Here is a 72089-nt window from a genome sequence, read left to right on the forward strand (position 1 = left end):
TTTCTGGATTTGCCCGTGGAGGTGAATCGGTGAGGGATTACATTTGACAGTTTTGTCGGCCAGTTACACTGCCTAGTAAGGATGGGAAAATAAACATCAGAGATTTAGGTGATTTTACTTTGAGAATGATCCTCTTAACAATCACAAAGTTGGCTGGCAGTGTGGCACTTCATCTGGCGAATAAATCATATATGCAGTATGCACTTGAGTGTCTAGAGCCAAAAGTATTCAACTGGTGTGAGGCCATACTTTCTTCATTGAAAGAACAATTGACCAAGGTAAGAAGTGGTAAGATGAAGAATTTCTGCTATGGTTTGATCTTAATCACTTTTACCTTAGAGAGAATCCCTTTGATACAACCGCAACATGTATCACTGGGTGTAGCTGGTCGTAGAGATCCACATATGCAGAGGTGGGTCGAATTGATGGCTCGACATGCGGGTCAATCAACAATAATTTTTTCCACTACATTCTTCAGTTGGCTCAATCAACAACACCTTGTCATCGAGGAGCATCCATACTTAGGGATGGATTTCCGTGGACATCCATACTTGATTCTACCAGTTGGGGCACAATGGGGTGCTATAGGTAAATTTTTTGACCAAAGTGTTTTTTGATTTTTCAAGTTTCTACATGTTTTTTTGTTTTTAATGTTTCCAAGACTAAACTAAAATAATTCTTATGCATGTAGATGTGGGTATTGTTCGACCTGTGGGACACCAACAGGGTGCAGGTGAGCTAGCTTGGAGAAACATTGGGAGAGTGGTCCTCCAACACTTAGATTTGGTCGAGACCTTGGCAGATTTGCAGGATCACATAGAGGGATTAACCCTTGGTATTCTGAATTTCCAAATCAAGGAGTTACTTATGAGGCTGCAGTGCCACAGTATTGGTGTTCCTAGCCATTGGATGAGGCTTTTGTGCATGATAGCATAGGTGGTGACCTGTTATCATGAGCATCACTAGGTCTACTTAGGATATTTTGCATGCATTTTGAATTTTTGGGTCAGATGACCAAACTTGTCTTGGACATAAATTTTGTAAAAAAATTTAAAACACCTATCTATTTTCCTTTCAGAGTTTTCTATGGTTATGTACAATCCTATTCAACTAATGATGTGAATTGAAAATATTACTTTTACATGTGTCGCAAATGTCTATTTAACACAATTTGCTAGAGAATCAGTTAATGTGTTAAAGTTTCTGGAAATATGTTAATATTGAATGTATTCAAAATGCCTTTCCAAAATAAGAAATCTAAGGAACATATGAAGAATTGTTGGGTTTCAGACGGTATACACACTTGTAAGTTGTCTTACAACGAGTTGTGAGTCCAGCCTAACGATGATTCGGTGAATTCCAAGTGAAATGGCATCAAAGAGAATTTCGATCAATGCGCTATACTCAGCGATGTTGTTCATCAATCGACCGATACAAATCTCTTGAAAACTCACTAAATCGCCACTTGGAGCGAAAATAGCCCATGCTACAGAAGATAGGTTCTGTGTACTACGACTAACACCATCGGCGTAACCAAAAAATGGTTCTAAATATTCCGACATCTGCAACAAATGAAAATCAAATTACTAACCAGATAAAAAACTCTAAAAGACACACACTGACACACACATGCAATGAAAGCATATATACAGTGAGTTTTACTACACTCAATCAAGCATAGTAACGTTTGAGGTACAACCCGTTTCGAGGCTACGACAATGGAATCCCATCATAATCTACTAACTCGTAGGCACCTTTTGCTAAAAAACATTTGACAATATAAGGACCCATCCACATTGATTCAAATTTCCCTGCTCCAAGTTTATCAACTTCCTGATCGTAAATCAAGACCAAGTCTCCTTCTGAAAAGATACGACACTTGAAATTTCTATCATATTGCGCCTTGATTTGTTTCTTATGCGCTTTGTTAGCCAATGTGGCATCACGATCGGTTTCATATAGATGGATAAGTTCCAAGAACGTGCTTCTTCTTCAAAAGTGTCGGGTAACAGGTCAATCGCAAGTTTGAGAGATGAAATTTCACATTGTATTGGTAAGATTGCTTCCAAATCGTACGCCAACTGAAAGAGTGTGAATCCAGTTGCATTTCTCACCAAGGTTCGATATTCCCACAAGGCAGAGTATAGGATTAAATTCCAATTTCGTTTATGAACCCTATCATTCTTTGCAACATTCATTTTAGGACTTTGTTGATGGCCTCAACTTGTCCATTCACTTGCAGGTAATAAGGGGTAGAACTATCATGTGACAGTCCTAACTTAGCAGTCAAATCAACCATCATGTGATTGCGAAAATGTGACCCATGATCTGTAGCTATGGCTTGTGGTACACCAAACCAGGCAACCACATGGTTAAAAAAGAAAAGAGCAGTTGTTTCGCCACTTTTGTTTAATGTTGGCATCAACTCAGCCCATTTGGTAAAATAGTCAATGGTGACTATAATATACCCATGCCCCCCAGTTGAGGTGGGGTTAGATGTCATGAATTTAATGCCCCATTTGGAAAATGGTCCAATAGCAACGACTACATGCAATGGTGCAGGTGGTAATCTAGTTTTGCAGTCATAGATCTGGCATGCATGACGGCTTCTGACGATAATAATACAATCTTTGAATATAGTTGGCCAAAAGTAACCTTCACGGAGAATTATTTGTGTGGTAGCATATCCAGATAAATTTCCACCACAAGCACCTGAATGGAAATCATTCAATTATTTCTCAGCTTCCTCATGTGTGAGGCACCTCTGTAAAATCGTATCTATACCACGATGGTAAAGAGTGTCACCAATGATCAGATAATCTTTGGCTTGGTATCAAATACATTGATGTTGCGAGTGAGAGGTATCAGGCTGGAAATTTTGGGTCTGGATATAGATTAGTATATCTCCATACCACATGTCAAATGACGATATCAGAAATAGAGACTCATCCAAAATTGATGGTTCAGATGTTGAATCAATGGAGGTCGAGGGAAAGTCGCAAAGTAGCTCGGCGAAAATGAGAGATTTCTTTGATTTGGACTTGATGAATTCCAAATCAAACTCCTACAAAATGACTATCCATTTTGAATATTTTCCCCCCACCAATTGACGTGACAAAATTTATGTCATAGGGTTACAATCTGAAATTACAATAGTCTTCCAGAGCAGGATGTAGTGGCGAAATCTCTGAACAGCTTGCATAGCTACCAAAGCTAGTTTCTCAACATAAGAGTACTTACTTTCTGTATCATTGAGATTGTGGTTCAAATAATATATCAGATTTTCAATCCCATTTTCCTCTTGGACTAAAACCATGCCAATGTTTGTATCTACAATGACGAGACATAGGTAATAGTTGTTTTGATAATTCAGAGAATACATTAATGAAGCTCTAATCAAGGTATATTTAAGAGCATCAAAGGAAGCTTGCACAACCTGATCCCAATGGAAGGGTATCCCCTTTTTCAAAAGATGTGTAAAACCTTTAGCCATTTCAGGATAATTGGGAATGAACCTCCTTAGAAAGTTAACCTTCCCTTGGAGTCTCTGTAGATATAAAATATTTGAAGGTGGAGAAAAATCAAGAATTGCTTGAACCTTTAATGGATCAAGTCGAATTCCATCTCTATACACTACATATCCAAGCAATCAACCAGAACCAACACAAAAGACACATTTGTACGGATTGAGTCGTATCTTGCAGTGTCGGCACTATAAAAATATTTCTCTCAAATGTTGTGGGTGATTAGTCCGCTTTCGTGAATGAGCAGGTAAATCGTCAAGGTAAGGTTGAATAATGTGCTTGATTTCATGGAAGGCATAGCTTATTTCCCTCTGGAATGTGGCCCCTGCATTCTTCAAACCGAAAGGGAGTTTACTATATGCAAATGTGCCCCATGGACAAATAAAAGTTGTTTTAGATTGGTCCTGTGGGCAGATATTGATTTGAATGTAACTGGAAAAACCATCCATAAATGAGAAGATTTCGCATCCAGCACATTCATCAATTATCTGGTCAATAAAAGGAGTAGGATAATTGTCTTTCCGAAATGCCTGATTTACATCCCTATAATCTACACACACTCGAATTGTCCCTTGTTTTTTCATGACAGGAACAATGTTGGAAACCCAGTCAGTAAGAGGTACAAGGTAAATGAAGCCAACACAAAAAATCTTTTCAACTTCTGCTTTAATTGTAGCAACTTTCTTTGGATGAACAGGTCGAAGCCACTGTCGTACTGGTTTGACATCAAGATACATTTTGATTTCATGTTCAACAATACTAGAATCTATACATGGAATCTCCTCGTATGACCATGTAAATATATCTCAAAAATCACGAAAGAGAGTACGGTAATTATCAAGTTTTGATGGAGAACAAGATTTGCCGACATGAATGTTTTCTACAACATTAGGTTTGGTTGAAATATTAATAGAAATTGTTTCTTCAATATTTGACAGGTTTCGCTCGGAATCTACTGTGTCTATGAAAACAGAATTTGAAAGGAAATCAACAACTGAAGGGTGGTTAAGTTCATTTGAATAATATTCGATGTCATCTAGAAGATGGGAACGATGATGATAATCTTCCCAAGGTTCTTCTCCTATCATCATTGATTGGACGATTCCTTCATCCGTAGAAAATATACGTGAAAAAGGATCTGAAGAAGTACCATATTCTAATGAATGGTCTACCCATACAATTGGTGAAAGTGGATTTGGGTTTTCCGCACAAGCCAGAAAAATTGATTGCTATGCAACCTCAATGGGGCTTAGTGGCATAACTTCTATATTACTATCAACTTCAAAATTGTTGGTAATGCTCCTTAAATCAGATGAGGTGGAGGAAATCATGTTGCAAGTCTCTACTCTTGTCACTTCCGCTAAATCAGATGGTGATGGTAGTGTAAAATTACCCATTAGGGAAGGATATTTAAAGAGATCTACACCAACACTATGAAGTGATAGCGGGGGTCCATGTACAAATGGCATGCTTCCAGTAGCCTGAGAACTAGATGCAAAGAAGGCAAGTCGATCAATAAACGTGATTCCACCTTTATGAGGGAATGAAATTGTACGAAAGTACGTGGAAACCACAGTAGCCATAGCATATACCCATGGAATTCCAAGTAAAATGTTGTAGTTGAGGGGTCAGTCAACTACCTCGACTTCAACGATAACTATTTTTCCCCATAGTTCAATTTGCAGGTTACTCAAAATCCCACAAGGCATATATGTTCGTCTGTTGAAATATTTTAACATTGTTGGTGATCGTGACAATGGTGGTGAACCAAGTGTTTTCCAACAACTGATTGACATAATGAAAGTATATGCCCCCTCGTCAATAATAGTTTGGTGAACATTCTTATTGAGAGCCTTTACTTGAATTAGGAAAGCTAATTGTGGTAGTAACTGTGGTGTATATCTCACATGGTTAAAAACCAGAAGATTGGAATTCGTATGGTCTATTCCACCAATTGGTGACAGCAAAGCCTGCTTCTGGGAGGGACAGTTTTGTAACACCTCAAGCATTGACATAGCAGAAGGTGATTGTGCAAGGTCTTCTACTATGTTATAGTTCTAAGCTGCATGAGCTCGAGGGTTAAATGTTGATTTATGCACAACTCCCTTTGGTGGTTTTATTGTCAATTCTGGTGCAATAGGTGGTGGAATATTTCCGATGAAGTCGAAGTCGAAGGATTAGGTTGATCAGTGACCTAATTATTCGACGATGATGGTGGACTTCCATAATCTTTATTTCGTGTCGACACCAAGACTTCATTTTTAGGATTTGCAACGGATAGCATATGTACTTGGGATGTGGAAGCATGGTCTGTCGCAACTAAATGTGTCTCTAGGTTTGGAAACGGATCGGTCAACACTACAGATGTGTTAGAAGTCTTTAAAAGCTTAGAGAATTCCGAGCAGTGTGGAAAATATCTTGTCAAATTCTCGCCATTACAGATTAGACATGGATAACGAGGTTTCCTTGTCGAAGTAGAGGAATCAAGTGATTTCTCTTGAGGGTGATTATCTTGTTTCTTCTTGTTTTTCCCCTTCTTCTTGCCTCCTGGTTGCTTTTGATTTTTGCCTTTGTCAGATGACACGGCATTGACTTCGGAAGCAAGAGTGTTTTCTGATGCATTGGAAGTTTGATTGGAAATGGAAAATGTTTGACTAGATGGTCTACCTGTCATTTGCGTGCTCGAAGAACCAATCACACCGTCGTCGGCATGAGAGTCCTTACTCGATTGTCGAGGAGGAAGAATAGTGAAAGCTGGTCGGGGTGCATTTGGGATCTTTTCATAGAATGTGCTAGATTGTGTATAAATCAAATCCAAATATTGGGCATGAGCAATTACTTGCTCTTCTGTGACAACTCCACCTTTCGTGACATCCTCGGTGATTAATGGCAACAAGGATTTTATGAACCACTCAGCCAAAATTTGATCAGGAACATAAGTCTTAACCATTCGACGATGATGACGCCACTCATGAATATGATATGATATATGAGTAGCAATAGTCTGTTTAAAGTTGGTTAGGAGTTCCGTTCTAGTCCCATATCTGATAGGTAACTGGAAGTGAGTCAAAAATGTGGTGGCTAAAGTCATGAAGTTGTCAAAAGAATCTCATGGTAACTCAATGTACCAATTTTCAGTCGGACTAGTAAGCGTTCTTTGGAAAAGACGGAGTCTAACCAAGTCATCATTTAAGGAGTTTGATGAACACCACAAATGAAAAGTCATGACATGATTTGATAGGTCTTCTCCAGGATTTCCATTGAATTTCGAAAAGTCAGAAGGTAACTTATGCGGAATCATCGGCCACCAAGGTGCATATAATATTGGATCATTAGTGAGTCATTTTAAATTCGGTAATTCAAGAGTTGCTACAAATGGAAACTGTCGATTCAAGTCAGGTTAAGCATACCCATGATATGATGGAATTGCCTGAGAAATAGGTCTTTGCATACCAGGATAGAGCATCTCTATCTGGTAACCTTGATAAGGTGGTTGTTGAACAAATCCTGTATAGGGTGGTTGTTGATAACTAGGTTGAATTTGCGGTTGTCCATAACCAGCAAAGCCTTGTTAACCAAGACCTTGGTAAGCTTGATATTGTCCAAACCCAGGTTAAGCTTGTTGGGCAGGTCCAAATTGGGGTTGGAATTGATAGAATTGAGGTTACTGATATTGGGGTTGCCACGGTTGTTGAATCAACTATTTATGTTGTTGATTTAATGGTTGTTGTTGCCCAGCAATGTAAGGTTGACCAGGTTGTGAATTAACTATACTAGTGTAAGCCTGAGTCATTCCGGATAAAGGTATACTAACCTGAGGTTATTGGACCCTAGACACAAGCGGTTGTTGTATAACAGCCTAAGAAACTTGGGCCTCTTGACCCGAAACTTGTGGTTGCGAGGTAGAAGGACTAGTTTGTACAGGTTGAGATACAACCGTTTGAACTTGTGAATGCGATACAGTGGTAACAACAGGTGTAGTAGGAATAGCTGACACAATTTGCATTGGTTGTGTTGGATACACAAGCCTTGGTTGAATTGGCATTGTTGGTTTCCATTGATAGACTCGCATTCCATACTGACCTGAATATGATGGGATACTACCATATGATGGTCCTCCAAGATATGGAGGATAAGGTGAATAAGCATATTTCTCTCCATATGGTGGCAATCCAGTATGTAATGGATACATAGGTCGTTGTTGACTAGATTTCCTAGTTTGATATTGATATGCAGGATCAAACTGTTGAGTTCCCGTAAATGAAGAACCAGGTAAAATTCTGGTTGAGGACATGGGTGATGACCATGGTGTAGAAGCAACCCTTGAGTGGGTTCCAGATAAATATTGGTAACCAACCGGGACGGACGATTCACCATATAGGTGTGACTCAGGAGTAGTAGAAAACATCGAAGAGGTTGCGACAGAAGATTCTGCCGTAGTTGCATCAGATGATATAGTCTGGGATGTTGACGGTTGTTCAACCATAGTTAACTGACCCAATAGATGTCCTAAAGAATCAACGGGTACTTGAAAAGAAGCAAGATCAAAAGGAGCAGTAAAATGAGGAGTATAAGGATAAAGATAAAGCCTGGTTCCAAAATGGAATGGGGTTCCAGGTGTAGTATCTTCTTCAAATTCTTCCTCAACAGCAATTAAACCAGGTGGAAGAACTTCACCATCTGGTCTGTAATAGAATTTTGGTGTTGGTAAAGTGGAAGTTTCAGTAGTTACTGATGTCTGAGGGTTAACCAATTGATTGTCTTCTAGTAAAGTAACAACTTCTGAATGTTCAAATTCAAAGTCCAGATGTTCTGGTAAAAGAACAACAGTTTCAGGGAGAGGTTCCTGAACAACTTCAGGTTCAAAAGTAACTTCTGTTTGAACTGTGATAGGTTCTGGATTAACTTCTGGTTGAACTGATTCAAGTTCAGAAGTAATTTCGTTTTGAGAAATTTCAACTTGTGGATCAACTTGTTGTTGAACAACTTTTGTTACTATTTCACTAATATCAGTTATAGTGTCCTCAGGTAATTGTTAAACTTCTTCTTCAGTAACGGATGTACCAGAAATGGTTGGAGTAACTAGAGTCTCAGTACTTACTGAAATGGATGATTCTGGTAATTCAGATGCAAAAACAGGAGTCCTTGATGTACTTTACTCAGTTAAGCGATACCACTTTGACGGAATAGGTGTAGCTTCGTGTGGCAAAGGAATTTTACTCACTGTTCTCCGTGAACGATGTGGTAAGGGTTGATGTTCCTCCACGATTGTTGATTAATTTTATTACAAAAAAGAAATAAACAAAAAGGGGTAGACTAGGCAAAAGGTTTACCAAGCAACTGTGAACTGCAGAATACCTCCTGGAAAACCAAGAAGTATGGGCAAGAAATCTCCCCGAATGTTGTATTCGGTGTATCACAATGTACAAGGCGGCCGACTCGGTTACCTAATGATGGATAGAAACCTAGTGTTTTCCTCCCATATATACCCGAAAGTACATGGAGGCCCAATTTGTATAAGCGTTTTCTAATGCAAAACCACACAGTGAGGGCATTCCCATATACTTTATGTATTGTAACACTACCCTATATACCTGAAGGTACATGGACAAGCTATAATATACTCACGTACGTTGAATGAGGTATCACACTTGGGATGTATTGTAGACAAGTTAGCGACAACTACCTTGTTTTACGATGCCAAAACATGTCTCTAGCCTAGAACCACTAAATGTTTTTTGTTAATGACAATGCTCCATTAGGTAAATTGATGTTAATTTTAAGTTGATATTGCTTAGGAATTTTCCTTTCAAGTTCACCACGTGATGTATTTTGAAATTCCTAGGAATGCAACTATTATGATAAGCATTATTTCCATTCAATTCAATAATGAAAATCTTAGCTATTAGGGATAGAGCAACCAAATTTCTTTCGCTCAAAGAGCAAAGAGCACAATCTAATGCAATTTCCCTAAACTATTCCTATGAGCACACATAAACTTTTCAATGCAACATGCATGTATTTCTTTTCAATTTCCTTAATTTGAATATGAATAAAAAGTAAACTAATGCACATACAAACAATCAATATTTAACAAGAACGAATACTTTACGATAGTTCTATTTCAAAGGAAAAGAAGACTTTTACGACACTTTATTTCAATCAAATATTAATCGACTATAATCTAACTTTGACTATGGATTGATAATGACAAAGAAAACATTTAAGAAACATTAATCAATCAAGTCAAAGTATGCCTAATACATGACATTCATTGATCAATCAACAAGCAATCAAACAGAGGAAATTTGGCAAAAACTCAATCCAAAGGTGGGAAACTGACCCTAGGAGAATCAGCGAAGCCTTGAATGGGAGAAAGTGTGCTTCAGAGCACTGTCCCTAAGCCAAGGGTGCTCTACAGTGCACTATGTCCCTCACAAGCCTGCATTGGTGACAGTAAGCCATTTCAAGAGGCAATTTAACACAATTTTGACCAAAATTCAATGCAAAAGAGCTGAAATACAATCAATGAACACAAGTAGGGTCTACAAGAATTTCTTAGGAGGTGGATAAGCTACTAGGAAGGATGATCTTCCCGAGTGGAGTCGCTAATTTGTTTTGGAGAATTTGATATCTACGGATAAATACTATTTCCCTAGATAAGTAGCCATATCTAGAACAATAGTTTAAAGCCCTTTAGCCTTTTCCTATAAGCAATAGATAAGACAAAGAATATGAGAAGACCTACTTGTAGTTCTGCTTTCCTCTTGTCTCCTTTGTATCAATCTTGTCGCTCCTTCTTGTACTTAACACAATTCAGAAGTACCTGTAAACATCAATAGAAGACAAAGAACCAATCAAAGCAAATATCTATTGAATACAAGTAAATGGAATCAGATACATTCACACATATAAGCATCATATAGCAAGATAAGCATATGGAAAAAGGTTCAAATACTTTATTGAATAGAAGAAGGAATTACAACCATCAAGTCTGATTCGAAGTCACTCCTCTAGCTTGGATCCCATCCACATCACATCAAAAGCATGACAAACTTGCAGCATAACAATACTTGTCTCAAAGTCAATTCTCATAACAACATTATCTCCATACAATTCAACATAGTCCAACCCCTAATCACTTATATGAGTGTTCAATTTATAGGAGGATGAAGGAGCTTATGTCATAAATGGGGGTATTGAATGGTCTTCCATACTTAGAATTAGTTCCATGGAGGAAGGGATGAGAGGATAGAATGCATCTTAACTCATTCCTCATCCATTTTCGAGCTCATAGGAGTTGATAAGTGAGGGAAACTTCTAGATGACTCCAAGATATAAGAATATTCCCCAAACCCTATGTGAATTTCGCTCAATCTCACCCAGCGCAAGTGAAAGAAGGCCTAAGTGCTCTGCAGAGCACCCTGGCATAGACTGAACTGCTCTGCAATGCACCCTTACATGGGCCTACCTGCAGTGGTCCCTTTAGAGGTCATTTCAAGATGTCTTCAAGTCATGAAACTATGTGGGAAGGATGCATTCAAAAGGGTGATTTGTTTAGGGCATGTAGCAACTGAAATTAGGGTTTGATGAGCCTTAAAACACTAATCTAGATGATGGGATCGATGTTCCCAAATGGATCTGTAACACACATTTTGGGGGTGCTCTTTCCCTAATTCGAATTTGCAGATCCAAAGTATCACTTCTTTTGTTTAAATTTTTGTTCAATTTTGACAGCATATCTATATGTTGCACCAAGCGAGGATATATCCAAGCACTCCATTTCTTCCTGAATGTATTTGTGGAGAAAATCACGATATTTGAGAACCAGATGTCGCTTAGAGTCTTTGATACCTAGCTTTGTGCATAAAGCATGAAAAATATTTTTCAACTCATGCACATCTTTATCCCTTTGTTGTTGTAATGTGGTCCATTATATGTTCTTTTCTTCATAACTCCCAAAATGGTAGTATCATTCCTTGAAAAGTCTTAGAAAGAGTTCCAAGAGGGTGCGGCTGAAAATAGAGAGGGTTCCTCAACCCTTATCTCACAGTAAGTTTCTAACCAATCCTTGACATGGAGGTGGCTTTAAGCAGTCAAAAAGTAATCATTTCCCTATCAGAGAAATTATGGACCGAAAACTAACCTTCCAGCAGACTTAACCATTTATCTACAACATTTGCATTTATTTGACCTTTGAATATAGGGTTATCGAAGTTAACTTGTTCCTTGAAGGGGTAAACACATCTAGAACAACAGTTAGATGAAGATGCGTCACCTATTGGCATCCGCCAAAGTATCTAGGAAAATTTTCCCATCATTTCGTTCCTATGTCACTTGAGGGATTGTTTAGGCAACAACTTGATAGGATCTCCTACTCCCTTCTCTTTCTTTTCTTTTTCCATGGGAGGTTGTTGGTGTTGATGAGGCCAATATTGCAAGGGGCCAACCAATTCAAGTCCCAACTCCTTATACCTTGACCTCATTAAGGGCATGCAAAGAAAAATAGAGAAAGAGAAGACTGCTCTGATACCACTGATTAGGATTTATGAAGGAACAAAATGAAATACATATTTAAATGGAACACAAAGATACAACTGGGAACAAAATTTTAATTAATTATAGCAAGTATTGAAATTTTTTTACATGTGGTATGGAAACAAAATAGCTGGAGTGATGGTAGCTTATCTCTTAGAAGAGATGTGTGGCTACATGCCTTCTGAATTGTGTTATAATGAGGCTTAGAGGCCTTTTTTTATCATGAAGAAGAAGTGTAAAACCCTAACCCTAAGAGATGAAGCACCAATGGTTTTGGGCCCCATTGGGGTAAGTTGGACCATCAACTTCTTGGGGTCACAACATTGGCATACGATCTCTATTTGGCTACCAAAATACCTTGTTTCAAAGATCCCCACGAGGAGAAAAATAAAGAATCTATGAAATAAATACTAGCACCTTCATGGTCTCTTTGTTTTCCCCAAAAGCATCATTTAGTACTTCAAAATGGCTCTAGAAGTTTAGGACATGAAAAAATGCCAAAAATAGAAATTTGTTCTAGAATTATGGAAACTGAAAGGAAGCATCATTGGGGATCCAAATAGAATAAGCGAGTGGCCACCAATATACACCTAGATCAGTCCTCCCCCCTTAGGAATTAATTTTCCCCAATGTGTTGAGTGCCTTTATGAGATGGGGAAACTTTTGTTGAAATTGGTCCCTGGGGAGCCACTTGCCCTAGTGCAGGAGCTAATCATATTTGACAAATGGATACAGTTGGATCCTCTGTTTTCGAGTGTGATTTATTTCTGTATCCATGATCCAATCAATTGTGACCTATTCAATGAAGCTTAGGATGAGCTCTATTTGTGCCAGCTTCTCAACAATGTCTGATGTTTCCAACAATGGTGGATAGTATGGCCAAAGGTGATCCACATTGAACAATGGGTGTAGGCCAAGGAATGGGGGAATGGTGAGCTCAAAAGCATTGTCACCCACAACCTTGGTGATGGTGTAAAGTCCATATTGGTGTGGTCAAATATTTTGAAGGGCTCTGACAAGGTGTTCTTTCTGCAAATGTAACCAAACTTTGTCACCCACCTAAAGCTTGTGTGGCACCCGATGTTGATCATGTCATTGTTTGTACTTACCATTGGCTTTTTCCAAGATGTTTTAAACCTGCTACCAGATGTGTTGAATGTGCTCAATAAACCTGGTGGCTTTATTAGCTTCAGATTGAACATATGTAGATTCTTCCTGTGTGATTGCAAAAGGCAGTGCAACATAGAGGGGACATAATGGTTGAAATCTTAGGCCCACTTGAAAGTGGTTTTGGTCAGTTGAGCTATGGAGAGATTTTTTATAGTTATTTTACAGATAGGGAGACCCTCATTCCATGTTCGTGGATGCTTCAAGTTGTACATGCATACTATGTGCACAATCATCCTATTGACAATGTCTACCAGACCATCAGTCTAAGGGTGGAATGTAGTCAACTTGGTGAGCTTGGTGTCCAAAAATGACCAGATGCTCAACCAAAATTCACTTAGAAACCTACTATTCCGATCTAATATAATGATTTGTGCGACCCCAAAATGTACCCATACTCGTTCAAAGAAGAGTTTGGCAGTGACTTCTGATGTGATACTCTTCTTCTAGAAAGCCAATAGGACCATCTTAGAAAATCTATCGAAAACCACAAATACACAATCATTACCATGCTTGGTAGATGGAAAGTCAGACATATAGTCCATGGACATTGATTCCCATGTCCAACTAAGAGTAGGAAGAGGAGTATACAGGTCTTGTTTCTTAATGGTTGACTTGGTGACGACACAAGCAATGAAGGATCTGATATGTTTATCAACATCTTGCTGAAGACTTGGCCAATAAAATAATTTTGCAGTATTGTTGCTATCTTCTCCACACCAAAATGTCTCGTGAATTGACTGTATTGCACCTCCCAAATCATCTTGTTGTGTTCGCTTGAAGGAACACAAAGGTGTCCCGAGGTGGCATAATAGTGCGTCTTGAACGTGGAAGTCCTGAATTTTATTTCCATCCATTAACATCTGGTATATATTTTCATTAATCCAAATGTATCCCACTTCCATATCTTTGATAGTGTAGCATGGTCTCAGATTCTTAATGAAAAGAGGAAATGTCTATAGCCAATAACTGAGAAGTTCATTTTTGTTGGATGTTGTAAAGATATAAAATGTATATACTTCATTAACCTCACTCCAATGAAACAATCATTAGAAGGGATGTTAATTTTATGAAAATATCTTCGCCTGCAAGCCTAATTTGGTGGTGGTTCCCTTTTCAATCTATGATCCATATTTTGCATTTGTACCACCTTATTTTCATATTATGGTTTCTTCCTCAAATAATTACGATGAGTATGAAATCCACCTTTCCCTATTCACCTTCCTTAAGATCATACTATCAAACATGAACATACACTAGCACCACAACTTCCTTGGTGGATTTGTTCAACATGATAACCAGTGGCTAACCTTGTCAGTGATCCCATAGATCAACATCATACTCATTCACATTTTTATTAGGAAACACACTTTTAGATATTTTTTAAAGACTCATGATCTGGAAACACTTTTAGAAGCTACATGACATCTAGATTGGGAAACATCAACGAATGAAGAATATTGTTCCTTGATGGTGAATGATACTTGGGAACTCGTATCTCTTCCAAAAGGAAAAAGAATTGTCATAGATAAATGATTGTATAGAACTAAGTATGCAATTAGATGGAAGTTTTGAAAGGCATAAGGCTTAGTTAGTTGCTAAAGTATTATCTCAAATTGAAGGAATTGAGTACAAGTAAATATTTTCCCTTGTTCCCAGAATGAATTACATCTGTCTGTTTCTAGTTGTTGTTGCCTCACATGGATGGGAGATCCAATAGATGGATATTAAATATTCCTTCTTGCATGGGGATATACAAGAACAAATCTATATGGAACAACCTCTTGTCTATGTTTAGAGTGACTCCAACCTTGTTTGTTTCCTTAGGAAATATCTCTATGCTATTAAACAAGATCCTCAAGCTTGGTATGCCAAGAAGGATAACTTTCTTCTTGATATCAACTTCTCTAGATGTCATGCTAATCCCAATTTCTACACCAAAAAAGTATAAATATGTCTCATAATCCTTGTTCCTTATGTTAATGACCTTATCCTCACCAGTAGTGACCAAAAAAATTTAAGCCATGTGAATTCAAGCCTTAAGGATACATTTGAAATGATGGAATTAGGCTATATGCATTGTTTCCTTGGCCTCCAAGTATTGAAAACCAAGGAAGGAATTTTTGTTTCCCAATCAAAGAATGCATGTGACCTTCTTCATCGCTTTTAAAAATTTGTAAAAAAATTCCTTCTCCCTTTTAACATGGACTCAAAATTTCTACCACCTGCATTACACCCAAATTTGATGCCACTTTGTTTCATTAGTTAGTTAGTAGCCTCTTATATTTGACTCATGACCATCCTAATATTTCGTTTGTTGTTGGTGTTATTTCCGGCTATATGAAAACACCCCATGAAAGTAATATGAAAGTGAAAAAAGATATTCTCTAAACTATTTTAGGTATAACTCAATTTGGGATACATTAAAGTTCAAAGAGGACTCCTTTGTTTGTCAGTGTCACTAATTTAGATTGGGATGAAAACCCTAATGATTAGACATCTTCTAGAGGTTGTTCTTTCAGTCTTGGTTATGTACCTATCACGTGGACTTGTAAAAAGTAGTAGGATATTACTCTTTCTTCAATAGAAGCAGAGTACCAAGTAATAGTTAATGCAATTCAAGAAGTTTTGGGGATTTGTTTGATCCTTTCATAGTTTGGATTTTAGCAGTAGAATTTATACACCCTTTGGTGTAACAATAAGAGTATCATCAAGCTCGCAAAAGAACCAATTTACCATCGGTGCAATAAACACATTGAGATACAAATTCACTTCATCAGAAAGCTCATTTATGATTAGGTTATCGAAGTGCTCTTTTTTCCTACAAATGATCAATTTTAGACAATCTCACAAAGTCTTTTATAGAAGTGAATTTTTCTAAACTTCAATATATGCTATGATTTAAATAAGTTGTCATTAAGTGCGGATAGGCTATAATGCCTCTTTCCTTCTCCTATTTTGTCACCTTTGTAGATACTTGAATCTTATTCCAAGTTTTTTTTAAGGGCAAATGTTAGGATATTTAGACACTTAGGACTTAGTTAAATTCAACTTGGTCTAGTGGGTCTATTAGGTAGAGGTGTGCTTCTTTAGGATGCATTAGTTGCATTGTATTTTGATGGTCATAATATGTTCTATACATAGAGTGATCTGACAGCTCATATTCTCCTTGATACCAATGACCATTGATATGTGACATAACACACGATTGGTCCATGATCTGTATTTAAAGAGCATGGAGGGACATGGCAAATAATCAACTATGAGAGATCTCTTATGTAAAAAATATATTTTGCATTAACAAAATTGCCTCAAGTAGTCAAATTGGCTGGGGTTGTCGATTATTCCCCTTGTAAATGATTTTAACCACATAAAAATACTAGCATTACAATACTTGATCTCATTGTGTGAGTGGTTACCAAAGGTGTTCATCTTGTATGGAATACCCTATTTTCATAAATAATTCTTACCAAAAATTGCAAGTTAAATTGGGGTCACAATGTTACAATAGATTGTAACATACCATATAGTTTAAATATATTATCTATATAGTTGAATAATCTTTAAAGTTTTAAATGGGTCTTAGAGAGAAAAATAGTGAGTATATTTAAAAAGGTGATCAACCACAACCATGTTTGTTGATTTATTATCTAATTTTGGAAACATGAATTCAATATATTTGTTACTCCATACAACTAGCGAAATGGGTAAATGTTTTTGTTCACATAAATTTTTCACTACTACTATCTTGTGTCATCAACAAAAGTTTCATTTTTCCACAAAAGTTTGGATTTCATTCTTCATGCTTTCCCATAGAAATGAATGTTTGATTTGTGCACATGTTTTATGGAAGCAAAAATGACTTGGTATGGGAGATGCATGTAATTTGGACAACACTGTTGATATAAAGGTGGATTATTTTCTTAAACATAAAAACTATTTATAGTGAAGTTCATCATTGTTTCAAGGGTAATGTTAAGATGCATTAGGTATCATTTGAAGATGTTGGATTAGGAAAGTTATCTTGGAATATATGAACCATTCTTTGTGGGCCTCATGCAACTAATTTGGTACAATGAAGGAGAGTGAAAGATGGACCCTTCTTCTTTATACTAGTGAAAGACAATATCTAATGCACCCTACCTGATGTAGTACTACTTGAAGGGGTACCAACAAAAGTTAAAATGTGTCCAACTAGGTGAAACCTATTGTATTTCATATGTATATGCTTTCCCTACTATAAATTTACTAGTTGAATGATAGAACCTTGTGTTATTTATAGACATTGGAACATGCCTCTATCTAGAAAAAAATTGCTCTAAAGTATGTTCTTAGAAAAGTGCTCCAATGCCACTAGTAGTGTCTTTATTAGCAAATTAAACAATACATAGTCAAGATAATAGATTTTACCTAAATTTATTATAGAAAAGACAAATTGCAACCAGAATTATCAAATAAGTTTAAGTTTGAATTAATCTATTGAAAATAAAATAAATGTGTAAGTGTGTGTGAGAAAAAACCTCTGAATAGTAAAATATTAAAAGTATATATAGAGAAAAAAAAAAAGTTAATATTAAAAACATTTTAAGAAATAAATAAATAAATAAAATTAAAAAATTAAAGATGAATTTATTTGTCTATAAAATATATATTCATGACACACTTATTCACTTATATACGACACACTTATTCACTTATATACTACTCGTGGAATAAGTTTATTGATTTGAAAGTAGTTACAATGTGCTACAGTCAAAAAGCATCTAAGCATGATTTTTCAGGCTTTGTCAATTCAACTTATGCTTTGCATTTCATTTCATATAGAATTCAAGTGAGGAGGAGGCCATATTCATGGATATTCTTATAATATTGTTGTAAAGATAATTATTGTTATTCATTATTTCTAATGTTATTAGTAGTTTATTTAAATCTAAAATTTTAAATAGGTATCATAATAATTTTGATGATTTTATTTCAAAATATTTTACTCAATTTTTTCATTATATTTCGTAAATTTTAAATATTATTTCATAATTTATTTTATTGAAGATAATTTAGTTAAATATTTTAAATTATTCTAATCGTAAGTGAATTAGAATTCACATAATATATTTTTTTTCCAAAGAAAAAGCGAACTTTTTATTAAGGAAATAAAAAGTTACATTGCATATGTTGTGCATTTCTGTTGCTGCTGTTTGACTGCCCATGCAATCAAAAAAACGACCTACCTTCAGGAGGGTCCATCTGATCTCAAAAAAAGACAGCTGAAAACAATATAGAACAGCTGCTTTGAACTGTCCAGCCATGTACCGTATCAACCCTTTCAAAAGAGGGCAGCAAAAAACATCATAAAGCGGGTCTCCTCATATGAGGAAAACAACCCTTACAAAAATAGATAAGTTCTGAGGTGTCCAAACATGCAGTTTTTGAATCAAAATTTCCATAATAAAGTCTGTGTAATAAGTATGACATAAAAACAAAAATGTTGTAAAGCTGTCACTGAGAAAAAGTATGAGGCGGCTGATCCGTTGTTTGGGTCTGTCCCTGGTTTTCTTCTACGATTTTCCAGCTGCCCAGATTCTGCTGCAAACCTTCCTTAGAAAGTTTGTCGGCTGTATCATTTCTATCCCTGTAAATATGACATAAAGAGAAACTGTTAAAGAAAGTTTTTAATACCTGCATTTCTTCCAGCAATGGTTTCAGAATTTGATTTTTGCATGTACTTTTCCCATTGACCCAATTGATAACGTTTAGTGAGTCTCCAAAGATCTGAATTGAGAAGATGTTCCTTTGAATGAGCCAACAGAGAAGAAGCTTCAAAGCTGACATTTCTGCAAAGTTGTTTGATCCTGTCCCTAGTCCAACTGAGGCTTTGAGGATATGGTTTGCATTTACATGGATGACTATTCCGGCTCCTGCCCTATTGTTCTGTGAGGCACCATCAAAAAAATCCCAGGGAGTGCCCTCTTTAATGTGTACAACTTTGTTTTGTCTTTGAGATTTGTTCTCCTCTGGTTCTGGGATACTCGAGTAGATAGAGACACTTTGGATTGCTGTGACAGCTACCGGAGTTTCCTTATCCTGAAAAATACTCCTGTTTCTAGCGATCCAAACCCCCCAACAGATAATGAGGGGTAGGTTCCGCATATTCCCTTCTGGGTATTGTTGCCACCATTTTGCCCAAACCTCTGTTAGATTTTCACCTCCCCATTCAAACCTTTTGTTCATCAATTTCTCTGCCTCCCCCCATATCTTTTTGGTTTCTGAACAGGTTAGGAAAAGATGGTTGATGGATTCCGCTTCAGACTTGCATAAGGTACATCTCCCTGGACCATGCATGTATCTTGACTGAAGGATGTCCCAAGTTGGGATTTTTCTTTTTAAAATACACCAAAAGAAAAGTCTAGCCTTTGCCGGACATTTGAGCTTCCATAAGTGCTTCGGCCACCATTCCGGAGTTCCCCATCCTTTCCTAGACATGATGAATTTATATCCACTTTTTGGAGAGTATTCTCCGGTTTCTGCATGGGCCCAGATCAGCTGATCCATGCTGTCTTTTATTCTGACATTTGATCTGGAGAGTTCTTGAGTATAAGAATTCCATTCATTCCACCATCTTTGCTCTAGTTCTAAATCTTCTCCATTTTTCCAAGCTTGTCCCCACATAGTTGAGTGACCAACTTTTTCCACCTGATTTAAGAAGAGTATGCCTTTGATTTCTAAGTGCCTGATTAACCCGGGGGATAAAGCAAAATTTTCATTGCATCCTACCCACGGGTCCTTACCTATCTTCAAATTCCTTCCGTTCCCGATCTTCCATGCCAATCCTTGTTCGATTACTTTGAAGGACTCCACAGTTGCTTTCCATATCACCGAGACATTCTTCTTATTCTTTGCTGGGTTTCTAATCCATTCTTCTAAAGGAGCTGGGTCTATATATTTCCTTTTCACTACTCTTGTCCATAAATTTTCCATCTTTATAAGTCTCCAGCCAGATTTTGCAGCCAGCGAGAGGCTGAAGTCAGGAAGACTTTTTATCCCCCATCCTCCCCAATCTTTTGGCCTTGCCACTTTCTCCCAGGCAACCCATGGAAGGACAGAGTTCTCCTTTGAGCCAGCCCATAAAAATCTGCTACAAATTCTCCTTATTTTCTCCAAAATACCTTTAGGAACCCATGTTAATGCTGCCCAGTAGACTGGGATGGCCAGTAGTACTGATTTGATTAGTGTCAATCTCCCGGCTCTGGACAACCATTTGTAGCTCCAATGAGAGATTCTGGCTTCTATTTTGGCGATCAACCAGTTCCAGTCCTCTTTCTTATATGCATTTGGTTTAAGCCAGAAACCTAGATACTTGAAAGGGGATTCCATATTACTCGATTGATAAGGAAAGAGCGAATGCATCTGTGCATTTTCTTGTCTGTCTAGTCCTTCCATTATTAACTGAGATTTCCTGGAGTTTATCTGCATTCCAGTTGCTTTCAAGAACAGATCAAGAATGTTTTTTAATTCCTTTATTTCATTAGACTCTCCATTTGTGAAAACCAAAATGTCATCAACAAAAAGGAGATGAGAAATGTACAAGTTGATAGCTACTTCGAGACCTTTTACCTTGCCTTCCCTCAGTCCCCTTAACCCTTCTGCTACTAGAAGGAAAAGCAGAGGGGATAGGGGGCAGCCTTGCCTCAGTCCCCTCTGTCCTTTGAAAAATGGAGAGGCTGCACCATTGATGAGGACTGCATAGCTGACATTTGTAATACACCCCATGATCCAACTGATGAAATCTGTTTTGAAACCTAAATGAGTTAGGAGCAGACGGATATATATCCAATTTATCCGGTCATAAGCTTTGGATAAGTCGATTTTTATAACTGCACCCTTCTTATTCTTCTGCCTAACACTATGCAATACCTCCTGAGCTACACCGATAGCTTCATGTATTTGTCGTCCATTTAAAAACCCGAATTGTTCCATTGAAATGTGCCTAGACAGAATTGGTTTTATTCTGATCGCGATCACCTTTGCAATAATCTTGTATATACTGTTGCATAATGAAATTGGTCTGAAGTCTTCAAAGGTTTCAGGAACTTCCTTCTTCGGGATGAGGGCTATAAATGTTGCATTGAAAGGACTATAAACCTCTCCTTTCTTCCTGGACTCTTCTACTACTTCAGTTATTTCTGCTCCAATCAGATCGAAGAAATGGAGAAAGAGTTCTATGGTCCATCCGTCCGGCCCAGGGCTTTTTTCTTTTGCCATAGATTTTATGACACTTTCAACTTCCTCCTTTGTAACTGGCCTTATCAGATCCTCTGCTTCTTCCTCCTCCACGTACCTTGGGAAACATTGCGTTGTTTTGATAACCTCGGCAATGGTGATTTCTCCTTGGTCTGCAAATAAGTTCTGGAAATGACTTTGCCCTAATGCTGACAGAGATTCAAATGTCTTTGCCTCCCTTCCTTCTTCATTTTTAAGGTTCCAGATAGTGTTTGCAGACTTCCTCCCTTTTGCGTAGTTGTGGAAAAAACTTGTGTTTTCATCCCCTGCTTTAAGCCAGATCGCTCTGCTCTTGAGCCGCCATTCCTCTTCTTTTGCCAGAAGGATTTGATTTTTGAGTTTCTCAAGGTGGAGGATCCTCTCTTTTGATTCCTGTGTTGCGTAACCGTCCTCCTCTATACTTTCCAGCTTTTGAAGTTCCTCACTTATCCGAGTTATTTCCTCATTCTGTTTTACCTTCCTGTCCTTCGCCCATATTATAGTTGCTTTCTTCAGTCTTTTGAGGTTTTCCATGAACAGGAACCCTTTGTCCTCTGAGGTGCTAAAGTCAGGATGCCTCCAAGTTTCTTTAAATAATTTGATGTAAGAATCTTCTTGCAGCCAAGATGCATTGAACTTGAAGGGTGTTGGCGGCTTTGGAGGAGGTTTAGAGAGTTCTAAGTAAACTGGAAAGTGATCTGAAGGCCCTCCCTCTTCAACCCATTGCCGAAACATTGGGATCGTGGAGGATAGTTCTTCATTAATGAGGAACCGGTCCAGTCTTTTTGCCACTCTTGCTTCTCCTACTCTCCTGTTCCTCCAAGTCGGCTTTAACTTAATAAGATTAACATCAATTAGGTTGTTGGCGATTAAGAGATTTTGGAAGAAATCTGTCAGTGGATCTTCCCTAGCCGAAGGTCCCCAGGCCTCCGCTCTTCCTATTGAGAAGTTTAAGTCTCCACCCAGCACCATGTAATTACTCTTCAGAGTCGAGTTTGACATCAGATCGTTCCAAAAGGCCACCCTCCCTTGACAAGGCCCATATATGTTTAAGATTGTTAAAGGAAATTCGAATTCAGGGGATTGAATTTCCATACCCATCACCTGCTTCATGCCCCATTGGTTCCTTATCTTAATTCTCCCTTCCCTATATCCTACCGCCAATCCACCTGAGTGTCCTTCTGAGTCCATAGCCGAGAATTTCCATCCTGGAAGGAGGGCATTTAGCACCGATTCTACTTCTGCTCCATTCCCCAAGGTCTCCTGAAGTAGAAGGATATCTGATTTTGAATTCATGACCATCTCCCTAAGAGCCAGTTTTTTGGGTTTACTGGCCAAACCCCTGCAGTTCCATGATGTAAGAATCATTTCGGAATGTTTTCAGGGGCCTGCACCGCTCTAAGTGCCCCAGTGATTGACTGTTGCTTCCCATCTGCCACATCATGTTTTGCTTTTATCTGGGCCATGGAGAGATTGGATTTCCTTCCCCTTTTTTTTCTTTTCAGACTCAGAGGAGGGGACAGTCCTATACCACCCACAGTATCTAAGGGGTCCAGTTTGTTGTCCAGGGATCTAAGATTATATGGGCAAGTAGGATGATGGACCGGGGGGATAGGATTAGAGGAAGCACCTTCACAATTCAGATCTAAGGAGGGGATTGCGGCCGAGATGATTTCAATGCAGTTTTCCACTGTGTTTCTTTCATGACTTTCAATAAATTCATTGATATCAGAAATGAAATTTTTTGAAGGAGATTCAGGGACCAGACAATCTTCATTTATTTCTGAATTGAGAATAGGGGAAAATTTTGGATCTAAGCACATACCCTTTGCGTCCTCGCTCTCGATGGGATTTTGAGTTGTTGTCGTTTCCACAGTGGTCTCCATAATTGCTCTTGCGCCCCCGAGCTCGAGATCTTTGTCTACCCTTCTGAGCTGAGGGTCTTGGATTACTGCATTCGGTGTCTGGCCCCCCTGTTGATAATCCATCTCCATTTCTGCTTCTGTCTGGTGTACTGAGGTCTCCTTCCTCTGTAAATTCTGGTTGTGACGGGAAGCCTTCTCCAATTGCGCTGATGTCCTCTGGAATCGTCTCCGTCGCCTTCCTAAGGGGCATTCCTTAGCCAAATGACCATAGACGTGGCATCTATGGCACCTGAAGGGCAAATATTCATAGTCCAGGATCTGTTCAAAGACGAAATCTTTGTACTGGAGATTGATCTTCTCTGCTAGTCCTCCGCTTGGATTTAGGCTGACAAGGATCCGCGCCATAGCCTTATTCTGAGTTTGCTTGAAGGACATGTCCGCTTCCAGGAAAGTACCCAGCCTGTTCCCTATTGCCTTGAAAACTGATTCAACCCACAGGAAGGAAGGCAGCCCTGGTGCCCTCACCCAAACCGGAAAGACATCTGTTTTCTCATGAACAGCGTCGAACAGCGGACTCCATTTTTTTAAAAGAACAGGGATGTTCCCGAAGGCCCAATTCTTTTCGACCACCCAATCGGCCGCCTCTTTATGCTCAAAACGCACCATGAACCAGCCCTTTGCTAGGGTTGAAACCTCGAAACCTCTAATGAGGTCGGTCTGCCAATTTTGTTCCCCCCATGCTTTAATGAAATTGGAAGAGAATTTTTTCCCTCTCGCCCTGCCGACCAAGGTGCATTCAGCCACCTCTAGGGCCTCTTCAATCTGCACGTCCATGCCCAAAACCAGATTCCCTTCCAAATCCTGTGAGTTGATTGGTCTCTGTTTTTTCCTTTTCTCCCCTTTTTTCCTTGTCCCGACGTCCTCCTCCCTTGATTCCTTGTTTGTCTCGTTCCCTTCTAGCTGTTCCAGGCCAGGATTCAAGGGGGAAAGCCTTTGCTCGAAAGGGGCTAGACACGAATTGCTTATAGAGTTATTGAAAGGCTCTGCTAGGGATTGATTTTGTACCTGAGACCCCAATGCTGATCCAGAAGGGTTCTTTCGAGGGTCTGGAGGTCCTTCAGGCCCGTCTTCCCTCCGTCCTTCAATCCTTTTGGGACTGCCCTGACCTTTGGCTATAGATGCCCTAGTAACAGCCGAAACCCTTCCGAAACCCCCTTCGGTCCTTTGCCCCGTGCTTGTACCAAAATTAACGATATCCTCTAAGCCTCCAGAGAGAACCGGGCCGATGGATGGGGGTTTCCCTTTGCTGCCTTGGAGGAATTGTCGAGGGCCTGCTGCATGCAACTCATTTCCGCCCGCCTTGCTTGAGTGCTGCAGATCTTGGGATTCCTGGTAAAAATAGTCATTCCCCTCCAACTTCTTGATCGAGTGAAGAGAGGACTGGCTAATCCTTAGCGATTCCGGTGAAAGAGGGACTGAACTTAAAATTTCTGGCGCTCCAAAGTATCGTTCAATGTTCTGGGCTGTTGGGTCTTTCCCCCAGACCGATAGGATATCCTCCATTGCCGGGTCTAGGTCCACGAGTTCGTTTGGGTTAACCATGGTTACTGTGAGGGTTCACAAGGTTACTCGCCGTTCGTTTTCGTTGCCAGCACAATGATCCTGCCTCCTATCCTCAGTAAAACCCCTGTTACTGTGTTCAACGCTATGACTCCCAGCTGTCAACCCTGCGCTGATCCCAACCTCCAGCTGCCCTTCTTCCTGTCGCTATCCACCGGGTTGCTGGTCCTCGCTTCAACTCAAACCGGTATCCTTTGCTGTTTGCCCTAAGCCCTCGGCCTGGCTGGCCCTGGTTCCATCCTATGCACCTGCGCCCAAACCCTTATCGGCTCCTCCATTGCTCCTCTGTCAGATCTTAATTTGGAAATGAAAATTCACATAATTATTTTTAACGATTAACTTAATATTTTTTTCATTTTAAAAATATTTTAATTTTATTTATTTAAATAATAAAATTTAAAAATATTAATAAACAAATTAGATATCATATGATATATTAATTCATAATTAATATGCACTATAATTAAAATAAAATATATTTATAAAAATCCATTTAAATTCTTAAATATTGTGTTTTATTTGTTGACTCAGTGAAACCTAGTTATGAACTCTTTCTTAACCAATAATAAAAATAAAGAATGTGAACTTGTTAAATACTCTTTTATATATAATTAATTAATCTGCTCTTTTATATATAATTAATTAATCTGATGAAGCCTAGTTACGAACTCTTTCTTAAGAAATAATACAAATAAAAAATTCGAACTTGTTAAATACTCTCTTATGTATAATTAATTAATCTGATGATGAGGTATGAAATTTGTTTTATTAAATTTGTTATGTTATTTGGAATAAGCCAGATGAGATTAGTAAGTTTCTGAGATTTTCTTTGTATTTAATTTTATCAAATTTATATTTGTAAAATTGTAAGATGATATGAAATTGAATAATGGTCTAGTAGGTTGAAAATTGGATGTTGCATTGGAAAGCAAAAATTATATTTTTTTCTAATAACCAAAAAGAACCATGGTAAGAAGTTTTATAAAAAAAAAGGGATGGATTTTTAATTAAAAGTAAGTTCCTGAGATTTTCTTCGTATTTAATTTTATCAAATTTATATTTATAAAATTGTAAGATGATATGAAATTGAATAATGGTCTAGTATGTTGAAAATTGGATGTTGCATTGGAAAGGAAAAATTATTCTCTTTTTCTAATAACCAAAAGAACCATGGTAAGAAGTTTTATAAAAAAGGATGGATTTTTAATTAAAGCTATAAAAACATGTATATATATGTACCATTTGGTAATTATTTTTATTTTGTATCATTTTTAATAATAATCCATATTATTGAATTGAGATGGAAATCCATCATTATTGAATTGAGATGTCACAATGTTATTATTTTGGAATAATGATTAGGAAATTGAGATGAAGAATCATCATTATTTTTAATATAGTATATTGGTAATTATCATTACATTTTTAATTGTTTACGGGTTTTTAATAGGTTGTGAACGGGTGCTCTGTTAAGGCACTTCTTGATGTGAAGGTTTTGAATATGTTGTTGCGAATGAGTGCTCTGTTAAGACATTCATTATCCTTGATGTGAAATCACTATTAAATTCTCCTAAAATGATATATTAGACATGATAAAAATATAGTCTTCCCAAATTAATTTTATTAAAAAAAAAAAATTATATAAAAAATTAATAAAAAAATAGAATCATACAAATATATATCCACGGATATATAAAATATATTTTAATTATATGTATGATTTGAATATTCGAGAAAACATGTTATTATCGTTTTAACTAGATTTAATTTCAACTTATAAGTCGTTAAGCTAAAAATAAATATATCCTTCGGGCAGAAAATATCTTCCAACTTTTGTCATTATTTTTAGCACCTCAAAATAATATATAAATAAAAGGGACAATGGGCCCAACATTGTCCTGTCCCCACCTATTCTGTTTGCCATCGCCATCACCGACATCTCATTGGTAGTAAAGTTTTCAACTTACTCCCTTTGAAAACCCTATTCCCAGTCCGTGGTACAAGTTAGAGGAGGGCCATATTTCACCAACATTACTATTAATAGCAAGTCTGTCTAAAGATGAAGGTTTGTCTCACGGACATTAATAGCATGAAGTGAGCACCCACACTATCTATTAACTGCGTGGATGGAACAAATTACGCCTGCGTTTAGCAGTGACATAGCACGCGACGATTCCCCATATAGATGATAGAGATGTCTTTGCATAAGTCTTATTTTTCTTATTTGAGTTTTTTAGTATCTGCATAAAAGCTTTTCTCTTTTGATCATGATATATATAATTTATATGATATGTACTATCTGGTATTGTTATATTCAAGATTAATATAATATAATCATGTTTTTTTTCCTGAAAATTTTTATAAATTATAATAAATTTAATTACAATGCCCGTAATTTTTTTGAGAAAATAAGTAAAATAAATCTAAATCTCATTATAAATTCTGGTCTTTTGTTTGGAATTGATTTACAATAATCCCATCCATATTCAATTATCCATTCATTCTTTGTTGTGAATTCAACTTTAACATCATTATTTTGTTTTCTAGCTTTTTCCGGAACGGAAGGGCTTGTTTAAAACTATCCAAGTCATTAACTGATTAATAAAATAATGTTATATCTATTTAGTTATTCAGCTATTCACGCAGTCAACCCTAACCCGTAACTCGTTTTGAGAAGTTTGTCCAAAAATGAATATGTACCAAAGTTTACAATTGTGCTCTGAACTGCCATTGGAGGAAGAAGAAGAGCACTCTCAAACATAAAATTGCTTTAAAGATGGGAACGCTTAGTGTCCACCCTTGTGGCCTATAGTGATTTCTATGGCAAAGGATTCAGAACTAGCCGTTGGAAACCCTGGGCAACAATGCATAACAATTTAACAATATCCACCTCGTTATATTTGGCCCAGAGTCTTTTTTTGAAAATGAACATTGATTTATATTTTGTAGATATAAAAACAATGCAGAAATGTTTAAAATATTTGGAAATATTGATTTTTTCAAAACAAAACAATACAGAAATGTTCAAAAATATTTGGAAATATTGATTTTTTCACATTTGTTTTGAGGATAAATCATATTTGAAGATGAATCATGATCATATTTGAGAATGAACTATATTAAAAAATTAAATTAAATTTTTAATTCAAAAAACAATCATAATCATATTTGAAAATAAACCATATTCAAAATCTAAACCAAATTTTTGTTGCGCTCCATCCTCATTAATGGCTGTGTAGAAGGTCAACGCTCCTTGTGTGTTTCATAGCATGTGCTAAAATCTAGCGATGTGTCTGTTTACTAACACCTTTGGGTTTTGGTGTAACTGCGATCATGACTCCAACAAGTGGTATCAGAGCCAAAGGTCTCGAGTTCGAAACACACGTGGCTTGCGTTGAGGGGGGAGATTGTTTAATGGCGGTGTAGAAGGTCAACACTCCCCGTGTGTTTCGTAGTGTTTCGTAGCATGTGCTTAAATCTAGCGATGTGTCTTGTGGCAGTTCGAAACACACCTCGCTTGCGTTGAGTGAGGAGATAGGTCTCGAGTTCGAAACACACCTGGCTCGTGTTGAGGGAGGAGATTGTTGCGCTCCCCGAAGGTCAACGCTCCCCTGTTTCCTAGCATGTGCTTAAATCTAGCAATGTGTATGCTTACTAACACCTGCAAGTTTTAGTGTAACGGCAATCATGACTCCAACAATCTTTAATCCAAAAACAATCTCATTAAAAATAGATCAAATCTTTAATAAAAAACAATCTTATTATAATATAGATCACAAAAATCTAAACAATAATTAAATATATTCTGAAATATAGCTAATGCATGGCATAATAGAACCCTTCCTATCAAAATGAGGGAGCGATTCTCAGATTACTTGGATTCCAAAGAGAAAAATCCTTGCTATGAAAAGGAGGGAGCGATTCTAAGATTACTTGGATTCCAAAGAGATAAACCCTTGCTATAAAAATGAGGGAGAGATTCTAAGATTACTTGGATTCCAAAGAGAAAAACCGGTAAAAAATATAGATTAAGCTTACCCGGCTTAGCAGGTGAAAGCTGAGGGTGCAACTCATAATTTGCACCTGTGTTTTTTTTAACTTCCGGCCAATTAACACTGTTGAGGCCATTTGCATTTTCATTTTCATGTGAGGACGTTATCCATGGCCTGGTGCGATATGGGATGTCTGCACTAAGGAAATTAGGGCGGAATTATCATTTTTCATTTTATCCCCGTTCTTATAAAGCGGCAATTATCAGTCCACAAATATCGGATGTTAAGTACGCGGCACGCGTTTGTTAACCTGTAGTGCACGACGCTTCAGAACTGTTCATATATATTAAAAGTTGGGTTTACAATTACAGTGTAAGAACGCCCTATTTAAGTTAATCTCATACTCATTGTGCTCAAAGTGCACATCATGAAGAAAATGGTGCCCGCTGAAATATCTTGAAGTTCCTTTACAGTGTATTGGACGGTGATATACGATCGAGGTGAAATAGGATCTGTCTGGGTGTTCCATCGTTCTGAATCTTTCAAGCTTTTCTCTTCCAAGAGCTTTGGTGAAGATGTCTGCAATTTGCTCGTTTGTGGAACAATGACGGAGATGGATTGTTTTGGCCTCAACATGATGTCGGATCAGATGATATTTAGTATTGATGTGCTTAGTACGATCATGGAACTTTGGATTCTTGGCCAACTTTATTGCAGATGTGTTATCAATCATGAGTGGAGTTGATTGTATTTGTTTTACCTGCAAATCTTCAAGAATTTTCCTGAGCCACACAATTTCTTTCGTTGCTTCAGCTGTTGCCACATATTCTGCTTCTGTTGTGGAATCTGCTGGTACTGATTGTTTGCGTGATCTCCAGGAGACAGCTCCTGATCCAAGACGCATAGCATATCCTGAAGTAGATACCCCAGTTTCTTTGTCTCCATCGAAGTCTGAATCAGAGTATCCAATCAAGTTGAAGTCGTCCACCTGTGTATACTTGATTCCAAGGTCTTGAGTTCCCTTCAAGTATCTTAGAACTCTTTTTGCAGCAGACCAATGTCCCTCACAAGGCTTTTGCATAAACCTGGAGAGGATTCCAACAACAAATGAAATGTCTGGTCTGGTAGTAGTGAGGTAGATGAGACTTCCTACAAGCTGTCTATACTTTGTTGCATCCTCAAATTCCTTTCCTTCAATAGATGTGAGCTTCAAGTTTTGTTCCATTGGAGTAGAAAGGGGATTGCACTCTGTCATGCCAAATCTGTTTAACAAATCTCCAATGTATTTCTTTTGAGAAAGAAATATGGACTTTGGATGTTGGGTTACTTCAATGCCAAAATAGTAATGAACATAGCCCAAATCAGTCATTTCAAAAAAATTTCCTAATTCTTTCTTTATGGATGCAATATAGCTTTCATTGTTCCCTGTCATTAAAAGATCATCTACATATACCACAAGATATGCAACTGTTTTGCCAACTTTCTTGACAAATAAAGTTGCATCATCAAGATCAAAATGTTTGAAGTTGAGTTTCAGAAGATGCTCAGTTAGTTTTTCATACCAAGCTCGTGGTGCTTGTTTGAGGCCATACAAGGACTTCACAAGTTTGCATACTTTGTGTTCATGTCCTTTCACAGCAAATCCTTCAGGCTGGGACATAAAAACATTCTCTTTTAGATCTCCATTCAAGAATGCAGTTTTTACATCCATTTAATGGACTTTCCAACCGTTCTGAGCAGCTAGTGCAAAGAGTGTCCGGATGGTGGCCCATTTTGTTGTGGGAGCAAAAGTTTCCTCATAATCGACCCCTTCCTTCTGTGCAAAACCTTTTGCCACAAGCCTAGCTTTGTGCTTGTCAAGTGAGCCATCAGCTTTGTACTTGTTCTTGTAGACCCACTTGCAGCCAATTGGTTTGGTTCCAAATGGAGGATCAACCAGCTTCCAAGTGCCATTCTTTATGAGGGCATCATACTCCTTCTGCATCGCTTCTTTCCATTCATCATGAGAAGCAGCTTCTTTGAAGGAAGTTGGTTCAAAATCTGTAGACAAGTTCAATTCACAATCATAAGTAACATCCATATCAACAGGTGAATTAGAGTTATCTACATCACCTCCATCTTGTCGGTTTGTATTTTTGGTTCCTGTTTTTCCAATTTCATCAGGATGAACACTTTCAAGTGTCTTTGTCAGCCACTTTGGGGGACCTTTCTGAGATGGTCCAGGCTGTTCTGTTGATTGAGTTGGGACTGAATCAAGATTAAGTCTCCCAATTCTATCAATTACATCACTTAAAGCATCATCCGTTGTTGGAGTGTCATGCAGGGGAGATTGTTCTTCAGAAGAAGATTCCACATGTTAATCTAGTATAGGAATCCCCCCTTCAAGATGTGGAATCTGATTATCAAACCCTTGGAATGATTTCGGTTTTGTGAATCTATCCAAGCGATCAAGTTGCCGCTCAACAACACTGTCAGATTTGGATGATTCAAGAAAAATGACATCTCTAGATAAAACAAACTTTTTATTTACTTCATCATAGAGGCGGTATGCTTTAGATGTGTTTGAATACCCCAGGAAGATACACTTACGACTTCTAGCACCAAGTTTGTTTCTATGTACCTTTGGTATTAAAGCATAACAGGTGGAACCAAAAATCCTGAGATGTTTTACCGAAGGAACATGTCCATACCACAATTCATAAGGAGTCTTGTTTCTTATAGCACTAGATGGACATCTATTCTTTATATATGCAGCACATAGAACAGCATCAGCCCAAAACATTGTCTTTACATTTTTGAAGAAAAGCATGGATCGTGCCATATTCAAAATTGTTCTGTTCATTCTTTCAGCTACACCATTCTATTGAGGATTATAAGGCACAGTTGTTTGATGTTTAATCCCATGTTGGCGAAGATAGTGTTCAAATTCATTTGATGTATATTCTTTTCCATTATCAGTGCGAATAGACCCAATATGAGATTGTGCATCATTTTCAATCCATTTATGAAAATTCTTGAATGTTTGAAAAGCATCAGATTTGTTCTTCAAAAAATAAACCCAACACATTCTGGTGTAATCATTAATAAATGTCATGATATATTTATTTCCATTTGCAGAAGGAACAGGCATTGGACCACATAAATCTGAATGAATAAGTTCAAGCTTCCTATGTGCTCTTGAATGTGAATCATGAAAAGATTGTTTGCTATGCTTTCCTAGAATGCAAGCATCGCATTGTTTATGTTTTCTAGGAATTGTAGGCAAACCAGCAACACCATTTTTCTTCAACAAGCAGAGACTATCATAGTTTAAATGTCCAAATCTAGCATGCCATAATAAACTTGATGGAAGTGCACCTTCTTCATGATGAGAAATATATGAGAAATGTTGTGCATGAGCAGAGGTTCCTTGCAGTTTAAGAAGTCTTTCTTCTTCTATACCCCTCATGACAAGTGAGTGGTCAGATGCCTTTCTTACCTCAAGCTTGCCATCAAACATGTGAATGGAGTGACCTTGCTGGCGGATGTGGACCAGGGACAGCAAGTTTCTCTTGAGCTGTGGGAGATATAGAACATGATCCAGAAGAAAGTCTGGAAGACCAGGCAGTTTAAGCCTGATTGTGCCAAGCCCTGATGGCTTGATTTTTGACTGATCTGCAAAGTATACTGCTCCATCAACATTGTCAGTGAAATCTTCAAAGAAATCTTTCCTATGAGTCATATGACAAGTTTCTCCTGAATCAAGCAACCAGTCATCTTTCGAAGAAGCAAGTGAAGCATTAAACAAATCTTCATTTACTCCAATGTTACATTGTGCCTCAATATAGTGAGCGGATTCAGGTACTTTACCTTTGTCTGTGTCATCAGTTTTATCTTTCTGCTGATTTCTTCTCTGCTCAACTTTGTCCCATGGTGGCTTGCATGTAGACGCATCATGTGATCCATTTCGTTTGCAACGAATGCAATGCAGATCTGCCTTTTCTGCTTGAGGATGTCTGGCCCCCCTGCCTCTGAAGTATCTTCCTCTTCCTCTTCGTCCACCTCTTCCTCTTGTAGAATCTTGAGCAGGATGCTTTTCTTTATGAGCAAGGCAAACAGTCTCTTCAGAAGATTCAGGGACTGCTTTCTTTCCAAAGGCTTTCTCTCTTTCAGCAAACTTTTTCACAAGAGTGTCAAAGGTTATATCTTTAAGATTTCCATTTGCTTGTAAAGCCTCAAGATAATTAGAGTAGGTAGGATAGATTGCTTTGAGAAAGGCAATAAGAGAGATATCCAGCTCAACCTTAGTGGATTTAATATCATGCATTATAGACTTTATTTCAGATGCAAGAGAAAGAGGATCATTATTTTTCAGTTCAAGAGTGAAGAGTTTAATCATGAGCTGAACAACTTCAAGTGCAGAATGTGTATCATAGAGTTCTTTTAGCTTTTGTAAAGCTTCAAAGGCAGTGGAATAGGATGAAATATGACGACTTACTTCCTCATTTACAGATGCTACGATCAATGCATAGGCTTTGTTGTTCTTGTTTTCCCAAATGACAAGTTCTTTATCTGATGTAGGCTGCACAGGGTCTTTGTCTTCTTCTCCGACACACACTCCTTTCCACAGCTCATTGTAGATGAGGGTATGTTTTACCATTCGAGACCATTCTGAATAGTTCTCCTTGCCAGTGAGAACTATTCCTACCATAGAAATGATTGAATGCATTCTGTAAAAAAAAATATCTCTGCCAAAAAACTTCTGTTGAAAAGAAAAAAAATCCTTATATCATAGCCTTATGCATTTTATTTTTCTTCTAACATTTGCATCAGCATCACCATTTCTTATATCACTGCCACACTACTGTGTTTTGAAAAAAGCGCAATGGAATATATCACTTCATCCTATTAATATATCACTTCAATATATATAATGCAATTGAAAAGATGCGCAAGGATCACTTCACTTCACTGTATTAATATTCCAATTCCCGCAATTTCAAAGGCCACTTGCAGCCAGGTCACGCACAGATCATAAAATAAAGCACAAAACATTTGAAAAAATATCTATCACTGTAATTCGAAGCCAACAATCCCCGCAGCTTTGTGTTCAAACGAATGCATGGTAAAAAAAAACGTTTTGATTATATTCGCTTCAATTACCGAGCCACATACAATCTTATGCGGATCTCCCCATAGCGTACATAGGTCACTGCAAAACGCACTTGTTTTTCTACACGGACTTCTCCACAGAACCGAATCACCATTCAATTGAATACCAAAAAAACGTTATGCATTCACCATATATGCTATTCACCATCAACGTTCTTCAATATATGAGTTTGTTAATGGATCTCGGACTTTAAAAAGACTTACAAAATGCCATCGGTATTTGAACACAGTCGACACAGAATGCACACTGCAGTCTTACCATTCGAGGAGGCGCATAATCTCTGGCGTACTTCTGGATAGATTTTTTTTTTTGACTGATGAAAACATGCAGCAGGAAGAATGTATTTCCAAAAACGGGCAGACAGCAGGTTAGCATGTACAAGGTTACGATAGCTTCAACGCATCAACGCATCAAGGTAACGGAGCTTCAACGCAGCGTTCCAGGGTTTTTCAGCGAAAAGATAAAACTAGGAAATGGCAGCTGTGGATCCGGCCGGAAATAACTTCGACGCCAAGAGCTATGACAAAAACATTTGACTTCATGGAGCAGAACGCGAGAAAGAGAAGCTTTCTCAGGTTTGAAGGTATTTCAAGCGGCTTGGAGGTTTAGAAGAAATCGTAAAGATTTTTGTCACCTCTGAGAGCGCCTTCTCTAAAAGATATTTGAAGTACTGACAAAGAAATATTTGAAGAAGCATAATATGAGAGATTGGAGTGCGAGGGTTACAAGCTGGACAAGCAACGGGCAGAGGTATTAGATGACATTATGAGGCGCAGAGAATGTCAGACAGAGCAGTGCAGGACCAACGTTTAGGCACCAGTTTAATTATGGAATATGAACAGACGTGTTGGCAGTGCTCAGGGCAGAGGAGCGCAGTCTCAGGACAGTGCGCAGTCTAAGGACAGAGGCAGAAACACTCAGGTATGAGCAGCTCTCAGCAGGAGTTACACTATTTTGGGACCTGTGCTCTGATACCATGTCAGGTCAGGGTAACTCCACATTGAACAAGAGAGAAAATTGAGCGATCTTATTCATTAGGTAACTCATGTTTATATACAAAAATAGAAACGGATCAGTTCATCTTCTAGATGACTGTCCAGTTCACCCATCCGTTTCGGATTAGGTGTCAACAACATTTTATTTGAAAATGATTTTGAAATTTAGATTTATTAAAAAATTTAATTGTAAAATTAGATCTCTAAATAATGGGATTTAAACTAATATATAAATCAAATATGGTTCTAAGTTAGATTTAATCAATTTAAAATAATGTTGGGCAACTCTTTGAAGATACTTTTTAAGGGAATCCAAAACTTTTTAGGGTTGAATGATAATAATCTAATTGTTTTTGTACAACAGTGTTTAATTAAGTGAGAAGCCCTGCCAAGATATATTGCTTTATCATAATGGCAGTGGGATGACTGAAATTAATGATCGAAAATTGGATTATACATAGCAAATCAAAATAATAGAATCTTTGGGATATGGTTGTAAGTTTTATTAGAGCTAGTTAACATGTTTCATTAATATTTTTGATCCTTATCTTTAATTATATAATCTTTAATAACAAATTAACATTACAAAAGAATGAAAAACCACCATTATTTTTATTAGAGTAAGTTGATGATTATTATTATATTTTTGAATTGTTTAAAAATTTGAATTTTTTAATTAAAAAATATGAAATTAAAAATAATATAATAAATATTTAACATAGTTGTAAAATCATTCAAGATTTAAAAAATATAATATGTTTTTAATATATAATATATATTTGTAGTTGGTGTATTTAGGAAAATTAGTGTTATCATTTTAACTGTATTTAGTTTCAATTTCAACATTTAACATATTAAGTTAATAAATAATATATTATTATTTTGGGTAGGAACGACATATCTAAACCATATCAAATATCTTCCAATTTTTATTATTATTTTTAAAACTTTAATTATAATATATAAATAAAAAAAGCTAATCATTTTTTTTCCAATTTTTGTGCCATCATATCTGGTTGGTGGTAAATTTTTCAACTTATTTTACCATTAAAAAACCTTAATCCCAATTTGTGTTACATATAGATGAGAGTCATATTTCACCAAACATTAATACTAGCAATTGCCCCTAAAGGTGCAAAGGTACATCGAAGGAATAGAAGATTTAGGAAGATCATATTGAAAAACTAAATCACTAAATATAAGAACTCTTATTTTTAATAGAATAAATATTATATAAAAGATCATTTGGAAAAAAAAAGATATATAAAATATATGATTGCACGTACATTTGACGACGCAACTTGGCGTAACACGTATTGCATTGAGATGAAGTGGATTCAATCATTGGAAAATATTTCTAGCAAATAATGGTAACTTTATTGCAAAGTGGAATCTAGAAAATAAACCAAGTGTCATAGATGTGTAGTGACAATAAATATAGTGAGGATGACAGTTTAGAGTTTCTTCAAATAGTGTATGTTTAGTAGTGGATTGTCTTAATCTTGGATTTATTATGCTCCACTGCTCCTACTCCCCACTCGATTTTGGGATAGCCATATGCATCGAGCCTCTCCAAAAACATTAAATGTTACACACGTAGGTTTTAACCCCGTACAGAAAATACCTGCATACGAATTCTAAAACACAAAAAATAAACAATGCGAGAGAATAACACATATACACAGAGATTTCCCCTTGGATCCCAAAAAATCAGGACTACCAACTTGATTTTTCATTATGTTCCTTTCAATGTTATAATACATATTTATACATGCCGAAGCATCCAGTACCATGGACCGAAAACCATCGTGTCCAATACCATGGACCGAAAACCATCGCGTCCAAAAACATGTGCAACAATCATGCACAAAACCATAAGTGGGTCTGCCCAACCTAAAATAGGTTCCTAAACCAAAATTTTCCGGGGCACTGCCTCAGACCCCATAAAGTGGGGTTACGGGTAGGCCTCAAACCCCCTGTGACCTCCCCCCCTCTAACCCCCGTTAACTACGTGGGTTATTCATGGAAAGAATATAACACAACCCAACATTCTCCCACTTGTTGTTTTCTTTCCACAGGGGGCCACAAGAGAGCTTAGTCATTTATCTAGCCCTGCAACGCCCATTGTTTCTCTACACCAAGAGAACTTCTCAAAGCTCACAGATTTTGTCAATGCATCTGCAGTATTCTTCAAAGTGTCCAACTTTACCAGCAACACCTTTTTGTCTTCTATCATATCCCTCACAAAGTGATATTGAACATCAATGTGCTTTGTCTTTGAATGATATGCAGGATTCTTTGCCAAGAAAATTGCACTTTGGTTGTCACAGTCTATCCTTATAGCTTCCTGTACTAACCCCATACTTGAACACAATCTTGCAACCAAAATGCTTCCTTGCTTGCATGAGTGGCTGCCATGTATTATGCCTCTGTAGTTGATAGTGTCACTACAGATTGTTTCTTACTCATCCAACTGACTACACCTCCAAATAGGTTAAACACATACCCACTTGTAGATATTCTCTTATCTAGATCTCCAGCCCAGTAAGCATCAACAAAGCCATGAATATCCAACACTCTGTCCAATCCTAGTCTTCCTTGGTAGCACAAACCATAATTACTAGTGCCATGCAAATATCTGAAAACCTGCTTCACTGTTGTCCAGTGCCCCTTCCCTAGTTTTGACATAAACCTGCTCAATACTCTCACTGCATGTGCAATGTCTGGTCTAGTACAAACCATTGCATACATCAAGCTACAGACTGCACTTGCATATGGAACACGGGACATGTCCTCTTCCTCTTCTTGTGTCTTGGGACACTATTTAGCAGATAACCTCACACCAACAGGAATAGGAACCTTCACCGGTTTATTATCCTGGATATTAAACTTCTGCAGTATTGTCTCGACATACTTCCTCTGGTTTAACCAGAGCTTCCTCTTTGCCCGATCTCTTTTAATTTCCATGCCCAAAATATAGTTTGCAGCACCAAGATCTTTCATGTAGAATTTGGAGGACAATTGGGTCTTCAAATCCTAGATAATTTCTTTGTCATTTCCAACCAAAAACATATCATCCACATACAAGACCAGATAAATAACACGGTCACCAATTAATTTAAAATACACACAATGATCTGCTTTGCTTTTGCTGAAGCCAAGTCCCCGTATAAATGTATCAAATTTCTGATACCACATCCTTGGTGATTATTTTAACCCATATAGAGACTTCTTTAACTTTCATACCAGTTCTTTCTTACCCTTCACTGCAAAGCCTTCATGTTGCTTCATATAGATCTCCTCTTCCAAATCCCTGTGAAGAAATGCAGTCTTCACATCCATCTATTCTACCTCAAAATCAAAAGCAGCAGCAATAGATAAAAGTAACCTAATAGAAGTTACCTTGGCAAGAGGAGAAAAAATATCACCAAAATCAATTCCCGACACCTGGGAATAACCTTTTGCTACCAACCGAGCTTTATATTTCTCCACCTTTCCTTCTGCATTTGTCTTCTTCTTGAACACCCATTTGCTGCCAATGGGTTTCCTTCTAGCCGGCAACTCCACTAGATCCCAAGCCTCATTTTTGTGCAAAGATGCCATTTCATCAACCATGGGCCATGGCCTCTTTCCAAAGTTTTCCATCCTCTGAATCTAATGCTTCCTTCATAGTTCTAGGATCATCATCAATAATAGATAAAGCAAAATTTGAACAGAAAGTAGATGAACTATACCTTTCTGGCTGCCTTCTTTCTCGAACTGATCTTCTTACCCCTAGAGTTTTTGGCTCTTCATCTTGTGATTCCTCCTCTGCTGTAGAGTCTGATTCTTCCTCCTTTAGCTCAAAATCTATCTTCTCATGTTCCTTTGGTTGGACTTCATGTTTAATAACATCTTTCACCTCTCTAAACACCACATCTCGGCTGTACACAACCTTCTTTGTTACTAGGTTCCAAAGCTTATAACCCTTTAAACCATCCTTATACCCAATAAAGATGCACTTTTCAGATTTACTATCCAACTTGGTTCGTTTCTCCTTTGGAACATGTACATATGCATCACATCCAAATACCCTCAGATGTGAAAGAGGGGGTTTCTTACCAGTCCATACCTCTTGTGGAGTCTTATCCTCCAACGTTGATGAAGGTGATCTGTTGACCAGGTAACATGCTGTCTCCACCGCCTCTGCCCAGAATTCTTGTCCTAACCCAACACCACTGAGCATGCTTCTTGCCCTTTCCATCAATGTCTTGTTCATTCTTTCTGCAATTCCATTTTGTTGAGGTGTATATGGAGTAGTCTTTTGTCATGCTATACCACACTTCTTACAGAATTCTTCAAATTCCTTACTGCAAAACTCTCCACCGTTATCTGTCATCGGCACCTTTATCTTCTTCTCTATCTGGTTTTCCACCAGAGCCTTAAATTCTTTAAACCTGTCAAAGACTTCTTCTTAAGGAAATATATCCATGTATTCCTTGAGAAGTCATTTATAAATGATACATAGTACACAGACTTACCCAGTGATGGAACCTTCACAGGTCAAAACACATCACTGTGCACAAGCTTTAATATATGTTTCGCCCTCTTACCACAAGAGGGGAAACTCACCCGATTTTGCTTCCCATATACACAATTTTCACAGAAATCAAAATCCAAAGAGCGATTATTCAAACCCTCTACCATACCTTTACCATGAAGTGTTCGAAGGCCCCTCTCTCCAATATGTCCAAGCCTTTGATGTCACAACATGGCCTTCTCTCCAAAGACCACTAGATTTTCTGCTCCACTTTCAGGAACCACAGAACTATTGCACCCATCAATAACAGTGCTACCTTACAGCTTGTACAGAGTTCCAATTCGAACTCCCCGCATCAATACCAGCGCTCCCGAACCATTTTGCAGGTATCCTTCTCGAACACTGTTTTTACACCCGCATCGTCCAGCTTGCTTACAGAAATCAGATTTCTGGCCAATGCAGGAATATGCCCAACACTTGGAAGTGTTCTAACTCTTCCACCTTGCGATTTCAACTTTACTTTTCCACGACCAACGATTCTAACCTTCCTATCATCCCCCAAGAAGACATCACCACCATCATATTTCTCATACTAGCAGAACCACTCTCTATGGGAATGAAGTGAAAGGATGCACCTCAGTCAATTAACCATGCCTCATGATCTACATGTGTACTTGAAGAGGCCAAGTACACATCCCCACCTTCATTTGAGGTGGTTTTCGCCTCTGCAGAAGGAGCATCATCAGATCCCTTTCCTTTGTCAGGAACTTTAGATTTACAGTCCCTTTTGTAGTGCCCTTCCTTTCCGCATTTCCAACACACCACCTTTACAGGTTTTCCTAGAGATTTAGATCTCCCACTCGATGACTTATTTTTGTTTCTGTTCTGGGACCGTCCTCGTACAGACAAGGCATCACCATTCTAGCTCTCCATATTTTTCTGTCTCATCTCCTCCGTCAGCAAGGCTAAGACTATTTCATCAAAATACAAGGCAGTTGCATTGCTACCTATTGCAATAACCAGACTATCCCACGAATCCGGTAGAGAACACAACAAACTGATGCACTTATCTTCATCTAAAATTTTAATATCAACAAATGCTAACTGACTTACCACAGTCTTAAATGCATTCAGATTCTCTGTCACCGAGTCTCCATCTTTCATCCTCAGGTTATACAACTTTTTCCGCAGGAATAATTTATTCACCAGAGACTTAGATTGGTACAAATTCCCTAACTTGTCCCACAAAGTCTTCGCCATAGCTTCCCCTGATACATTCAGCAATACTGAATCTGAGACACACAATCGTATTGTGCTCTTTTCCTTTCGATCCAACTTCTTCCATTCTTCATCAGACACTCCCATTGGTTTAGTACCTGGATCTACTGCAATCCACTGATCTTTATCCACCAACAAATCTTCCATCTTGAGTTTCCACAACTCAAAACTCTTACTATTAAATTTCTTGATCTCTATCTTTCCACCGCTCGCCATCTTCTTTCACCACTAGAATCGATCTCGTAGATCCACCACTGAACAGGGTCTACCACAGGCCCAAGAAAAACCCCTCAGCAACAAAGGCGTCCCCTTGAAGCCAAAACTTCTCTGATACCAAATGTAGGTTTTAACACCGTACAGAAATTACCTGCATACGAACTCTAAAGCATAGAAAATAAACAATGCAAGAGAATAACACATAAAACACATATACACAAATATTTTCCCTTGGATCCCAAAAAACAGGACTACTAGCTTGACTTTTCATTATGTTCCTTTCAATTTTCTAATGCATATTTATACATACCGAAGCATCCAGTACCATGGACCGAAAACCATCACGTCCAAAAACATGTGCGAAAATCATGCACAAAACTATAGGTGGGTCCGCCCAACCTAACATAGGTTCCAAAACCAAAATTTTCCTGGGCGCTGCCTCGGACCCCATAAAGTGGGGTTACAGGTACACCTCAAACCCCCTATGGCCACCCCCTCTTTAACCCCCATTAACTACGTGGGCTAGTCGTGCAAAGAATATAACACAACCCAACACCACACTTAGCAACCCTAGTATCTCATTGATTTAGAGAATACAGTCTTTGAAGATGTTAATGATTCTTAGATCCTCTAATTTTTACACTGGTTCATGTCTAGTTGTTCCAAAACTCAAGTAATAGAACAAAAATGGTGGCGTTTCCAACAAAGGGCATCAAATTCAAATGACTTCCAAATTGCCAATAATACCACTGGAACATCTTTTAAATTTGTAGAGAGAAATCATTTTTTGTATTTAATAAAAATATTTTATAATATCAATTAATCCAAAACTCTTTAGCCCAAGCACCGTGAATGAAACCCAATGTTGAATGCATGCGCATAAGGTCTTCCAAACTCTCAAATGCGAGTGCCATGAGGTGATCCCACTACTCACAACCTATGCATGACTACAAAGCATTAACGGATCTTTCCTCGGACGTGTCACACCTGGCTAGCTGTCTTTTCTCCACCACTTAGTGTTGCTAGTCCTAGGTTTCCACCAGGCGTGTCTTTGATCTCCATTGAGCTCCTAAAGCCTGGCAACTCATTCCCTAGGTTGTACAATGGGTCGTCCTATAAGATTCCACTAGTCTAGTCGATACTACTTCATAAATGAGGCGAATGTTCTTATTACAAGAAAATCACAAAAATTGTTGGAGTATGAAGAGGAACCTTCTACTTTAATGGTTTCTTACTTGTTGATGGAAATTTGTTGTTGTAGCATTTGGTTATTCCCAGAGTAAGATGACTAATGGAAAATTACGTAGGTAAATAGCTAAATGACCACATAATTTATACAATTCCTTAATTCTTTGGGTATTGAGGAAATTATTGGTTTATTATGTTGACTAAGACAAAATATATGAAATATACCTTTGTATTATGATAATTAGAAGAAAGAAAACAATTTTTACTTGCCTATTAAAGTGGGGAAACCTTTCACTAAGTGAAACTCCAAATATAACAATACAAGACAAAACATTTCATAGCAATTTACTCTCTTTAAATATGTTCTCAATAGAAAACCCTAAATACTTGTGGTCCTATCATTAATGGGTACCAACTACCTATTTGTCCTTATAAAGTGGACCCTTTTATATTAAATAACTATCAACTATTGTCTAATGGACCTTATTCAAAGTGGATGGTTGCATACATCAATTGATTAACTCCTAGGTATCTTAAAGTACAAGGATTAGGATAGGACATGAAAATGTCTTCACCCTTGAAAAGAAACATTTTTGTCAAGGCTAGAGATGAGGAAAGTGTTGCAGAATTGTTATTGATTACCATGTTGCATATCCAGGCTACATATCTTTCCACTACATTAGTACTTGAATCATGTATTGGTGCACTTGACATTGTTTAGTACTCAATACTACTGTGAATTGTAACCAAATGGAGCCTTCTTCATAATTTTTTGATAATGTATTCTACATCTTTCACTTTGATACCATTATTTTCTTCATGTGAGACACAAGAAAAATCTTTAAATGTGTTAGAAAAGCAAAGATATAGGCTAGTTTTCCAACACATTGTATGATTTTATAAGGTCCATGGAATTTTCTCGTTGCCTTGTGGTATTTTTGGTTAGCTTCAACTACAAAAACCATTTATTTGATATGAAGCAATCTTTTTTTAAATCATTTAGTTTTTTCTAAGAGTTTATTTCTATGGAAATAAAAAAACTTTGTAATTTCATTTTTCATTTGATTTATTGTGATTTTTTATTTTTATTTTTGTATAATTAGCCTACAAAAGAAGAGGAAATATGAGATTGAGCAAGAGGATTTTATAATTAACCTATAATAGTGTTTCCATGTTTCTAAATGTATGAGGGATCGCATTTCTATTTTGGATATACATATTCATTTCATCGTACTATAGTACTGTATTTTTCTTTGGTTGTGGATTAACATGCAATGCTTATAGAGTTGTACGATCCCTAACAACAAATTTTTTAATGAATCTTGCACACTTGAGTGTTCTAATTAAAATGCTTGCAATCAAAACATCAAACACAAAAGGGATCTAAAACACAACCTCTTATTTATATTAATAAATGAAACAAAGATACATGCTCATACAAATCATACTAAAACCCCTACCAATGGCATGTACGGTTGCTCATCAATGTGAAGTTGGATTACACTTTTTTCCATTTTTTGAGAAAAAAAAATATACCATTTCTACAAATTCTTCAACTTTCACCAAACCAAAGCAATTTTTTTTGTTTAGAATTTCATTTTACAATAAAAGGAAAACTTGTCAGAAATTTTATTAGCTTTCTATTACTTATTTTTTGGAATTTTTTTATTCACATTTGATATGTCAACATAACAATTGTTTGACTATGTGTTCTTTAAAAATGAATGGATTCATAACACGTCATGTTTTTTAGCACTAGTGTATTCTTTGTTAACTTGGCGTTTAAAAAAAAAATGTGTTGCAACAATCTAGATAGACTCTATTTTGGTATCATTATATTTACAAAACTAACAGATGCACATCATAATTACTAGAATTTTTTGAAGTCAACCAATATGAAAAAACTGCAGATTTTGAAGATGTTTTGCTAAGCATCAAATTTCTCAACATATTAGTTATAAACTATAAAACTAAAATTTACCCATTACAGAAGACGGACCAACGTAATGAACCATAAATTTTTCATATTTTTTTATAATGTATTTTGGAAGATACGAATTGTTGATTTCATTGAAGCATAATGACCTTCAGAAATTTTTTGCAGACATTGTTTTAGAAAATTAATTAAAATTAATAAATTTCTATGAAATTCCATAAAATTTATATCTACTCAAAGTAGATTCAATTCTGCAAATTCTAGTATTGGTTTCGACAGTAAATTCACCAAATTTGATGGAGTTTAATCATTCTGAAGTTGGAAAAAGCTGACCAAAGTCGAGTTGTTGTAGAGTTGCAGGGTAAAACAGTTCGGCCGAACTAAAACCACATTCGAACGAACTTGTGTTTATCGTCGATGCCCGTTAAAGTAAACGAAAAAATAATTCAGTTGAAAATATGTTGCTATTTTCTGTCAAATGCAAAAATAAAACGATGCGACCCTCCAAAAAAAAGTTTCGCCCAAACGATATAAATAAATGGATGTTAAAATTGGAAACCAGGGAAAAACTTCATGTGGGTTATCTTATTCATGGCTAATAATATTTTTATTAGATTCCTCTCGTCGAGAGGTGTAGGATTGATATAAAGATCATCCAATTCCGATAAGTATTCATGGAGATATGAATTTATTTTGATTATGGAATTATTATCAAGCCAACCTACAACTCATGTAGGCTCAGAAGCCCAACAGTCGCATCTATTCACCCACCAACGTTGTGTATAAATATAAGAGGATTTTTCCTCATTTGGACTCACTCATCTCATCACATCTCTCTCTCTCTACTGCGCAGATATGAGTCTCTTCTCTACTGCGCTGAAATGGGTCTCTCTCTCTCACACATGTGAAGCCGAAACCTGTTGAATTTGAAGCTACAACTACAGAAGTAAAGATTGACTTGCGTGGCCTAGAAGATCTCCTCTTTAGAATTGTGTTGTAGGTTCATCTGAACCTCTTTTGAAAGCCGCAACTTTTGGTGGTGGAATGAAGTCAATCCGACGAACGGTTTGCAAGATATCGACTGCCCTAGTTTGAAGCCGGAAACTGCTGAACTTGAAGATGCAACTGTAGAAGTAAAGATTGACTTGTGTGGCCTAGAAGATCTCCTCTTTGGAACTGCGATGTAGGTTCATCTGAACCTCCTTTGAAAGCCGCAACTTTTGGTGGTGGAATGAAGTCAATCCGACGAACGGTTTGCAAGATATCGACTGCCCTAGTTTGAAGCCGGAAACTGCTGAATTTGAAGCTGCAACTGCAGAAGTAAATATTGACTTGCGTGGCCTAGAAGATCTCCTCTTTGAAACTGCGCTGCAGGTTCATCTGAACCTCCTTTGAAAGCTGCAACTTTTGGTGGTGGAATGAAATCAATCCGACGAACGGTTTGCAAGATATCGACTGCCCTAGTTTGAAGCTGAAAACTGCTGAATTTGAAGCTGCAACTGCAGAAGTAAAGATTGACTTGTGTGGCATAGAAGATCTCCTCTTTGGAACTGCGCTATAGGTTCATCTGAACCTCCTTTGAAAGCCACAACTTTTGGTGGTGGAATGAAGTCAATCCAACAAACGGTTTGCAAGATATCAACTGCCCTAGTTTGAAGTCGGAAACTGCTGAAACTGAAGCTGCAACTGCAGAAGTAAAGATTGACTTGCGTGGCCTAGAAGATCTCCTCATCTAAACTGCGCTATAGGTTCATCTGAACCTCGTCTGGAAGTCAAAACTTTTGGTGGTGGAATGAAGTCAATCCAACTGTCGGTTTGTGAGATATGGTCTGCCCTAGTTTGATAATGAAGCCGCTAATGCTGATGCTACTGATCTAGGGTTTGCTACTGCTGATATGAATCAGATTTATTGTACTATTTCTCTCTGTTGAATTATTGAAGATAAAAGAAGATTTGATCAAAGGGTTTCCCCACACATTGTGGGGTTTGTCCCTGGCTAGCCGCCACATCTTGTGTCTCTTGTCTTGGCTTGTTTTCTGTCGATCGTTTAATGTTATATCTGCACTTTACTTTATGTACATGTGATTGCTAATCAATGGAATATAATAAGAAAAAGAAGTAAACTGTTATAAGCATAGAACATACCATAACTTAACAATGGAGCCGAAACATTATTTTCGCACTCTTTCCTCACTTGGAGTGAACTTTTAAGCTAAATCTTATGGGCTAAATTTTTTGGAGAAAAGGTTTTTGACTCAATTTTTAAAGTAAGCCTTTTGGGCTGAATTTTTTAAGTGATATTTTTTAGCTTAATTTTAAAGTAAGTGTTTTGGGCTGAATTTTTTGAGTGACATTTTTTAGCTTAATTTTTAAAGTAAGTCTTTTGGGATGGATTTTTTAAGTGAGGCTTTTTAGCTTAATTTTTAAAATAAGTCCTTTTGGGCTGGATTTTTTAAGTGAGATTTTTTAGCTTAATTTTTAAATTAAGTCTTTTGGGTTTAATTTTTAAAGTAAGTCTTTTGGGATTAATTTTTTAAGTGAATTTTTTGTGCTGAATTTTTAAAGTGAGTTTTTTTTAAAGTAAATTTTTTTGGCTAAATTTTTAAAGTGAGTTCTTTTTAAAGTAAGTCTTTTGTGTTGAATTTTTAAAGTGGGTTTTTTGGTCTAAATTTTGAAAGTGAGTTTTTTTTTGTAAGAATTTGAAATTGACTTTTTTGGTTTGGATTTTAAAAATCTACATGGATTGAATTATCATGGGAAATCAAAGAAATTACAAGAAAAAATATGATCAAACAATAGAAATTAAGTCTCGTAGAGAATACGAGAGAAACAATTACAAAAGAAAGAAGGAAGAGCGTGCAAATATTGAAAGGGAAAATCAATCTCAACTAGAAATTGAAGTAGGCATGTAAATGTAAATATTATAAATGATATTTAAAATTTAACTAGTGTATTGTGAAATTTAATTTTTATTTGATGAAGTAGTTTGAAAAATATTTTGTAATATAAACAGAGAGATATTCTTCATAACATTAATGATGAGATTGAAATGTTGAAAGAAAAAGTGAAAAAGGTAACGAACCGATGATTGATGATGTTGTTGAAGATGTTGAAAGAGATTCAACTAAAGAAGTTGAATCACCATCAAGTATATATATATATATATATATATATATATATATATTGAAATTATACATATTTATTAATTTCAATTTCATGCAAACTCTGTTTTTCAATTTTATTGTTTAATTAATATTTATACCCATTTACCTTTAATTTTCATATGTACAGATGAAATCAATATCGATGATGAGATGTTAAAAACTGTTGACACTGACATATATGGAGATAAAAAATCTAACCATGTTATACGATATCGTATAAAGTTCATTATTGAGAATCTCTTCAAAGATGAAAGTGTGGCATATCAAGCTCAAATTTTGAGAGGTCTCTTAACATCAAAGAAATTAAAAGACGCTACAACTCTATTGGGTATTCTAAAACCAACGAAAGATAAAAAGGTGAAGGAAAATGTGATTCAAAATATAAATAGTACTTTAAAAAATTGGAAGATCTAGAAAGAAAAGCGATGTAGAAGCACGTAGAGCAATACAAATGGCAATGGTATCATTAAGTACTAAAGAAAATCATTTGGTAAAATATATGGAAAAAATATTAGGGGCCTCACAAAAAACATTGCACAAACATACGAAATTATGATTGTAAATAGATGTAAATGATGAGCTCGCTTGTTGGGAAGTTATTTGTAGGAAACCATACAAATATAGACTTGGAGAAGATGTTAAAAAAATAATATATGAATATTGGATGAAAAATTCACGTGTTTCACCAAAAGCAAGGGATGTGATGTGGTGAAGAATAGCACAAAATCAGTATGAAGAGCATGCAAAACATATCATGGAAACCACTCAGATAGAATTGTTCAATAATTTCATAGAAGATAATCGTGGAATTAATGTCTCAATCCTTTTGTGTAACAAAAACCATGGTATGTTAAACCTGTCACTGTACGTGACACTTGTTGTTTTCGTTATCATGTGGAATTTCAATTATATTATGACACCTTCCTTAATTTTGGTAAAATGTTTTGGAAAAATTCACCTCCTCCTTCCACTATCCATGGTTTCATAACCGAAATTCTATAGGAAAGAGAAAGTCATGAATTATTTTACCAAAAGAAATGTGTTGGTGGTAAAAAAATGTCATCATTGTGGAAATTTGACTTTATTTCACAACAAATATTCTATTGATATAAATGATCAATCATTCTCTAACCTAAAAGTGAAATGGAAGAGATATGAATATATCTATACATTGATTAGTTCAAATAATAGTACAAGTGTTAAAAGGATTGATTTACAAGAAGAATAAATTCCTGTGATAGAGTTTTTGAAGAAATTTGAGACAAAAATTTATAAGTACACCAAACATTCACATAGAGCTCGATGGAAAGACATGCAATTCAAAAAATCCCATGAAATTTTTCCACCAGGGACCATTTTGTCAATAGTTGATTTTGCATAGAATTACACATTTGTTGCAAAAAATGAAATACAAAGTGAATATTATCATTCTGACAAAGTCTCTATGCTTGTCCATATTCTATATAGACATGTTGAACAAAATGTCGATGATATAGAAAGCACTAGTGAGAATCAACATGTTATTAAAGAATATCACTTTTATATCAGCGATGATCGTACACATGATACACATTTTGTACAACATTATTTTGATAAGATTTATGACTCATTGAAAGATCATAGAATAAAATTCAATGAACATTAAATATGTTCAAATGGATGCGCAAGTCAATTCAAATCTTCGTGATCATTATTTTGGTTGTGTCGTCTTCATTAGAAAACCCACATTCAACATTGTTGGAATTTCTTTGAGACTGGGCATGGAAAGGAGAACATGATGGCGCAGGGCCATGTATAAAATGAGCACTTCGAAGATATCAAATTGACCACTCTGCAAAAAGACTTGTCTTAGTTGGACAAGTTGTTCAATGGTGCAATTTTTCACTAGGCCGTCAGACTAACCCATCAAGGGAGGTACGGAGGTATGTACATATATAGAAATTAACTTGTGTATAGTCTTAATATGATAATTTTTATTAATTTTCTAATTTTAAACATTTATAAATTATATAGTTTAAATAGTATGAGGATGCTTATATTTGATATATAAATTGTATTTTAAATAACATGTATTTAAATTCTTTTTTGAATTTACTATAGGTTTTTTTTGGCATATTGGAGTTGAAGAACTAGACAGATTGATTACATATGAAACTGAAATAGTAAAAGGGACTCGAAAATTGCATTCAATTAAAACAAAATATTATCAAAATGTGTTTGCATTTGATAAAAGAAAATATTATTGTTTTTGTCATGTTTGCATAGAGGACACACAATCCAATGATGTTTGTGAAAACAATATGTATGTAAAACCTTGGCAACATACAAAACTAAATACAAAGGGGAAAATGTCAGTTGCAAGCTTCGAAGAGATGGAATTAGAGGAGACTATAGTATCATCTGAAGGTGATCGAGTTTCTAATCTTGTTAGAGAAGGTAACATTTCAATTGATTTCAATGTGTGTGTGTGTGTGTGTGTTTTATGTTTTTAAAATCAATGCATATAAGTATCTAGATAATAGTTAAAATATAGAGATCTAGAAATAGATAATAAAATCAAGCCCATATTGATATTTAGTTAATTTCATGTCAATTACGATCTGAATTTACACTTGTTTTATTATGCAAGAGATGTTTTTGTTGTAGTTACGCCCATTAACAACATAGAAAATGTCAAGTATTATTTGATGTGGTGCACTAAACGAAAAATGAAGTTATTGGAAGAATATGATGATAAAAAATTTATATATGAAAGAGAGTCTATTATACTAAAAGGTTATTTTTTCCAATAAACTCACCAAACTGAGAGTAATTTTTACTTTCAAGACTATCAACTTGATGTCATAAGTTGTCAATATAGTCACTTGGTGTGCGCAGCGCACATAAAGTTCAATCAAAAAAAAAATTGAAAGTTAAAAAATGGAGAATGTCAAAAATTGACCATGAACAGATCATTGAAGATGGAATTCCATTATAATTTTTTTAATTGAACTACCCAACAATTTCTTCTACTTGGATTCATCTTTGAGAACTTAGAGTTCAAGTACATTGTTAGCATTTATTTTTGTGCACTCTTAAGTTGTACATTCTTAAGAATGTGATGATATGAAAGTGATACTCATTGGGTCTTGTATTGAGTTACAAATTTATATGTATATTCTTCTACTTGGATTCAAATTTATAACTTAGAGTTCAAGTACATTGTTAGAATTTATTTTTGTGCACTATTAAGTTGTACATTCTTAAAAATGTGATGATGTGAAAGTGATACTCATTGGGTCTTGTATTGAGTTACAAATGTATATGTATATTATTTGTTATGTAGACTTGTGTTGAGGATTTACTTCTATGTTAATTTGTGATGCATATTGCGCTTTCACTGCTCTCTTAATTTGTGATTATGGTTGGTTGAGCCGAGCGTTGTTACTACTCTGTTAATTTGTGATTGTGGTTGGTTGAGTCATTTACTAATAATCATTTACTAACATTATAAGAATGATTGAATGAAAAATGTACCAAGTAAATGCAAATTTACTTTCATTTCTACATATTCATGAACTTAAATTATATGTAAAACATTTAAAAGCATCAAACCATGCATGCATCATGCAAATTGTGGGCCATGGTTTATAATACAATTTTATCTAACTTATGTAAATGTGCATTCAAACAAATTTATATTAAAATTTAACTATCAACTGACATCCATAGTAACCTTTCTATACATGAATGCAAAATGTACATACCATATTTTATAATGCAATTTTAAATTATCGTTGTTTTAGACATTTACACCAAATTATAAGATTCATTCAAATGCAAAATGTTGACCTCACATTTTGTAATTTGCAATTTTGATAGATTCATTTTAAATAAGTCAAGGCAAAACAACTTTAAAAAATAAAAAAAAAATAAAAAAACTAAGAATCATCTACTAACATTATAGGAATGATTAAATGAAAAATGTACCAACTAAATGCAAATATGTAAAACATTTAAAAGCATCAGACCATGAATTCATCATGCAAATTGTGGGCCATGTTTTATAATGCAATGTTATCTAACTTGTGTAAATGTGCATTAAAACAACTTTATATTAAAAATTAACTTTCAACCGACATCAATAGTAGTCTTTCTATACATGAATATAAAATGTACATATCATATTTTATAATACAATTTTAAGTTATCATTGTTTTAGACATTTACACTAAATTATAAGATTCATTCAAATGCGAAATGTAGACCTCACATTTTATATTTTGCTAATTTTAATATATTCATTTTAAATAAGCCAAAACAAAAACAACTCAAAAAATAAAATAAAAAATCCTAAGAATCACCTACTAACATTATAGGAATGATTAAATGCAAAATGTACCAACTAAATGCAAATATGTAAAACATTTAAAAGCATCAAACCATGCATGCATCATGCAAATTGTGGGTCATGTTTTATAATGCAATTTTATCTAACTTGTGTAAATGTGCATTCAAACAAATTTATATTAAAAATTAACTATCAACCAACATCAATAGTAACCTTTCTATACATGAATGTAAAATGTACATACCATATTTTATAATACAATTTTAAGTTGTCATTGTTTTATACATTTACACCGAATTATAAGATTCATTCAAATGCGAAATGTAGACCTCACATTTTGTATTTTTCTGATTTTAATATATTCATTTCAAATAAGTCAAGACAAAACAATTTAAAAAAAAAAAACTAAGAATCACCTACTAACATTATAGGAATTATTAAATGCAAAATGTACCAACTAAATGCCAATATGTAAAATATTTAAAAGCATCAAACCAAGCATGCATCATGCAAATCGTAGGCCATGTTTTATAATGCAATTTTATCTAACTTATGTAAATGTGCATTCAAACAACTTTATATTAAAAGTTAACTACCAACCAACATCCATAGTAACCTTTCTATACGTGAATGCAAAATGTACATACCATATTTCATAATGCAATTTTAAGTTATTGTTTTAGACATTTACACCGATACATGATTCATTCAAATTGAAAATGTAGACCTCACATTTTGTATTTTGCAATTTTAATAGATTCATTTTAAATAACTTGACAAAACAACTTTAAAAAATAATCTAAGAATCATCTACTAACATTATAGGAATGATTGAATGCAAAATGTACCAACTAAATGAAAATATGTAAAACATTTAAAAGCATCAAACCATGCATGCATCATGCAAATTGTGGGCCATTTTTTATAACGTGATTTTATCTAACTTATGTAAATATGCATTCAAACAACTTTATATTAAAAGTTAACTATCAACCGACATCCATTGTCAACTTTCTATACATGAATGCAAATTGTACATGCCATATTTTATAATACAATTTTAAGTTATCATTGTTTTAGACATATACATCGAATTATAAGATTCATTCAAATGCAAAATGTATACCTCACATTTCGTAGTTTGCAATTTTAATAGATTCATTTTAAATAATTCAAGACAAAACAACTTTAAACAAAAGCTAAGAATCATCTACTAACATTATAGGAATGATTGAATGCAAAATGTACCAACTAAATGCAAATTTACTTTCATTGCACTACATATTCATGACCTTAAATATGTAAAACCAATTTTTAAGCATCAAACCATACATAATGCAAATTGTACCATGCAAAATGTACATAAACTCCAAAATTAGCATGTATTAAATCATAATAAAGAGTTCAAGAGTTAAAATATTCCAAAATTTTAAAATATATAATAAAAAGTTGTCAAATAATAAGATGCACCAATTCACAATAAAGAGTTTTACTTTAAATATGTCCAAAATGTATATCATGATAAAAATAAATATAACATTAAAAGACTGTCAAATAAAAAGTTGCATCAATTTAGACAATCTCGCTCAAATATATGATCTATCAACTTCCTCGTGCTCTCATCTAAATCATGGGTGCCCTGCAAAACATGTGTAATTTCATATATACATAAGATTATGTATTTTAAAATTAAATGAGAATGTAAGATCATCAAAACAAAATTATAAAAAGTTTCAAATTCCATGCAGTACCTCATGGTGTTCCCCCTCCATTGTGCCCTTTTGGTGTTCGCCTTGCATTGCGACCTCCTAGATGCCCTGTACAATACATGTACATGTATATATTAGAAATATGAAAATGCATAAACTCGCAATATTAAAAAAAATTGTTACATGAATTTTTCAAATTGTTTAGATGATCTTATCCCCATTGTCAACTCCATCACTAAAGTCCTTGGACAATGGAATTCATCTCTCGAAACCTAAAATTCCAAAATTTTAAAACTATAAGATAAATCTATATATCATTTTTTAATGAAATTTGCATTTCAATTTATAACAAAACATAAGTGAAATACTAAATACTTGTGGCACATCTCCTAATAGGGAGGAAGAGGGTGGCACTATGTCGAAAACATTAGTTGGAATCGGAATATGTTAGCATTTACTTATATATACATAATTATTTCTTTTAAAAATATGGCAGGTCACAATATACCGATATAATAAAAGCATAATACTAACTATATCAACATGAACTCTTCCAAAAAGCTAACATCTCTCAAAATATCTTCATTGGAACCTAAACCCAGGACCGTGAAATTATCAAAATTTTCATTCAACAAACAAGTTAACTAAAAATGGCAAACATATGATACATTTTTGTTAGATTATATCTGAAAAAAAAAAAATAACAAAATGTATGTGAATCGACATTAACACATACATTACTAATTACATTAAAATATCAACCCTAACCATTAACACATATCGATCCCACACCCTCTTCTTCATGAATAATTAGGTCTTGCCAACCATTACGACAAGCCTTTGCATATGCTTTAAGCTCCTCAGTATTCATATTATCTATCTCCTCATTTGTTTTATATAGAAAATTAGCACATGCATTAGTTTGTTCTCTTTGTCAATTTAGACCGATATCAATTTCAATCAATGCACTATGTATGTTGTCCACAATGGCATCCCTTCCTTCTCAACTAATTTTAGAAGTGGCATCCATCTCTGACCACAAAGTTACCAGATGAGGAGGTTGGCATACCAAAGGTGGTTGAGGGTGAGGAAATTCAATATCACGTAATGTTCCCTTACGATTATATAACCGAACTTTATTAGTACCATAATATTCGGATGGAAAGTCATTATATTCGGGTTTCATTCCCAAAAAAAACTGCATAAAATAATTTTGCAAAATAAACTAGACCCTCATCATTTCATGGCAGTTTTCCATATGCTACGAGAAACCTATCATACAAATGGATGGCTATATCAGGGTTCTTGAAATATTGCACCATAAGTATCTTTATTTTCGTCCCTTCTTTGAAATTAAATATAGATTTTTCATTTTCTTTTGTAACCCTTTTATTAACCTCGGCTCATTTATCAGTACCCACCACTGCTTCCTTTCTATGCCTCGTCATATCTATAAATGAATTTGTGGTTAGAAAAAGCTTCTCGTAAATATAAAGAAATGAGCTTAGAGAGTGTGTAACTATTTCTAAGCTTTCTATACTCTTTGTGGGAAGCTCCAAACTCCCAAGATCTTTTTGTTGGAAATAACACTGAGAGGGGGGGTGAATCAATATTTACAATTCAATAATTTTTCATTTCCCAATCAGATTTATATACACTACTTCAGTGAAGTGAACTTGCGTGTGCACGCAACTGTGATTAAAGAAACTAATGTATACCTAGAGAAATTATGATTTAGTTAATTCATCATGTGTTGATATTTAATCAGTGCATCAGTATCTTATTATACAGTAACTATGTGTAGTAATAACATAATAAACCATCACACATAAGCAACACACATGAACACCAAGATTTAAGGTGGAAATCCAATGTGGGAGAAAAACCACCTGTTGTTGTCATCTTTGTCTTCTTTTTAATATAAAGAAAATATGTTTACAATCTTGTATTGGTGCAAACTCATACCAGTATGCAGGCACCCACCTACAAAAGGCTACAACTTCTCTCTTTCTCCAGCTTCTACAGGAAGGGAGTTACAACCCCCTGGCTCTTGTACTAGCCGATATGTTTACTAGTACGTAGGCACCGACCTACAGAAGGCTATGACCTTCTCTCTTCCTCCAAGGACCATGTTTCATAAATTTCTAGACTAGATGCTCTTGGTACACAAAAACACAATACGAAGCCCTCGTTTCATCAAATTTTCGCAATGGTCCCATCAGAAACTTTGAATCTCAAACTCTATAATAATAACTGCATCAACCAACAATGAGTCAATCTGAATAGTCAGATCACTGTCACCAGAACACTGTGCTGAACCCAGAAACCTGCATCATCATTCAGAATCAACAGCAATCTCAATAATCATACATCAGAATGCATATGCTACTTTAATGAACCCAACCTGCATGTATATGCTACTTCCTTTAACCAAACCTATGTATACCTCCAAAACTACTGAAACATAAAACTTCTGAATCAAATCTATACCAACCAGTGATATTTTGAACATCTACAGAGATCTAGATAGTCAGCAGCAAAGATCACCCTTCTCACTTAATCAATCAATCAATCAGACTCAATCTCCTTATGCATTCTATTCTACTTTCATATCTAAGAAGACATCATTGAAAATAGTAGTAAACTATCGGCATTGATCATATAGATCATTCATTTATGAATAACAGGATTTTCTTTTGTATACGCTACTTGGAAGTCTCGAACCAGCGTGTATATGCACCTTCAATAAGGTGAACCAGTGTACATATATGCAAATACTAACTTACAACTTCGTTGTTATTCCAGATTTCAGACACACCCATATCATGACATTTAAAGAATAAAACATGTGTAAGAAATCATATCTAGCCCAACCAATATCAGATCATTCAATGATAAGTCATTTCAGGTCTCATGATCTTGATCCAACATTGAATTCAAGGTGCACACAATTTCAAATTATATCATGATCATAGCCCCTAAAACATAAAATGTACTTCAGATAGAAGCATTCTTGAGAAACCCTTTCACTTGCACACTTGGCCCTTTGATCTTCTCCTCCTTATACAGTTTTTGGCCTTTCTCAATACCTCGGACCAAAACAACACTTAGAACCTGTGGTATTCTTGGACGGGATCAACTAGTCATTACTCCGCTCAATATTGTGGGCTAATACCATGGTATTAACCCTTGGTATTCTTTAATCTTGAATTTCCTTGATTTTCCAACCCATACGCGCTTTTCCTCTCGTGAAAGTGCGTGCATACGTATACACTCCTTTTGTTTTGTCAACCCGCATGTATACGTTTCTTTGACAAAGTGAACCTGCATATACAGCTTAAACTACCTTACAACATCCTTTTCCTTCAACATCTTAATTCTGATCAATAGACCTTTGTTCCAACTTCCTGTTCTTCCATACCAATGCCATGTTACCTCTGAATTGACCTATTACTATGTGAGTTTCCATCAAGGACAACACTTGTATCATAATTCCAACAATCTCCCCCTTTGGACTTGATGGCAACCATATGGGTGTTGATTGCTTCAAGCTGTTGAACCTGTTAGAGATATCAAGCAACACCAAAATACTCTCCCCCTTTGGACCAAGATATTACCCCCCTTTGAGATTCACAATGTTTTCCATCCTCCCCCTGAGTACATGTAGAGTCTACAGAGATATTTTTCAAAGAATAACATGACTCTATGACTCAACTATGTGAGTATGACCTTCCGATCACTAATGAATCATACATACATCATTCACCCAACCAAGTGGGGATACACCAAATTTGACTCATCCACCCAACCAAGTGGGGGTATACCAATTGTTTATACATGACTAAAATATAGCAATTATTACATCATCATTCCCATGCATAGTGGGGATACAAATTACATCATATGTCCAATAAGACTCATTCAAAAATATACTATGACAGAAGGAGACATATTACACCCTAGATCTTTACATGACCTAAGCAACATTGAATATATGAAACCATAGCTGAAATCAGCAACCATAATGCCAACAATACAGTATGTTTCTGAAGGCTAATGCTCCCCCTGAACCTATGCTACCCGTGCATTGTCAACAAATCATTCGTCAAGGCATCTTCATCAGTTAGATAAAAATCAATGAACAAAGCATATTCGTACACTGTAATCATCAATATCAGACTGAGCACCCATGTCAAAGTCTGACCCGTTGTTTTTATATCAGAAAAAAATACACGCTCCTGCAGCCACAGAAATGCGTGTATATATGTGACTCCCCTTCATGAAACCTGCGTATAGGAACCTTCTTCTGAAAACTGGATTTAACAGAAGGATGATGCAGAAACTACTCCTAGCTTTTGTCTGAGATATTCAAATGTTTCTATGGGAAGCGGTTTGGTGAATATATCAACAAACTGTTCTTTGGAGGGAACATACTCCAATTTAACCTTTTGTTCAAGCACTTGTTCTCGTAGAAAATGGTGCTTTATGGGTATGTGCATGACCTTGGAGTGCATGACTCAGTTTTTCAAAATACTGATGGCACTTGTATTATCACATAAAATGAAGATGGGTGGAGAACATGTGATTTGAATGTCTTGTAATGTTTGCATCATCCAGAGCAGTTGTGTGCAGCAAGATGAAACATCCACATATTTCACTTTAGTTATAGATAAGGCAATCAAACTTTGTTTCTTTCTGAACCAAGACACTAACCGTGATCCCATATAGAATGCACCTCCACTAGTAATGTTTCGATCATCAACATGTCCTACCCAATCTGCATTTGTATATGCATGAAGAGTAAGATCTGTATCTTTAGGATACCACAGACAAAAGCCTTGATTTCCTTGAATATATTTGAATATTCTTTTTATAGCTTGAATATGTGATTCCTTTGGATTTTCTTGGAACCTTCCAATAATTCCTACTACATGCATGATATCAGGTATGGTACCTATTAGATAGAGCAGACTTCCACTCATAGATCTGTATGCTGGTTGATTCACTGTAGGTGATTCATCATTAGAACTAAGACTACATTCTTTTACCATTGGAGTACATACTAGTTTAGAATCTTTCATTGCATACTTCTTCATAACTGCTTGAGATATTTAGTTTGTGAAAGAAAAATACCATCTTTTGTTTGTTGTACTTGTAGACCAAGAAAATAAGTAAGTCACCAAGTAAGGACATTTCAAATTCTTGCTGCATAACCAAAGCAAAGTTCTAACTCATAGATTATTCATTGCTGCCAAAGATGATATCATCAACATAAATAATGATAATTAGTAGTTTATAATTCTCAATCTTGGTGTATAATTTGTCGTCTGTAGATCCTTTTGTGAACCCTTGCTGTTGTAGATATTTGTCAAGGCGATAATACCAAGCCCTTGGAGCTTGTTTCAGTCCATAAGAGCCTTGTTTAGCTTTCATACAAGCTTTGCATCATTTCCTAGAATGAACCCTTCTGGTTATTCAATGTAGACTTCTTCTTCTAACTCTCCATTAAGAAATTCATATTTTACATCCATTTGACACACTTTGAATTTCCGAAAACTTGAAAGAGAAAGAAACATTCTTATGGCTTCAAGTCTGGAAACAGGTACAAATGTTTCTTCAAAGTCTATACCTTCTTGTTGAGCATACCCTTTACAAACAAGTCTTTCTTTGTTTCTAATAACCTCTCCATTTTCATTCAATTTTTTCTTGAATATCCATTTTGTTCCTATAACATGTTTATCAAGAGGTCTAGGAACTAGTTCCCAAGTATCATTCTTTTCAATTTGGTCAAGTTCTTCATTCATTGCCTTAACTCAACATTCATCTTTGCTAGCTTCATTAATATTATGTGGTTCTATGGAGGATAATAATGCTAGATAAATGGAAGTTCCTGTATGAGTTCTTATAGTCTATACTCCAGACCCTTTTTCTCCTAGAATTTGAGATTCTTGATGATTCTTTTGAACATACCTGGATGAAGTCTTTTCCCTATCAGTTGTGTCTTCTTTTGATGCTTCATTGGTTTCTTACTCTATACCATTTTGATTTGATACGGGAAAGAATTGACCGTCTTCCTCATTTTCATCATCCTTTGTCGACTTTATTTGTTCCAGATTTATGCATGCTTCATCAATGCATTCAACAATTTTCCGAAGTCTCTTTTTATAACATTTGTATCCTTTACTTCTAGATGAATAACCAAGAATAATTCCTTCATCTGCTCTGGGTTTAAACTTACCAAGTTTTTCATCAGTCTTTTTGATGAAACATTTGCTTCCAAAAACTCTAAAGTGTTTTACAGTAGGAGGCTTACCATACCAAAGTTCATATGGAGTTTGATCACTATTTACCTGAACATTAGCTTTGTTGAGAATAGTCACGACAGTAAATGCAGCTTCACCCCAAAAGGTGGTAGGAGTTCCAGATTCATCAAGCATAGCTCGAGCCATTTGTTGAACTGTTATGTTCATTCTTTCTACTACGCCATTTTGTTGAGGAGTTCTAGAAATAGACCACTGCCTTTTTATTCCATGTTGTTCACAAAAATAAATAAATTCATCTGATATGAATTCTCCCCCTCGATCAGATCTGAGACATTTGATTTTTTGATCTGATTCATTTTCAACTAAAGTTTTGAAGGCTTTAAAATTTTCAAATGCTTCATCTTTATTCTTTAGTAGACCTATCCCACACATTCTAGAAAAATCATCAATGAATAAAATAAAGTATTCTGCTCCGCGAGGTTAATTTTTCCTTGTTGGTCCACACAAGTCAGTATGGATGAGTTCAAGAGGCTTACTTGTTGATCCTTCCTTTTCATTTAAATGAACTCTGGTTTGCTTACCGACTTGACATGGTTTGTAAATGGTATTTTCTGGGATGTTGATATCTAGAAGATCACAAACCACCTTGAGCCTGCATGATTTTCTTATTTGAGAAAATCTTAGATGCCCCAATCTTCTGTGCCATTACCAGTTTTCATATGTTTTGCTTAGATAGCATTGCTTTTGTCCTCCTTTCATTATATATAGATTGCTTGGAGTTCTTGTACCTTTGATTACGGTTTTTCATGTATCAAGCTCACGAACCACACATCTGTTTGATCGAAACACAACTTCATTTCCTTGATCACACATTTGACTAACACCCAACAAGTTATGTTTTAAACCATCAAAATACATGACATTTCCAGCTTTAACCTTTTCTTTCAAATAAACAGAAACTTTACATTTAATGACATTTGGTGTGTCATTTCCAAAGGAGACATTATTTTCCTTTTCTAAAACATTTTATGAATGAAGTTTCTCTTTATCACCTGTCATGTGTTTAGAGCATCCGTTGTCAATGTACCACTAATTTTCTTGTCCTTCTGCAAACAGAGTTATGCCACATCTTTCTGATTGAAATTCATTCTTTCTCCATACCTTGGAATTTGATGATGTTTGCTCCTTTTGAAGTGTTAGCTAAAATTTTCTCCTGCATTCAATTTCTTCATGACCAAAGTTATTACAAAACGAAAATTCAATTTCATCTTCAAGAGGAAAAAAGTTATTATAAGAACTTTTCTTAATTCCTATTACACTCCTTTGATTTTGTGCTTCTCTAGTCATGATAGTTTTGTAAGCAACACATTGAGCAACCTTATGCCCAAATTTATGGCATGAAAAGCATTATCCATTAAAGAAGTTTATGTGATCATAGAATCTTTTGGTATTTTTTACCTTTTGGTTGATGCTTCTATTGATGTTCATCCTTGGAGTAAATTGAGCATGATTTACTTGATGAGTACTTTTAGGCTTTTTCTGAATATTGACATATTGATCACTGGTCTTTGCTGCATCAAAATAGATTCTGGTGGAGGTTCACGGCTTTTGTGATTGTGATGATTCTTCAGTATATCCAAGACCGGTCTTAATAAGAGGATAACGTCGAACCTTGATAATTTCATTTAAAGTTTCTGATCGTTTAGCAAATCTAAGACTAAGATATTTTGTCTTCTCAAGTTCTTTTCTTAGACCCACAACTTCACATTCTAGTTTTTCTTTGTGTTTTTCTCTTTCAGTGAGTTGATGTGTCAATGTGTCTACGATCATATTCTTTTCTTCCAAACATATTTTGAGTTTAGTGATTTCTTCAAGAAATTCTTCCTCTTCTAAGGCATCCAAAAAATCATCATTGTCATAAGCCATGAGTAGTTTATAATCTTGTTCATTTTTATCTTCATCACTATTAGATAATCCATCAGTATCTTCATGAACATAGTAACTTCTTCTATTAACAACGTGTTTTCTATTTCCTTTTGCAGATTCCTTTCCTTTTTCATGATTATCTTTATGAGGAAATTTTGCAGCATAATGGCCAACTCTACCACAAGAAAAGCATTTGAATGGTAGCTTACCTCTGAATCTTTTGGAACTCCATTGAAGCTTCTTGACAAATTTTACCTCATCTTCTTCTTCTTAAATATTTCCTGATTCATTCTGCTCTTCCTTTTCTTTTCCCTTTGTTGAATCTTTGAAAGCGGCTTCTCTCATATCGAATGGACCTCCTTTCCTCATTTCAAAGGCAGTTAGAATTCCATGAAGTTGAACCACAGTAATAGATTGAAGATCTTGCTTTTCTTTTATGGTAGATACTTTTGACTCAAATTTAGAAGACAAAGATCTCAAAATTTTCTCTACTAAAGTAGCCTCCTTTATCTCTTCACCCAGATTCTTCATACAATTAACAATCTCATCTACACGTAAAAAGTAACTAGAAATACTTTCATCACTATGCATCTTAAGAGTTTCATACTGAATTCTAAGAGTTTGGAGCTTAGCATGTTTTACCTGGGAGTCTCCTTCGTAGCTCTGAATGATTTTGTCCCATATCTCTTTGGTTGTCTTGAGTTGCATGACTTTGACGAATTCTGATTCTGACAGACTTCCCAATAAAGTATTGACTGCTTTGGCATTGGTTTCGTATAACTTCTTACCTGTTGTATCTGTAGGTATTGTTGCTGGAAATTGGTATCCTCCTTCCACAATTTCCCAAACATCGGCTCCAAGCGACTGAAGATAGGCTTTGGTTCTTATTTTCCAATATACCAAGTTGTTCCCATTGAAGATTGGTGGTCTAATAGATCCCATGCCTTCATGATTGTTCATCTTGAAAGATCTCCCTTCAAGCGATCAAGCTTCTTCTGAAGGACTCGCTCCAATACCAATTGTTGGAAATAATACTGAGAGGGGGGGTGAATCAATATTTACAATTCAATAATTTTTCATTTCCCAATCAGATTTATATACGCTACTTCAGTGAAGTGAACTTGCGTGTGCATGCAACTATGATTAAATAAACCAGCATATACCCAGAGAACTTATGATTTAGTTAATTCATCATGTGTTGATCTTTAATTAGTGCATCAGTATCTTATTATACAATAACTATGTGCAATAATAACATAATAAACCATCACACATAAGCAACACACATGAACACCAAGATTTAACGTGGAAACCCAATGCGGGATAAAACCCACATGTTGTTGTCATCTTTGTCTTATTTTTAATATAAAGAAAATCTGTTTACAATCTTGAACTAGTACAGACTCATACCAGTACGCAGGCACCCACCTGCAGAAGGCTACAACCTTCTCTGGTTCTCCAGCTTCTACTGGAAGGGAGATACAACCCCCTGGCTCTTGTACTAGCCGATATGTATACTAGTACATAGGAACCAGCCTACAGAAGGTTGCGACCTTCTCTCTTCCTCCAAGGACCATGTTTCATAAATTTTCAGACTGGATGCTCCTTGTACACAACAACACAATATGAAGCCCTCATTTCATCAAATTTTCACACTCGACCCATCAGAAACTTTGAAGCTCAAACTCTATAATAATAACTGCATCAACCAACAATCAATCAATCTGAACATTCAAATCATTGTCACCAGAACACTGTGCTGAACCCAGAAACCTACATCATCATTCAAAACCAGCTGTAATCTCAAGAATCATACATCAGAATTCATACGCTACTTTAATGAACCCAACCTGTGTGTATACGCTACTTCCTTTAACCAAACCTCCGTATACCTCCAAAACTACTGAAACATAAAACTTCTGAATCGAATTTGTACCAAACAATAATATTCTGAACATCTACAGAGATCTAGACAGTCAGCAGGAAAGATCACCCTTCTCACTTAATCAATCAATCAAACTCAATCTCCTTATACATTCAATTATACGTTCATATCTAAGAAGACATCATTGTCAGACAGCAGTAAACCAACAGCACTGATCAGATAGATCAGTCATTTCTTAATAACAGGCTTTTCTTTTGTATATGCTACTTGGAAGCTTCGAACTAGCGTGTATACACACCTTCAACAAGGCGAACCAGCGTATATATCTGCAAATACTAACTTACAAATTCGTTGTTATTTCAGACATACCCATATCATGACATTTAAAGAAAAAAAACATGTGTAAGTAATCAGATCTAGCCCAACGAATATCATATCATTCAATGATAAGTCATTTCAGGTCTCATGATCCTGATCCAACATTGAATTCAAGGTGCACACAATATTTCATATTATATAATAATCATAACCCTTACAACATAAAATGTACTTCAGATAGAAGTATTCCTGAGAAACCCTTTCACTTGAACACTTGGCCCTTTGATCTTCTCCTCCTTATATAGTTTTTGGTCTTTCTCAATACCTCGGACCAAAACAACACTTAGAACCTGTGGTATTCTTTGACGGGATCAACTAGTCATTACTTCACTCAATATTTTGGGCTAATACCATGGTATTGACCCTTGGTATTCTTTAATCTTTAATTTCCTTAATTTTCCAACCCATACGTGCTTTTCCTCCAATGAAAGTGTGTGCATACATATACACTCTTTTTGTTCTGTTAACCTGCGTGTATACGCTACTTTGACAAAGTGAACCTACGTATACAGCGTAAACTACCTTACAACATCCTTTTCCTTCAACTTCTTGATTCTGATCAGTAGACCTTTGTTCCAACTTCTTGTTCTTCTGTACCAATGCCCTATTACCTCTTAATTTACATGTTACAATGTGAGTTGCCATCAAGGACAACACTTGTATCATAATGCCAACACTTTCCTCAATTTAGAATAATGAGTTTTGCACCTTTGTAATGTGCATTGTTGGAGGTTTGTCTCCCAAGGAAGCTCATCAATAATATCAGATGGATAAATGGTAGTTGGTGTCTAGCCTTCTTCTTGAACTTTCTGGCTTCGCTTACGTCTACTTGGACCAAAATTTTCACCCCATGGATCAATATATAAAATTACATAAATATAAAAACATGTGAAAAAATGTATTCATGCATGTATGCAATATAGACATGTATAATTTACCAAAATTATGTTGACCACCTGAAGAATGTTGACCACCCTGAGATTGATGACCACCGTCATGCGACAACATTGTGAGCGAAGCATCTAAAAAAATAGAAAATCAATTCAATATTTATGTGTACATACATATGATTCTACTTATTTATCATTTAAGTAAATGCACATACACATATATATATATATATATATATATACCACGATGTGAATGATGGACCTCCCCCGATTCATTTGATATTCTCTTTGATCCATGACCTCGACCTCCTGCTCTAGTAGATGCATGAGACTCTATTGATGTTCACCTTGAAGAATCATGTGGAAAATGCTCATCCATGATATGGATATCTATAGATATATAGATGCATGATATTTAAAAAGTTACCTCGTGCATTTACAATTATTTTTAAAATGCTATTTAAAAAGATCAAGAATTCAGAAAATTGTTGTAACCCTTGAAGTTACCTCATGCATTTAAAAATCTTGAAATTTATATTTAAAAATATTAATAATTCAAAAAATTGATATAACCCTTGAAGTTGCCTCATGTGTTTAATTGATTTAACCCTTGATATTAAATGGAGTTTAAGATCTTAAAATTGTTATTTAAAAACATTGAAAGAATTCAGAAAATTAATGTAACAACCCGAATCTCTTCATTTAAAATATACTCAAGACTAAAAACACAAATGTTGAAGCATGCACATTTTGAAAATTAAATACAAAAATTTCTAAAATATGTCAAGTTTATCAAATTGTTCTTACGTAGTGGAGCCACACTTGGTATAGAATTGAAAAAAACACATGGTCACTAAAAATGAGACATTTATAACTAAAAAACACACACATATCAAAAATATCTTACGATGTCCATCATTAAATATTGATGGAGAACTTCTTAACACTAATTCATCTTTCACACACAAATCTTGAATTGGAATTTCCCCATACAATAGATCACTAGACATCCTATTAACATTTGCTCAATGTCTTATGCTAAATGATTGAAATTGACTGACAATATTTTTTGCTTATCCATGCAGTTGTTTTAACCTATTTTTAACTTGGTACACGTCTTTCATCTGGTTGCACACAAGTTTGGAATTTTTGAAGACTACAATTCCATTGGATCCATACTCCCTAGTTGTTCCTAAGCCTTCTATCAATGCAATATAATATGCCTCATTGTTTTTTTCTTCCAGGTACATTCATTTTCCTTTGGAGGACTTTGTTCATCATAATATTGCATAGCACATAAGTAATCAATGCTTGCCCTGGATTGGGATAACAAGAAAATTATATGCATAATGTACATTTTTCAACCATGTTTAATGGGTTTTCTGATCCTGGTAAAAAAACAAATTCAATAAACTGAATTTAATATATTTATACAGGTACTGTTAGTGTTAAACTTACATGGAATGTAAATAGTGAATGTGAAATATAAGCATTAAATTGCATATATTATTGACATGATATACATTTATAGTACATGGTGTGACCCTTGGATTCATATTCCAAGTGGTTTCTTGGACTCTGGTGGTTGTTCATATTCCACACCAACCCGTAGAGGATTAGGTGTCCAACATTCCCCCCCTTCATCCAAAGGGGTATGTATGAGTCCAAGAAGAGAGTTGTAATGCAAAAAATGTATGGCATCACTAGGCTGAATGTGCTCTTTGAAATGTTGGTATAAAGGGGGTGGTTTAAGGATGACCACTAACACTGGAACGCTTAGTGCAGTTTTGGGAACTCTTCCAAATCTAGCATGAAGTTGAGGTCTTTTGATAGAGGAAGTGCTCTTAATGTTTTGAAGAGGGAAATCTTCAACCTTGAAAGGGGGGTCTCACTTTGCATAAAAAGGGAGAACCTCAACCTGAAAACGGAGGTCTGAACCTGTGATGGTTTAAGGATGACCACCAACTCTGGAATGCTTAAATATGCAATTCCTGGAACTCTTCCAAAACTGGAAAGAAGCTGAAGTATTTTGCTAGAGGAAGTGTCCCCAATTATTTGAAGAGAAGTCTTAACCCCGCATAGATGGTTTAAGGCTGATCATCAACCGAAGGCATGCTTAAGGGCATCTTTGTCTCTGACTACAACTTTGAATCTAGTATGGCAGGTTGTGGCTCAGGCTCACTTGATGTGGCTTTGAAGCTTGTAGATGACCATCACTTCCCCCCTCTCAGATATAAGGTGAGATGATTGAGAAAACTCAACTGCAAGACCTTTTAATATTCTAGAATAAATTATGACATATGACTGAAATATCTTTTTGGGTATTGAAGCCCATTGACAAGAAGTGATCCATCCAAGATGAATCTTTGTTCTTGCAGGAGGATTGTTTTTTAAGCATCTGTGTGAAGAATGAGTGTGCTGACCATAATACTTGCACGGATGAATATCAAAACAATGATCTTTCATATGGCCAACTCGATCACAGTGTTTCCATTTAACAATATGTTGTGGTTGTTGTGGAAGAGGCACAGAACTGGAACAGCTGAAGGTGAACTACCGTGAAGGAATCTAGCACTCTGAAATTTGATGGGCTTTGAGTAATCTAGAATATGAAAGGACACATCCTTGTCATATTCAAGACCTGTTATGTTCTTGTTATGGACAAGCTCTTCCTAAGGTCTGATGACCGACTTGGGAAGTGCAGGCTAAATTTTTGCATCTGCATGTAACTATGTTGCTTCATTGGGCACTGGATTTGAATTCACTGTAACATTATTGACTTGTTGTTTATGGGATTTTGTTTCAATGTTCTGAACAGAAACAGGTTCAGAATGATGACTCCACTACTGTAATTCTTCCTACTGTAGTTGAGATTCAAGATGCAAAAAATTAATCTGTTCTTGTGCATATTATAAATAGGTCTAAATTTCAAATAGATAGTCTTTGTTGATTTCGTTTGTGTTGTCATCAATAGACGAGATTAGATTGCTTAATAAGTCTAGAAAATGATCAAGTTTTGCCATTTTTCAAGCTCAACAACACAAACTCAACAAACGAAAGATGTCCGCTTCAAATGAAAATGCACTAGTAAACATACAAAAGGACAAATGACTTTCAATGCTAGATAGCTGCAACTACACACTTTAAATCTTCTGCTAGTAAAAACTACAAAAAAATCATTTTATGCCAAGACTTCATCTTGAACTTTATATCTCCAATTTCCTTATTGTTGTCAAAGTAGTATACAATGCAGAGAGATAAAATAGAAGTTATGCTATGCCAATTTTTACTCTATCTTATTTGACATTGTAGGTACAATGTGAGACCATTTTGGCATAAAAAAGTGAATACATATCTTGTTGTGTTAACTATTGATATGAAATGATCATAAACTAAAACTGATGTAGAAGTGATTATCCATTTATGATTTGAATGTTAATTGAAAATGCGGAAATCGAGGAAAAAACTACTTGAGAAGAACACTTTACGACAACTGATTAAACATAAAAATGATGCATAACAGAAGTGAAAACAGTAAAAACACAGCGATACTAGACAGTGAGATTGATGACAGATTTCGTCCCTGACGGACTACGTCTTTGGGTCCGCTTTCAAGATGGGCAACCATTTTTATTAGGAATGAAGAGAAAGTGTTTATTACATAGATATTTGATCAATTTGAATGTGCACACAGGCACTTCTGATCACTATCATCAGGTAGCCCTCTGAACCGGCTTTCCAACGCCTCTTATGGATTCCAATTCCGACTCTGGATGCTCCCGTAACACTGAAAACAAAATTTCCTATGACTTCCAGAATCTGCAAATGATTATCAAACCCACTCTTCCTTATCAATGAAGGAAAATCTGCCTTTTAAAGGCCTCCAAGTTCATGAAACCACCTTGGCTAGTTTGTAGATGCATTTGGTTTGCTTCTGGATAGGTTTACAAGCTCGGTCTTGTGGCAAGGAGACACCTAGGTAGGTTACATGGTGGCCGCATTAGTTTGTTGAACCAAAGTCTAACAAAAAACCCAAAAATACTTTGTAATAAGTTCTTGACAGCTTGTGGTCAGCTAACGGGGCGAAGGTTTTAACCGTTGCATGTGAGTGTCAATGGTCTAACCACCAAATGCCACCTCCGCGGTCTCCCCCAGCGGTTCCAGCGACGGTTTCACAAATGGTGAACTCCAACCTATCACATGTTAACTGTTTCCCGATAACTGTTGAATGTTGCAGCTAAACCTCTGGCTAACCCGACTCCGTTCACATGCTAACTCTGCGGTTCCGCTGCGGTTAGGGTGGCGGTCGACTGACTGCAGTTTTAATACTCCGACTGTCTATCAAAGCTGTGATCACATGACCTTCGACGTGGTTTCCATACCCGTTATGGTTAAGTGCTAACTCTGCCAATGCCACTGTTATTGTATTCCATTCACATGTCCCCACTGCGGTCAAGCTACCCGCGTGGTTAGATTGTAGTAGTTTAGGACTATTTTAATTTATAATGGTTTTGTATTTACATAGGCGAAGAGCTAATAGGTTAGGGTTTTAGGCTTATCAATTAGGTTTTAACACTTAGGGATTGCGTTAACAATGCGATGATTTGGACTTAGAACTAGGTCTTATGTATTTAAGTCATGTTTTGTATTTGTTTATCAATGCATGATGCATAAATTTAGGACTATATTTAGATTAATACATGTTTTGGTAAATCATAGGTTTAGGTCTTAGCATTAGGATTTGAATGTGATAAGTAAGAGATTTAGGTAGGTTTTAGATACCTTAATGCATGGTTTGAGGTTTTAGATGTAGGATTAGGGTTTTAATAATTGATCACCCATTTACAATCATTCGTCGCCAAGTGACATTAGCGACATTTGTCGCCTAATGATGAACTTTTCGACAATGTGACATAAAACATATACATATCGTCGACACTAGCTACTTTTGCAACGATATCACTTTTGTCGACACCCAAATACTGCGAGGCAATGGCATGACACATGTCATTGACCAATCCTGGCAGAACTGTCGATGAACTCATGTCAACAACCAAGCGCTAAACCATCTCAACTGAACGCCATGAAACCATAACATTACTTGTACAACCTGATCCATAACCAACACTGTCAAAGCTGAACTAAATTGACAACAACATTGAATACTGACGACAACACTTGAACACCTATGCAATGAATCAACGGAATCCTCCTGGATCATTCCTCTCCACTTGAAAGCTTTTGGACCACAAAAGTTTTGACTAAACAAATAGTCGATGAGGGTAGAACTCCCTCTCTTTCCACCTTGACCTGACAATGTACCAATACATTTGATCAATCACTTGCAAGTGATGACCTTGTGATGCTGACCATGGCACTTTTCGAGACAGTGACCTGCTTCATCCATCTGCAGTATACACAACCTGCGATGATGGGAAAATAACCTGCTATAAACATGGCAATTTATTTCTTTCCATGAAGAACCATGAGTTAGTGATTCATAATCTTTGAAACCAAACTCTACTGTATGTTGTTTAATACCATCAACATGTATAAACAATCTATCTTGTGGAAAGACAGATACAATCAAAGATGTTCTTGACATCAAACTAGCTACTTGAATTGACATACTTTCCTGATTTCTGATTACTAAGTGAACTTGCTGCAATGAACCTATCCAACTGTAACGGGAAATTCGCTACAACTTAGTTTGATTCTGGAAGTATTGAATTAGCTGTTGATTTGTTTGATTCACTTTTTCCTTATTCATTAAATGATGTTTCCATTGATTAGCACTTTCCTCTTATGCATAAGTTCCCATTAGACGCTTTGACACTGCTTTAGAACAGGCTTTGATATGAAAACAAATAGATTTCCTCTCCACTTGAAAAGAGGTTTCCCAAACTATTCGAGACATGACATGGTGACACAATACAAGAGAAGTTGAACACTGACTTTGCCCAATACTGACCTGTATCCCTGCAACTATTAAGTTCCAAACTTAAACTGAATTGATTCATTCCGACATTAAGAAAAGGAGCTTTAGGCACAAACTGTAATTCATGTTGTAATCCCTGCTTATGAATAAGATGTTTGGTTTTACATAGAACTGAACAAGTTTATATATTTTTTTTCAAACCATATTTAAGCTAGTTGCATAAATTAAACAAGAATCATGTTGATTGTTATGTTTTCCTTTTACACACATGATTATAAATCTCTTGTTTGAACTTATTAATTGCTTCATCTGATTAACATTAACTGAATTCAAGTAATTTTTGTTTTAATGTTCCCTAACAATAAATTCAACCCCATCTTTCTTAAGATGATATTTATGTTCTCTCTTGTAAAATATTGCATCATGATCATAAAGATAAGGACTTCCTAAGACAACTCGACATATGTCTACTGGAACCACATCTGATTCCACTTCATCAATGTAATTAGTTGTTATGGAAAATCTTGATCGACACTGTTTGGCGACTTTTATCTAAGTTGATTTATTTAGCCATCCTAATGGGTAAGGTATTGGATGATTTCATGTTTCCAAACCCAAACTTTTAACTAAATATTCAAAGATTAAATTCGCCTGTGATTCACTGTCAAACATTGTATCTATCTTTGTATGCTTAGAAGTTATCCTTATGTTAAATATTCAACTCTTTTATCTTCATGTGGAGGATTTATGTTTGATGAAGATGCAATAGTTTTCGAACTTGAACCAGTATCAGAAGTTTTACCTGTCGTAACCATGGTAGTTATCCTCCTTTCATCACCTGAATCTGAACTAGATCTTGTTGGACTGCTGCAATGGCCTTCTTTTCATCCTTCTCCTTAAGGAAATTTTTGGGCTTAAGTTTTGGATCAAGTTTCCAACACTTAGATTCATCATGACTGATTCTCTGGCAATGAGAACAAGTAGGTCTTTCCTTCTGAACGATCGCTGATCTCTTTCTCTTCGAATTGTTCTTCCCCTTATTGTCACTAAAATCTTTGTTTTCCAACTCTTTGGATGACTGCGATGAAAACTTGAATGTTCTGCCACCTGATTCAATATGTATGGCCTGAACACACACCTCATCAAAATCATCAGGATTAAACATCAATAAAGTATGTTGCAAATATGAATGTAAACTGTCGATGTATTTTAAAAAAGTTTCACGTGTATCCATGAAATACCAAGCGCCAATGCTTTCTTTCTAAACTCCTGAGTAAACTCCTAAACACTCAGCCCTTTACCTTGCCTCAGATGTTGCCAATCAATAATATATTGTTGCATGTATCCTAAAGGATAGAAC

The sequence above is a fragment of the Pinus tabuliformis genome, chromosome X (assembly GCF_031772625.1).
Source record: "Pinus tabuliformis cultivar Carrire ecotype Pingquan chromosome X, CPIR1, whole genome shotgun sequence".
NCBI lineage: Eukaryota > Viridiplantae > Streptophyta > Pinopsida > Pinales > Pinaceae > Pinus > Pinus tabuliformis.